This window comes from Vicia villosa, unplaced genomic scaffold (assembly GCF_029867415.1).
Source record: "Vicia villosa cultivar HV-30 ecotype Madison, WI unplaced genomic scaffold, Vvil1.0 ctg.000339F_1_1, whole genome shotgun sequence".
Lineage (NCBI taxonomy): Eukaryota > Viridiplantae > Streptophyta > Magnoliopsida > Fabales > Fabaceae > Vicia > Vicia villosa.
The window spans coordinates 928-73,016 of record NW_026705151.1 but is presented as its reverse complement, the minus strand read 5'-3'; the positions used below and the strand labels follow the sequence as shown (position 1 = coordinate 73,016).

Here is a 72,089-nt window from a genome sequence, read left to right as displayed (position 1 = left end):
TTTAAAATGATTGAATTTTTGATTAAGTTGAAGATGAAGATGAAAATATTTGTTTTTTTAAACTTGGAAAACTTATAAAACTATTGTTTTTTTGGATAATCTCTTAGATGTTACTTTTATATGACTGGGTGGTTAATTTTCGGGGGTCAGTTCTGGACTCAAGTGGTTCCATCCCCCTCCCGATCGCAGTTGTGGGGATCGAACCGTGGTTCTCCCTACCAAGTTCAGCGCCAATCACCACTGAACCAACTAACGATTGGTGAAATATTACACTTTATTATAATGATAAAGTATATATTTTGCTATATAATTAAGTTAAGATATTAAATTATTGATTCCTTTACAATTTGGGAATATTAAATTAATTTTTATATAGAAAAATATTTCCAAAAATAATTAGATTAAATGATCAATTAAAACCGTTAGATTAATGAAAATTGATGGTTAAGATTTGTAGTAACTCTTTTAAATTTAATCCATATTTTGACCATTAATTGTTCTCAATCTAATGGTTGAGAATAATAAGTATTAGTTTTTTCTTTTCACATTTAATTGTGAAGTCAAGCTTCCTAAAATATTTTTGATGAAGACAAACTATCATGCGAAGAATGGTTGTAAAATGGAATGACTCAAGTCATCTAAGCAAGTCAAGTTTAAAGAAATTTCAAGTCTTGAAGAAATCTTTGTGTGATTAAATCAAATGTCAAGGTATATAACATTCAACCTCTCTATGTGCATACAAGTGTTCCTAATAATGTTTCATTCATGCCATAATCTTTTGAAATGTTTTTATCACAAAATTTAAGCTTTTACATCATTTTCAAAAGTATTTTTTTGCATTCTGGGCCCGTGGGAATCGGTTACCCAGTAATGGTCCCTGCATATTTTTTTGAAATTTTTTTAACGTTGTAGCAGTGGAACCCAGGTACCCAGTTACGGTAACCGGTTAACCTGAAGCAGTTTCTGAAAGTGTTTTATTTTCTCAACAAAAAATTTTGTGGTCTTGTTCTTGAATCATGGCATCTCTTCATGCATTATACTCTTTTGTAGGGTTGTATTCATACTATATAAACTCAATTATTTCAGATTTCAACTCACCTCTTTCATCTACAATTTAAACAATTTCAATTCTTTTCATCTTTCAAAATTCAAAGTGCTTCATATCAGAAATCTTGTTGTATTCATATCTTATTTTCCAGGATTGTTGGAATTAAGATTACTTAGTTTTGTATTCCTTGTTATCCAGGACTGTTGGAAGCAAGAAGTTGAAATTGAGAGGATTGTTCTCATTTCAACTTGATTATTCCAAGAGTATTGTTCTTGAGAAGATTGTAGGAGAAGCCCTGGGTTTAGACTTGTACAAATATCTAACAATAGTGATTTCTCTTTCATCTTGAAAGGGGACTAGAGTACTCTCGGATTGTGAGGGGAATTAGGATACACCGCCGTGTTCTTTACTTTTACGCATTTACCGCTTTCATTTAAATCTTAAACTAGAAAAGAAAAGTAACACATTTCTTAACTCTTGCACCAAACCAGAAAAATAAGAACAACTTGTTTCTAAAACCGGATAAATTTTCAAAGTCCTAGTTCACCCCCCTCTTAGGCGCACTCAATACCTTACAATTGGCTTCAGATCAAGTTATAGGTAACCTGTTCCTAAAAGACCCAGATGACTTCCGCAAATCAAAATCTAGTTTTTTAAGATGGTAGTAGTAACAACAAGCCTCCACTATTTTGTGGTAAATATTTCGATTTTTGGAAAATACGCATGAAGGCCCATTTAGAATCTTAAGGAAAATATGTTTAGAAATAAGTTGTAGATGGTCCTTATGTTCTAAGAGTTGTTGTTGACGGTGTTAGTACTATCAAGACCGAAAATTCATGGCATGAAGATGATGAGAGAAAAGTTATAAATGACAAAAAGGCTATAAATCTTCTTCAAGGTGCTCTTAGCATGGATGAATTCTTTCGTGTTTTGGCATGCACAACGGAAAAAGAAATATGGGGTACACTAGTAGAAAATCATGAAAGAACTGTTGAAGTTAAGAGATCTCGATTAAATACGTTGAGTCAAGAATACAAGTTATTCAAAATGCAGCCGAGAGAATCCATCCTCGACTTACAAAAAAGATTTGTGCACTTAGTAAATTACTTGAAAGCACTTGGTAAGACTCTTACCATCGAGGAACTCAATCTTAAAGTGCTTAGATCCTTAACCAGGGAATGGAAACCAAAAGTGACGGCAATATCCAAGAAGAAAAATCTATCCAGAATGACTTCCGCAACATTGTTAGGAAAACTTCAAGAATATGAAACGAAACTCGGAAGACTTGAAACCCATGAAATTCAAGTAAAAGATTCAAAAAAAATTTCCTTAAAGACAAGAGTCAGACATCATGATAGCAATCAAGAGGATGAATCCACTAGTGATGAAGATAATGAGTTTATCAAGAAGTTTAAAAAAATTTTAAGAAAAGAAAGGAAAAAGGAGGTCATTAAAAGGGAAGCACCAACAAGGAAGGTTAAATTCTTTGAATATGGAGAAAAAGGACATGTTAAAAAGTGAATACCCTACACTTGAAAAGAAGAATAAATATTTCAAGAGAAATAAGGACAAAAGGCCAAAGAAAGCATATGTAGCATGGGATGATAATGAAATAAGCTCATCATCAGATAAAGAACAAGTGAATCTTGCATTGGCAGCAGCACACCATTCCGATGATGAAGACGATGAGGTTAGTAATGAATTTTACCTTTATGATAATAATGCACAAGGTGCCATAAATGAACTCTTAAATGAATGCAAAATTTTATACAAAACAATATCATATCAAAAGAAACAGATTTCATATCTAGAAGAAGTTGAGATAATGGAAAAAGATTTGAAAAATGAAAAACAAAAGATGATTTGTGATCAAAAACAGAATTTTGTATGTAATAATTGTGAATCACTTTCCTTCCAAATTTTCCAATTAAAGAGAGTTCTTGAAAGATATGGAAAAGGACAAATTGGGTTGGAGGGTGTCCTTAGACAACAAATATTTTCTAATGATAAAAATGGTCTTGGTCATTCAAAGTTTAACAAACCAAGTACTAGTAAAACTATATTTGTTAAGGCAAGTGACCATCCAACAAGGAAAAAGTGAATAAAGTTCAAAAGATTCATTATTATCATAAAAGAAAAAGTTTTGTTAAGAAGAAATCTTATACTCCTAGATATAGAAGCAATTTTGTACCTACTTGCTTTTATTGTGGTATTTTTGGCCACACGCCTTATGCTTGCTATTTTAGAAACTTTAGTGTAGCAAGTGGACATTATGTGTGGGTTAAGAAGGGAACTAACAATGATGGACCCAAAGCATATTAGGTACCAAGTCAAATTTAATTTGTTTTATATGTTTGCTTGTGGACCACTTTAAATCTATGATGTTTTGATAAGTGGTGGTTCTAAGCATTTGATGAGAGACATAAACTAACATTCAAATCTAGTTCTAAAAGACCAAGGGTTATTTCACATTTAGGGAATACCTTAAAGGAAGAATTAGTGGCATTGAAATAGTTGAAGTACTTACTTTCACATCCAATTGAAGATGTACTTCATGTTGAAAGACTAAAGCAAAATCTTCTAAATTAAAGTCAACTTTCTGACAAAGGCTTCAAAAACATATTCACCAAAGATGAATGTTTGATGAAGCCACTCGTGAGGTAAAACTCATAGGTATAAATTGCTTTTATTTTTATAAATTTCTCTATATTTTTAAAAGTTTTTTTCCATCCTTTTTGCTAATGAAAAAGGGGGAGAATATATATATATATATATATATATATATATATATATATATATATATATATATATATATATATATATATATATATATATATATATATATATATATATGTGTGTGTGTGTGTGTGTGTGTGTGTGTGTGTGTGTGTGTGTGTGCGCGCGCGCGCGCTTGTCTCTAACCATAGAAGCCCAAAAGAAAGATGCAAATTCTATATAAATCAAAGGAGAACTTTGATCAAGGGGGAGTTATCATAGACAGGGGGAGCATTCGCATAAGAGATTCAAGATTATATATTGTGCTTATGTTTTTTTTTATCTAACTCCTAACATACATCATGTTTTACTTATTTTCATCTTCTTTCCCCATTCCTTTTTTCTAATGACAAAGGGGGAGAAGGCTTAGTGTGTATGTGTATATGTATATTTCTCTAACAATTGTAGCAAGAAAAATTTCAAGCGGACTCTCATTCATGAATCAAGGGGGAGCTTTGATTTAGGGGGAGATTCAAGATTAGAGAAATACAAGATTGGATCAAATTTCAAGAAGGGGATGTCATCATCAAAAAGGGGAGAATGTGAAGTCAAGCTTCCTAAAGTGTTTTTGATGAAGACAAACTATCATGCGAAGAATGGTTGTAAAATGGAATGACTCAACTCATCTAAGCAAGTCAAGTTTAAAGATATATCAAGTCTTGAAGAAATCTTTGTGTGATTAAATCAAATGTCAAGGTATATAGCATTCAACCTCTATATGTTCATACAAGTGTTCATAATAATGTTTCATTCATGCCATAATCTTTTGAAATGTTTTTTATCACAAAACTTAAGCTTTTACATCATTTTCAAAAGTATTTTTGCATTTTGGGCCACTAGGAATCATTTACTCAGTTATGGTAACCGGTTATCCTACTCGTTTTTGCATTCAGGATTTTATTTGTAGCAGGGGAACCTGGGTACCCAGTTATGGTAACCGGTTACCCTACTCGTTTTTGCATTCAAGATTTCATTTGTAGCAGGGGAACTCGGGTACCCAGTTATGGTAACCGGTTACCCTGCATATTTTTTTGAAAAAAATTTAAACATTGCATTTGTGGAACCCGGGCACCCAATTATGGTAACCGGTTACGCTGCATATTTTTTTGAAAAAATTTGAACGTTGCATTAGTGGAACCCGGGCACCCAGTTATGGTAAACGCTTACCCTGAAGTAGTTTCCGAAAATGTTTTATTTTCTATACAGAAATTTTTATGGTCTTGTTCTTGAATCATGACATCTCTTCATGCATTATACTATTTTGTAGAGTTGTATAGAGACTATATTAACTCAGTTCTTTCAGATTTCAAGTCACCTATTTCTTCTACAATTTAAACAATTTTAATTCTTTTAATCTTTCAAAATTCAAAGCGTTTCATATCAGAATTTTCTGTTGAAACTTTCTGCACTTAATTTTTATTGAAAATTTTCAAAGTTTCATACCATTCATTCATTGAACACTTGGATAACATTGAGGGAATTGTTTGTTGGGAATAGAAGATCAATTATATTGATACATCACTCAAAGTGATAATTATTCTACAAATTTCATATTCTCAAAAATCTTGTTGTATTCATATCTTATTTTCCAGGATTGTTTGAATTAAGATTACTTGGTTTTTTATTCCTTGTTGTCCAGGATTGTTGGAAGCAAAAAGTTGAAAGTGAGAGGATTGTTCTCACTTCAACTTAATTATTCCAAGCGTATTGTTCTTGGTGGTTTTGTTGTTAGAAGATTGTAGGGAAAGTCTTGGGTTTAAGCTTGCAAAAATATCTAACAATAGTGATATCTCTTTCGTGTTGAAAGGGGACTAAAGTACTCTCGGATTGTGAGGGAAATCAGGATACACCGCCGTGTTCTTTACTTTTTCGCATTTTTGCTTTCACCACAAATCATAAATCAGAAAAGAAAAGTAACACATTTCTAAACTCTTGCACCAATCCAGAAAAATAAGAACAACTTGTTTCTAAAACCGGATAAAATTTCAAAGTCCTAATTCATCCCCCCTCTTAGGCGCACTCTCAAACTAACATTAATTACTTATTATTTTTAACCATTAGATTGAAAAGAGTTAATGGTCATGATGTGGAGTAAGTTATAATAACTTACTCTTGGAGTAAGAATATACCTCATCTCTCTCTCTCTCTCTCTCTCTCTCTCTCTCTATATATATATATATATATATATATATATATATATATATATATATATATATATATATATATATAATATTATTTTAATATGATGTAAACTCTATGATTTCACGTTTCGATTTTACCTAGACAAAACGATTCAAGGTAAAAACTCTATTGTGACAACTTTGCCAAAACAAATCCAACAGACAAAACAATCCAACAAACTAAGCTAGAGAACCACTAATCTATTATCATCCTAAAAATATGTTTCCTAAGCTTAATGTTGTTCCACCCTTATAAACAATGATATCAATGATTTTTTTCCTCTATTTTTTCGTTAATTACAACGTTTCCATAACTTCAATCATTCATATATTTTCATTTCTCTTGAATTTTTTTAGTTGTTGCAAACTTGAGTATCATGGCTATCTTACCTTTTCCATTTCTATAATTTATTATCCATTTCAATTCATCCTTCCTTTCTTTTGGCTCGTGGTTCATTTGTATCCACTTGAGCACTTTCTTCCAAATGTTTTTCAATTCAGCGCATCCAAATAGAATTTGATAGATTGATTCAACTTGACGGTAGAAATAAAATTTATCATTTTCCAACATGTCAAACCTGTGGAGTCTCTCCTTAGTAGCTAACTTCTCATGGCATACTAACCATGTCACAAATTGAGCTCTTGGTCGGGCCACATTGTTAAAAAAAGCTTCTTCCATTTCACCTCTTGGTAATTTTTATTTAAAGTCATATACAATTTCTTCGTGTCAAACTTTTTACTCTGCTACACATTTTTTCAAGCCCGCATCTATTTTACCCTATCTCTTATCTTGGGTGTTGCTTTTAATATCCAAGAGCGGCGAGTTATTATCTTCACTGACATTAATTGACCATGCTTGATATATTAAGTATGATTCCACTTTATCCACAAATTATCAGTCTTACCACTGAGATTCCACAATAGTCTCGTAACATTCGCTTGATTCCATTCTTCAATAGAAATGATGTTCAAACTGCCTTGAGAGGGCTACAAACATGTTTCCACGCATTTGGTGATTTCCTGCTCACATCCTTTCCACCAGTCTAATCCTATGCACTATCTTCTTTGGGATAGCCAGACTTTGCATCCAGAAATTATTGATGGAAAAAGTCACACTATGGATGAGATGAATTCTCTCCGCATAACTCAACAACTTAGCACTCCAATGATTTATCCTCTCTACAATATTGTCTATCAAACTTATATAGTGCTGAATGGAAATTTTTCTGCTTGTCTGGGGCACTCCAAGATACCAAAATGGTAAGGATCCTTCCATAAAAGAAGTGAGCTTCTTGATTTCTTCTTTTGTATAATCAGCTACTGCTCCAAACTATATTTTTCATTTATTTGGATTGACTTTCAGGCTTGTAGATGTTGAGAATCCGTTGAAATTATCTATCATAAGCTCAAAGGACTTTTTGTTTCCTCTACCAAACATCAGAAGATCGTCTGCAAAGCTAAGACTTGTGAAGTTTAACTTTTCACACTTTGAATGATAATTAAAGTTATGGTTCTTTTTCCACTGCTGTAGTGACCCGCCAAAATACTCCATTACAATCACAAAAATGAGGGGAGAGATAGGCTCCCCCTGCGTCAACCCTCTTCTAGCCGGCGTAATCTTTGTGTATTCTTCATTAACATTGAATTTGTATGAGACAGTTGTCACAACTAACACAAATCATCGAATGAATTGTCTAGGAATACCTATTTCTTGCAAAATATTTTCTAAAGCTTTCCAATCAAATGTATCATATTACTTTTAGAGATCAAGTTGCATCATACATCTAGGTGTATTCCTCTTCCTAGTATAGCCCCTGATCGATTCATAAACCAACAAGATATGGTCATGGATATGCTGCCATGGTACAAAAGCAGTTTGATTTTGGTTCACAATGCTCCCTGAAAATTTTCCTAACCTTGTTGTGAGAATATTGGAGATAATTTTGTACATGGTGGTACAACAAGAGATATGCATGCAATCCTTCATACTTTTGCCTCTGAAATTTTTGGTATTAGAATCGCCACAATGTTATTGATAGTCTTATACATTCTCTCATTCATAAGAAAATCCCTTACAATAGCTATAGTATCATGCTTCACAATGCCTCAGGTGGTTTTAAATAATTTTTCCCCATAACCATCCACCCTTAGTGCCTTTAAGTCTCCAATGCCATTAAAAGTTGTTTTCATTTCTTAGTAGACACATGTATTGCCATGCTCTCTCTGATTGCAACTGATTTGAGCTCCCTCCATAATGGAAACAATGTTAATCTCTAGATGTTATCATCCTTTCCCATAAGTTAACCATAGAAATCCAGAACTTCTTGCTCAATTCCTACTTGAGTTTTCACTTGGGTGCCATTTTCTTTGCAAATCATCCTCATACTCTTTTGTGTTTTCTTTCCTTTTAGAGATGTATGGAAATATGCATTATTCCCATCCCCTAATCTAATCCAATTAATCTTTGCTTTTTATCTCAACTCGTGCTCTTCAAGATCATTCGATTTAAGCACTTCACTAGTACACTTTTTAACTTCTATAACCATTCAGTTATTTGTTCTATCATTGATAAGGTTTTGTTGTGCTATAAGTAAATTTTCTCTAGCCTTCTCCACTGAACACTTTGGATCCTTGGAAGTATGACTCATAATAAAGATATTAAAGAAGAGGTTTAAGTACAAATTTTTATTCTGATATTCACACTAATACTAAAATATTTTAGCAAAATCCTACGCTACCGAGTGTAGCTCGGAAAGGAAAATCATTAAATGTTCTAACACCTCATCTTTAAACCTATTGAAGAGAAATTTGATTTTAGTGAGAGAATAAGCATTCATAAAAGGGAGTAACATTCATCAAAGGAACTAAAAATCCTTTTACCGGAGTCAATATGGAAACCAACTAGTAAGAGGGTGGACCCACTTCTACACAAGCATCCTTCATACTAGTTGCACTCCTAAAGAAGGAAGTTGTCCCTAATATTTTGGATTCCTCTCGACAGTACTGACTAGTATTCACCAGTCCCACCTAACCTCCACACAATGTCCTCTCGGCTGTCTTGAAAAAGATAAAGACATTCAGAAACTGCAGATTGGCTTCAAAAATTTATGTGATTCCTAATTTCTATATCGCTAAGGTCTTAGCCATACGCTGGCCTAAAAGTTCTGCAAAATAGCGAGTCCACTACTTAGTATGACCTAGTATAACAACATTTGGACTAACGTGAACCCTAATAGAGGAAGAAAGAAAAACAACCACACCTCTCGTATCAAAGTTACTAGAGTTCATCTCTCTCTTTTCTTCAAAATATTTGTCAGTACTTTCCTTAGTAAATGCGCTATCAGATTCATCGCCATTTTCTACACAACCCTCACCTAGTTCAAAAATATTGCTAAGACCAATAAGATTAGGGTTGGTTCGATTAACCTTTAAAGGATCCACATTTAGAATACTTAGATTTTCAAATATTACAAATGAAAAAAAGTCCCCACCATCAGGGTTGTCTATCATTTTGCAAACATATTTTCTATATTTCCCATGGCAAAGACAAGTAAAAAAGTAGCAAAATGTAAGGAAAATGAGCTAGAAATGGTACTTGAATAAGGGACGAAGCGAAGAAATGGTTAATAGCAAGTGAATTTTGAAGATGATGGGGAATTAGGAAACAAAAAAAATGGTTTGTTGGAAGAAAAAAAGTCTTAATTGTATGAAGGAGCGAAAATCATTTGAAAAGGAAAAATAATCTTTATATAACAGAAAAAGATGGATGAATCAAAGATCTAAAATGAAAGTAAAGAGAAAGATGAAAAACAACAGTAAGATCCTGCCTAAAAAATACAACGACACTTGAGTGCACTCGAGCATCCTAGAGGAATGTGTCACACCCTGACCTACAAACCAGGACCACGTGTAAAGAAATCCTACGAAACATCCGAATAGTGAGACTAGTATTTAACGAACATGTTCTCTAGATCTCTTCATTTCTGTGTAAAGATCCTGACATAGAGAGCCCGAAGATTTCATGTATGACATGCCACGACAAGTCTTAGAGGAAGCTATTTTTGATCGACCATAAATCAAATACGAAATAAGCCTAATTATCACCCATCATATATAAATCACCACATGTGTTGTCCAAGGTACGATTCACAACACAATTTACTCTACCCTTTTTGCTCACTCACTAACTTTAGCATGAAGTGCTAACATTGCAGCCTGCATGTCCATCCCACGCAAGTGTGTCGCAAATCTACATAGTGCATCAAAGATCTACCACATTAACTCACTAACAATTCCGTTTCCATAAGGAACCAAATTTAAATAAACCTTTGTATAAAAATATATCAACCTATCTATTAAAAAAGAATAATTAACAATAAAACCATATATATAATAAAAAATATAGAAATCTGGTCACATTTTATTTCACGTAAACATTTTCATTAACTATAATTAATAAAACATTTAAATAAATTATAATAACTTAATTATTAAAATCCATTAAATTAATATTTTCTTTTAAAAGTAAATATATCACAAATATGACATTTAATTTGAAAGAGTGAAAGCTACCTGAAATTCATTTAACAATCATTTTTGGGTAAAATCGTGTAATGAGCTGGATTTCGGGTCACTCACGGCATAACTTTTTTGGTTAAAGAATTAATTAATACTACTCACCCATATTAATGAAAGTTAGTGTGTTAGAAATTTGAAAAGCATTGATACTTTATTGTTTTTTTAACTCAATAATCTTTAGCTTAAATATGTTAGGTATGTATTCTAATGAAAAAAGCTAACCCCTAAAACACATGGTGTTAGTTCCAAACCGGAGAAATAACATATATGATAAATATTGTTCATCTAAAGAATATGTCTCTTAAGTTATGTTTGCACCAAAAGCATGACTCTTCAATAAGATTAACTACCGTATTTCAACCCCAAAAAAATGATTAACTATCCTAAAACGAGGTTTACCTGAAATGAAAACATGATTAGTGTATTTCACTTCCGGTTACTTCAAAATTAAAATTTTGTATTTGATGATACTCTTGTTTCAATTTAATTTTTTCTATCTCATTGATGCGCCACCATTTTAGCAATTTTGATTTTAATACAGAGCCCTTAAAGAGAAATATGTACAATTTCATCCATATTGTACATCATGTTGCCCCATATATATTTGATTAAATGAAATGAATAAAATAGTAAATAATTAAAGTTTCTGTACAATTCCATCCATATTGTACATCATGTTGCCTCATATTTGATTAATTGAAATTATATATATATATATATATATATATATATATATATATATATATATATATATATATATATATATATATATATATATATATATATATATATATATATATATATATATATATATATATATATATATATATATATATATATATATATATATATATATATATATATATATATATATACTCAAAGAGTAAGTGTTGAACACTTACTCCAAATCTTAACCATTGATTTTCATTAATCTAACGGTTTTAATTGGTCATTTAATTTAATTATTTTTAGAAATATTTTTTCATATTAAAAATTAATTAAAGGCGTTAGATAAACGATAGTTAAGATTTGGAGTAAGTGTTCAATACTCACTCTATATATATATATATATATATATATATATATATATATATATATATATATATATATATATATATATATATATATATATATATATATATATATATATATGACGTATACTATGAGAATGGCACTTTTATGTGAGAACATGAAAATGAATCTGAACCATTAAATTTTAAAATAAATGTTGGATATTATGTGTCATTCTTTTTCTATATCTTCTAATGACAACAAATGATCTCAAATTCCCTAATGATTCTCCATACGTTGAGTGTGATTTATGAGGGGCACATTAACAATCTCCAAAAAGTTTGCCTTAAATGGTGTAAAGGGTATCATAACCCCACTTCATGAATGATAAGAAGATTCAAGTAAAAATAAGGAGCAAAAGAACCACCCATGATGGCCATATTGTCTCTCTGTTTCTGAATAGTGCTCCTTGATTACATCTTTATTGTGTCATATACTTGAGAACTCCATATCCTGACGGAACCTTGCGATCATGTTAGAGTAAGAATATAGAGGCACAATCTCTCGAACATGGAGATACTTAGCTTTCTTCATGGCCGTCTGTTTTTGACGAGAGGGGAGAGGTTAAAAACTATAGTGTTTAGATCCTTGAGAGACTAATGAACCCCATAATATCCCTATCTCCTATTAAAACTTAAAGAAGCACAACTGCACCTATGAATTTTCTTCGATTAAACAAAACGAAAGTTCTAAAATGAAAGCGAGAGGAAAAGTTTTTTTGAAAAGAAAGCCGGGGCTCTTTAAAGAGAAAAACCAATAGCATAAGGAACATATTTGGCTAATAGTGAAATTGTTGCAAGAAGTGGAAAAAGTTCCATATGTCAACGATACGCATAAGGAAAGAAACTAGACTAGGTTTGCCTAGGAAAACCATCATGAAAAGCATTAAATATCACACACGCTTCTTTCCCACTAAATGATCAAGCTTTCACAAATGACTAACATTTTGACGTCTCTAAAAATCAATTGAGTGATGTTTGACATCCCTTGGATAGCACATTAGCTATGCAGGAAACACTTGTCAAGGGCTTCATGACTCACCCTTAACTGGGTGACTCACCCATAATTGAGGGACTCGCCTCTAACCGAGGGAGTCTCCCCTAACTTAAGGAGTCACCTCTAACCGAGGGATTCACACCTAATTTAGCGACTCGTCCCTAACTAAGGGACTCAAGCTAAAAAAATGTTGAGCTTAAAACACTTCGCCCTTTACAAGCCGTTGTGCTTAAGGGACTGTGTAGTGATATATATTTTTAAAGGTTCATAAATGGGGTGACACAGGATCTGACCTCATTGGGTGTCTATCCCATAATACGTCGCATAATCCTAACCTCCGTGTAGTATGGGGCTCTCCCTGAGGGGAAACGTAGACGATGACATGTACATAACCTATAACCCCATGTGCAAGAAGTCTTGATCATGACTCCCAAAGAAGTAGGCAGTCAACAACTTTCTTGGTCAATATGGATCGATTAGACTTTTTAGGAGTCCTTAAAAACCTGACTCATATGCCTCTATCAATACCTCAACCTAAGGATCAAAGAGATATTTTTATACACATGAAACACACCAAAAACATAGAGATTCTCACCTCATGTGAGCTTGCTCTCTCCACACGAGAAACACCTTCGAAACATGGCTTCTTACCATCGCAAACTTGCTCTAAACCACCAAAAATATTTAAAGCTTCCGACCGTCCCTACCAGCATAGGGGTGCCACATATCTATACATTTTGACAATTATAAGTTTTTAGTTGTATCTTAAGATCTCAGTTTTCTCAATCGTTTTTATTTTATATACCATTATTTTCCTTTTAAAAAAGTCACTTTGTAATTTTAAAAAATCTCAAATTGTAAGTCAAATTACCATTTTAATAAAATATGAATGATTTTTGTATTGATATATTATTTATTATTTATTATTTTCTGATATATGGACTTGATTAGGTTTCCCTATTAATGGTACTAAGTATCAATGATTTTACCTTCATAGGCTGGAAATGAGTCAAGTCAAATCGAACTCGCCTCAGCTTGGTTCGATTCGTTAAAAAATGGTTTATCTCAAATATTGATTTGAGTTTGTCCCGAACTTTTTTCAACTCAAATTCGACTCATTAGAAGTTCACGAACAACCCGGACTTAAAAGTTATCTTTTAAAGTCTACTTTTTTTTTATATATATTTGATATTTTAAATTAATATTTTTTTAAAATAAAAATTATAGAAATTAAATAGAATTGATAAGATTGAAATTTATGCGACGTTGATTTTATTTGTATAATTATTTTTAGAAATATTTTGTTCACTTGAAAATATAAATGATCAATAAAACCTTTAGCTTAAAAGAAAATATAGGGCTAAGATTTGGAGAAAGTCTTTAAACCTACTCTTAAAGACAATATAATTCATCTCATATATAATCGAGATGTCTCATGAACCTAACGAGTCGAATTATATATAGTTCAAACTCAACTCATTTAGCTAACGAACTTAGTTTTTAACTCATATTCAACTCATTTGATTCATGAACTTAGTTCAACGATTCAATTGCAAACCCCAATTTGAGACATATAATTTTCAAAGCCGATTCTAATGAAGTGGTCAAATATAAAAAACTGTATTTCAACAATCAATATGATTCCTAAATTTTTTTTTACACTTTTAATTTCTTATCACTAAAAAAACATCTTCTTCGTTTGCATTCTATTTATATATAAACTTTATCATATCTTTTTTCTAATTGGAAAAGGAATTCATTCAAATAGAGCACATGGGATGCTCAAATCCAACTTACAAAATCCCCAAGAAAACACCATTAAGAAGTCGATAATAATGGCACAGTATACCAGTCAAAAAAACTACGACAGTGAGGTGAGGAAAATCTACCCGAATTAATCCATTTCCAAGAGGAGAATTTGATGGAGTAAATGCATTCTTCAAAATTCACCCCCTTTTCTTTAAAAATGACAGCATTTCTGAGAAGCCATAAAGACCAAGAAATAGACAGCCAAATAGTATACATCACATCTCTAACTGCCTTCTTTTTTATCTTAGCGAAGCTGTTTGGAAAGTCCACGAGATCGAACACCGACATATGCTGGGAGCAGCCCAGCCAAGTGTATACAACATTTCGAATCCTTAGACTAAAAACACATTCAAGAAAGAGATGGTTTCTAGACTCAGGAAAACTACCACAAAGCACACAAACCTTCTCCGCTTCCGCGAGCTCGATTCCTCTCTCTAAAAGATTATCTCTAGATGGAAGCCTATTAAGAATATACCGCCACCCAAACATAAGGATGTTGGACGGAACTCTCACTTTCCATAATTGAGATAACACCTCCTTCATGCTCAAAGAAATCCATTGTATAGGGTCCCTGTTGGCGAGAGCTTTGTAACACGAACTAACAGAAAAAGCCTCACTATTCTCGTGATCCCAGGAAAATTCATCATCTCCTACTGCCGCTGGCTCTGCACCATGTAAATGGTCTACAAGCTGCTACAAAATCTGGCTGTCGGCATCACCTACATCACCTATAAACGACTCAAAATTCCAACGCCAAACACCCTCCTCCCTATAACCCGCTTCAGCCACACTCATATGTTTATCAGCAGCCTCTTCGTATAACTCCGGGAAAGCTTCCTTTAACTGTTGATTGCCCAACCATTTACAGCTCCAAAAAGGTAATTTGTCTCCGTCTTTCAACCTGCAAGCAATACTGTTAGTAAAAGAATTAATCGGATCCGCAATTTTTTTGTCCAAGTAAACGAGATCTCTCCACCAGATGGAATCCCCTTTATTGTAATCTTCCTCGTTACAAGACATCATCTTTAATTCTGGATTTGGATATCTATAATGCACTATTCCTCTCCAAATAGTATTCTTATCAGTTAAGATTCTCTACCTCCATTTTGAAGGCAGAGCTCTGTTGAAAACCTCTAAGTCTTTAATCCCTAACCCTCCTTCTTCCTTCAACTTACAAACTGCCTTCCAACTGACCCAGTGAATAGTTTGAGAACTTTCGTTACCATTCCACAGAAAACGACTCTGAATACTACGTTACTCTTTCACTACTTTAAGCGGCATTTTATAAAAGGAAAGAGCATAGATCGGAACAGTGTTCAAAATTGTATTTATCAAAACGACCCTTCCTCCCAAAGACATAGATCTTCCTCTCCAAGTTGCCAACTTCCTCCTACAATTGCTTATAACTTCTTTCCACATACCGCTTCTACGGGGGCTATCACCCACCATTACTCCTAGAAATTTGAAAGGAAACCTTCCTATATTACAAGACAGAAATGTTGAGGCCCCTTCGAGTTTCCACTCTCCCTCCTATATTGATGTCGTACAAATAGCTCTTGCAAAGATTAACCTTTAATATCGACATTAATTCAAAACCTCTTAAGATAGACTTCAAACACCATAGCTTCTCATAGATGCCATTGCCTAGCACTATGGTGTCATCCGTAAATTGTAGGATGTCAATGGTCTCCTCCTCGTTGACTTGAAAACCTTGAAAATCTCCTTGAGAAACCACTTTGTCCATAAGAACTGTTAAGCCTTCCATCACCATGACGAACAAAAAAGGCGAGAGAGGATTGCCTTGCCTTAATCCTCTTCCCACCGAAAAATCTTTCTTCACACTACCATTGACCAAAATAGACATTGAACTATTGAAAACGTAGGCTTCCATCCATTTGCACCAAAGATTGTCGAAGCCCATTGTTTTCAACAAAGTTCTAAGATAATCCCAGCTAACACTATCATACGCTTTCTCGTAGTCCACCTTAATGACCAAGCAGGACCTTTTTTCCCTTTTTGCTAAGTCCATTGCTTCGTTAACCAAAATGACACTGTCTAAGATATTACGGTCTGGAACGAAAGTCGTCTGTTTCGGGGATATCACAGTACCTATGACACTCTTAATTCTAAAAGCGAGCAACTTTGCCAGGATCTTGTAAAGCGAACTAACCAAACAAATTGGTTTGTATTCTGCAAGAGACTGAGGATTTGGAACCTTGGGTACAAGAGCTAAAAATGATGTTGTTACAGCTTTGACTAATTTAGCTGAAACGTAAAAGTCCTTTACGTAACGAAAAACGTCCTCCTTCACCACATCCCAATTCTTCTTGAAGAAATCCAACGAAAAGCCATCTGGCCCAGCACTCTTCTCTCCGTCGCAACTCCACACAGTCGCCTTAATTTCCTCAACTGTGAAAGGCTCTTCTATGGCTCTGCTATCAGCACATAATAACCTCTTGAAGTGTAAACCATCTGGAGAAAGCCTCATTTTATTACTCTCTTTGAAGAAATTCTCAAAATGAGCCTTGATTTCATGTCTCACGTCAGCAACACCCTCTACGACACCTCTATCGGTTTCCACGAAACTGATATAATTTCTACTATTCCTTTCTTTGAGAGCCTTGTGAAAAACTGAGCGTTCTGATCTCCATCTTTCAGCCATGATTGCCTAGACTTGATTCTAAGCATTTTCTCCTTGGTCTCGAGATTCCTCCAGAACTCCGAAGTAGCTTTCCTCCGATCTTCCACCAGCTCACTAACTCCACTCAAACAACTGATTTGATAATCCAACGAGTTAATATCGTTCACCGCTTTATCATATCTTTAATCAAAATTAACTAGTTGTGATTATGCTCTAGATATTTCACTTACTCAAAAAAGTTAAATTAATACGTTCTTTAATACACTATCAATCCATGCCTATGTGGATACGTCAATCCATCCCAACAATTTATTTTTATATTTTAAAGGTAGTTAAAATAAATATCAATATATCTTCAAATGTGGAACGTCTCTGAATGTCTAAAATATTTAACAAGTGCATATTAGTTAACTTCTTTCTTAATTTGTCATGTTATGGGAGAGAGAGTAATTGAGTGATAAGTCTCCATATTGTACAAAAACAAAACCTTGGTTAAAGAAACTAGAAATGCCACGAAATAGAAATGGAGTAAATGCATAATAACTCCATCTCAACGCCCATTATTATTTTTGTCGGTACAATGTCAATGATACATACCTCTCCACTAAAATTAAGGTGCAATAAATATTCATTGAAACCCAACACCTACCCAAACGCACTAACATAGTACCCATTCTAATTTTCTACCCATATAAATACACATACATACCCATCTCATCCAACACAACTCACTCTCACAAATCTCTCCAACCCCACCACCCAAGTAGAGATCCATCTAGTGAGAATGATGATGAAGATGAAAGCCATGTCTGCAATAATGCTTGCTCTAGTCCTTATGGTTGAGGCTCTTTCCATTGCTGAGGCTGCAAACTGTGATCCAACGCAATTGAGCCCATGTCTAGGGGCAATCATGTCCAACACAGCACCTTCTCCTGAATGTTGCACCAGATTGAATGGCCAAAAGCCATGCCTATGTGGATACGTCAGAAACCCTAACTTGAGGCAATATGTTAACTCTCCTGGTTCTAGAAATGTTGCTAAATCTTGTGGTGTTACCATCCCAAACTGTTGAGAAGTAAGAACCATCGTTAACTATATATATATATCTATGATCCATCCATGAGGTATTCTATTCTAAAATACAAGTTACTATGTCCTTTAAGTTTGTAATAACAAAGGTATTATCAAATGTGTTGTAGCTTCAAACTTTGTGATATGTACTTGAGAATAATAAATAAGAAAGTGATGGTGTTATTATTATTATGTATATTTAGAGTTATATTAATTTGCTTGAACAAATTAATTATAACTCTGTTATTTATATATATGTGGTTTGAATACAAGTTTGTGTTTAAGAAATTTTTTTAATTGATGCTCTCTCTCTCTAAGTATTATTTTAGGTATTTTTTTTAAAATAAATTGAGTTTTAGTTATTAATTATAGCTATTATAAAATAACAGATCTAACCGTACTATTGAAAAATAAAATTTGAGTTATTTTAAAAAAAAAATTTACTGGAGCGATAAATAAAGGGGAAAAAAATATTGAAATGTGATTTTTAATATATAGGAAAAAGTAATATACAAAGCAAAAGGTCGAAAAGATATTTCCACGAAATTCTAATATTTTATGACATAAATAGTAATAGATGTTTACATATTTTAATTGTTGGTGATATCTGGGGGATCTACTTTAAGTGTTGGTGATATCTGGCGGATCTACTTTAAGTTGTTTTTTTAAAGTAAGAATTAATATAAGAGAGAATTAAGGATTCCCCAACTTTAATACACAATTACGAAATAAATTCGACAAAACGATATTACAAATCAATTACAATTACGACATAAAAGACAAAAGGTCTTTGCTAAAATCGTAAAAGTTACAATTGGAATAAACAATGTCGCCGAAAAATGACCACCTCCAAACCAAAATCTTGATATTCTACACAATATTGTTTATATTTCAAATCTCATTCCTAAAGGAAAAGTCATTCCTTGCAACCAAATGATCCAACAAGTAGCTAGCCAAAACACCCCCAATTTGCCACCTTTGATTTTTTTTACGCGGCTCATGGAAAACCATTCCATAAAAAACATAATACAATCTTCCCCATTCCAACCCGGTAAATCCACCCACAAAGCAATTTCTTTCCAAACAACCTTAATGACATCGCAATTGAAGAATAAATGGTCTCTATTTTCCAATTGCCTATCACAAAAAATACAATTCAAATTAGAAGAAGTGAAGTTAATACCTCTATACACTAAAAAGTCTTTAGTGGGAAGTCTATTCACAAAAAGTCTTCAAACAAAAGCTTTGATCTTGAAAGGGACCTCCATCTTCCACACATTTTCCAAAACCTCATCATTCCTATTGTGTGGACCAAAAGGAGTGCGCAAAAGAGTATACTGGTGATAACACGAAGAAACCGAATAACCATTATCCAAATCAAGATGCCAAGACACGACATCCTTCTCATCATGTAAACCTCTGAAAGACTCTAAAAGAGCACGGAAATCTAAAAGCTTAGCTAATAACCCCGGCTCCAAAACTGCTCCCTCCGAGATACCGAGATCACCCCACTTCCATACCCCCTCACACCAACCACCCATAGCCGCTACTGACACTTTTTTCAACGAAGACACCACATAAAGATCCGGAAAAACCTCCATCAAACTAGCATTATTTAACCCACAAGCTTCCCAAAACGGTGTAGAAAACCCATTTCCAACTTTAAAATAACAATTAGTAACAAAATGATCCTTATCAAAAGGTGTGAGAAAACCAACCTTTAACAAGTCTCGCCATCAAAAAGAGGAAGAAGAAAGTTTTGAACCCTCACCACCACAAACCACATGCATACTTAAATCACCATAACGGGCCTTCAAAACCTCATACCACAAACACCTACCACCTTGAACAATCCTCCATCTCCACTTATTTAAGAGAGCCATATTAAAGTGTTTAATATCCTTGATTGCTAAACCGCCATTTAAATATGGTAACGTCACAATTTTCCAACTCACCCAATGGATATTCCTCTTCTCCTCCACACCCCCCATAAAAAATTACTTTGCAACTTAATGAATTCTCGAACCACTTTAGCCGGCATCTTATAGAAAGACATGGTAAAAATAGTGAGAGAACTCAAAATAGACTTCATAAGTGTGATCCTACTTCCAAGGTTAAGAAATCGATTCTTCCACCCCGACAACCATTTTTTCAACTTATCCAAAAGAGGGAACCAAGTAGCATCCTTCCTAGGATTGAAACCGATAGGAATACCGAGAAAAAAGAAATTACTAGCTTCAATCTTGCAAGAAAGATAATAAGAGGCGGCTTCCAAAAAGATAGGTGACACATTAATCCTAATTAATTTACATTTATGAAAATTAATATCAAGACCCGAAACTAACTCAAAAGCTCTCAAAACAATCTTCAATACCTTTACATGTTTCCAAGAACCTTCACCAATCAATAAAGTGTCATCCGCAAATTGAAGGATGTCCACCTTACAACTCCGCCTTACCACTAAATTCTAATATTCTCCAATATCAATGGATCTCCGAACCAACCTAGAAAGCGCTTCCGCCACAATAACAAAAAGAAAAGGCGGTAAGGGATCACCTTGTCTCAAACCTCTTTCAACTACAAATTCCCTCGTAGGACTTCCATTTACCACTACCGACATGTCACTTTTAAAAACCAATAATTCCATCCATTTCCGCCATTTAATTCCAAAGTGAAGGATAGAAAAACACTTAGAAAGGGGGGGTTTGAATAAGTGTAGCTTTAAAAACTTGACAGATAAAAATAAATTGCACAGTTATTTTTATCCTGGTTCGTTGTTAACTAAACTACTCCAGTCCACCCCCGCAGAGATGATTTACCTCAACTGAGGATTTAATCCACTAATCGCACGGATTACAATGGTTCTCCACTTAGTCAGCAACTAAGTCTTCCAGAGTCTTCTGATCACACACTGATCACTCCAGGAACAACTGCTTAGATACCCTCTAAGACTTTCTAGAGTATTCTGATCCACACGATCACTCTAGTTACAACCTGCTTAGGTAACCTCTAAGACTTCTTAGAGTATTCTGATCCACACGATCACTCTAGTTCCTTACAACTTAATGTAATCAATTCTAAGAGTATTACAATTGCTTCTTAAAAGCTATAATCACAAACTGTGATATTTCTCTTAACGTTTAAGCTTAATCTCACTAATATATTACAACAGCAATGTAGTGAGCTTTGATGAAGATGAAGATTCTGAGCTTTGAATAGAACAGAGTTTCAGCAAGTTAATATGAGTTGTTTTGTGCAGAATCGTTAACCTTGCTTCTCATCAGAACTTCATATTTATAGGCGTTGGAGAAGATGACCGTTGAGTGCATTTAATGCTTTGCGTGTTCCGTACAGCATCGCATTTAATGTTATACGCTTTTGTCAACTACCTCGAGCCTTGTTCACGCTGTGTCTACTGACGTTGCCTATAATAGCTTTTAACGTTCCTTTTGTCAGTCAGCGTAGCTTGCCACTTGTACTTCCTTCTGATCTGATGTTTGTGAATACAACGTTTGAATATCATCAGAGTCAAACAACTTGGTGCAAAGCATCTTCTGATCTTCTGACCTTGAAGTGCTTCTGAGCGTGATACCATCAGAACTTCAGTGCTTCTGATCTCATGTTCTTCTGATGCTTCCATAGACCCATGTTCTGATTCTGCTTCGACCATCTTCTGATGTCTTGCCAGACCATGTTCTGATGTTGCATGCTGAACCCTTTGAGACAAAGCTTCTGAGCGCTGAATTATGCATACTCTTTATATATTTCCTGAAAAGGAAATTGCATTGGATTAGAGTACCATATTATCTTAAGCAAAATTCATATTATTGTTATCATCAAAACTAAGATAATTGATCAGAACAAATCTTGTTCTAACAATCTCCCCCTTTTTGATGATGACAAAAACATATATAAATGATATGAATTTGCGATCAGAAAGAGCAGACGGCAAAAGACAAATTACACAGCTATAGCATAAGCATATGAATATGTCTCCCCCTGAGATTAACAATCTCCCCCTGAAATAAATACTCGAAGAACTTTAATAAAAGACTTCCCTGATTATTTCGGTAGAGACGATCACATAAGCTTCTGTCTTCAGAGAATTCATAGCTTCTGACTTCTGCTTCCATTGGACAGCTTCAGAACTAGAATTTCCTTAGATCCCTAGAACACTCACAGCTTCTGATTCCTGCTTCCATCTAGGACAGCTTCAGAACTTGAATTTCTTTGATCTTCAGAACATTCACAGCTTCTGATTTCTGCTTCCATCTAGGACAGCTTCAGAACTTGAATTTCTTTGATCTTCAGAACATTCACAGCTTCTGATTTCTGCTTCCATTTAGGACAGCTTCAGAACTTGAGTTTTCTGGATCTTTAGAACATTCACAGCTTCTGATTTCTGCTTCCCTCGGATAGCTTCAGAGCTTGAATTTCTACCAACATCACTTCATGCTAGATTTGTATCAGAACATTGTTGAATGTACCAGAGCATCATCAGAGCATCTCTACATCCTGAAATGTTACAGAACAAAAACTAAACGACAAAAGTCAGCATGAACGAGTCAGAACATAAAATGTATATTAGAACACATGATATGTATCAGAGCCATATAGGCTAAAATAATGTATCAGAGCAAATAGAATTTTGTTAGAGCAAATAGACAAATATGGATCAAATTCTATTATCAGTGCTTCTGATTCATTCTTCTTTCTTGCTTCTGATTTCTGAAGCTTGACAGCACTCAGCTTGCTTCAGTTTCCATGAGCTTATTCTTTTTACAGAATAACACTTCTTATGGTTTTGCTTCTTGTGTTTGCTTTGAAGATTCTCTTCACTTCTTTATACCTGCAAAACACTTAAACCATATAGAACTTGCAGTTCTTGTTAGTAAATGTGTGGGAGCTTTACCCAGCAACTGATAGATTAATCAAATCATTTATCATTTATCTTCTCCCCCTTTTTGTCATAACATCAAAAAGCATAAGAGATTCAGATGCAAAGCAAGAGACAAAAGGAAAGAAACACAAGTAACTTTTCATTGATTTCAACAAGAAAGATTACAAAAGAGGAATGCAGGAAAACAGATGCAACAAGGAAAGAAAACTACACAGACCAAAGGACTAAGATCCTAGCCTACGCAAAATCCGCGCCAGAACATCATGAATCCCGTCAGTGCTTGTAGCTTGCCTTGCCATGAAAGAGCAAAACTCAGCATTGGCTGCTTCTTGCGTGTCCAAACGAGAAGCCAGCATAGCTTGATTCTGATGAAGAGCTTCCAAGGTCTCCATCAGAGCTAAGGTTTCACCAGAAGAAGAGGCACCTGAATTTCTGCCAAAAGGGACAGCAATCTCAGCAGGGTGATCTTCTGGAAGATCTTCAGCTTGTGCATCTTCCATTTCCTCATCTGAGTCTGACTCAGAAGTAGCCTTAGCATATTCTGGTTCAGGCAGCTCAGAAGTTCCATCTTCCAACGCTTGAAGAATAGCTGCTAGGTTTGTTGGAGGAGTAGGACCAGCAACTTCAGCAGGATAAACCACTACTGGAAAGACCATGTGAGGTGCTTTTTCAGAAGGGTTCATTCTGAACCAGTTAAACAGCCACTGAAAATCTCCAGTCAGCACAGGAAACCATGGTCTCCACACCATGATGTCTCTGCAGAGATTTTCTTCTTCCAACTCATCTGCAGGTATCTTCTTCTCAAGAACACTTCTGTTCCTGATGAGATGGTGATAGCTGCTTTCACCAACTTCCAACCGAAGACCACGAATACCAGGAGCTTCAGACATGATCCTTCTCTGAGTGTCTGTAGCCCTAACCAGAAAATCCTGACGAAAGGTATCCCAAAGGTTGCTTGTAGCATACTCATCCAGATGGTTAAGGTGAGCAGCACCCAGAATCTCCAACCAGCCATTTACATCAGAATGTAAAAGCTCCAGATATGATTGAGTGGTAGGGGTTGGAGGGTTGACAGTGAACCTGGAGTCGGGAAGAACAACACTATAGGGATTAGGTGTTCTGGTGGGAAAAGGGTGTGAGAGAGATGAAGAAATATCCGATGGATGGGTTGAAGGAGAGGAGATATCAGATGGTGAAGAAGGTGGTTCCGAGAGGATGAATGAGGAGGAAGAGGTGGTGGAGGTCTTTGAAGAGGGAGGTGATTGAGGGGTACCGTCAAGGGGTTGATACATACGTCTAGAGTAATTTCCAGACATCATAGCTTCAAACGGGTTCACTTTGAGAGGGTCATAGGTGATCCTTACTCTTTTTGGTTTGGTTTCTGGTTCAGCAGTTGCCTTTCTCTTTTGTTTCCGATCATTATCTTGATTCCCAGAGCTTGACGATGGATTCATGATGAAGTTGCAGATATTGGAAACTGCTAGGGTTTATGATATGAATGTAAAGAGAGAGAACGAAAAAGAAACTGAATGCACAGTGAGAGAAATATAAGAGGGAAAAGAAACGTTTGAAGAATATAAAAAGAAAACTGAAAGAGAGTAAATGATGAAAAGCATTTAATGTTACGTGACGTGAGGAGAGATAATAATGACAAAAGACGTGATTTGCACAGTTACCTAAGTAGACGTCCCCTCAACTGCACGCACGCTTGTCCAGGAACAGTGAACACGTGTTTACCATCTGGATAGCCAGTTACAGCTGTTTTGCTTTTAAAGAGATTCTGAATCAACTTAGACAATGAAACGTTAGTAATAACTGAATCACAATTTCTAATTGATTTCAATCAGAACTTCTTAAAAAAAAAATTTCATTTCAGAAGGTACCCATACATAAGAACTTCTCATCTGCTCATTTTGGGCTTGTTTCTGAAGACCCATTTTGTGCCGATTATATTGAATCCATCTGGTCTAGGAACAAGATCCCAAACATCATTCCTTGTAAACTGATTCAGTTCTTCTTGCATAGCAATTATCCAGTCTGGATCTTCTAGAGCATGATCAACAGAAGTTGGCTATATCAAAGATACAAGACCTAATTGACAGTCTGTATTGTTCTTAAGGAATGCTCTTGTTCTGATTGGATCATCCTTCTTTCCAAGAATGACATCTTCTGAATGACCAGAGATGAGTCTGGATGATCTTCTGACAGATGGTTCTTCAGAAATGCTTAGATTCTCCAGGGAAGCTGATACTTGATCTTCCGATTCTTTGCTTCTGAGAAGCTCTGCTTCTGATGCGTTGCTTCTTGGCTCAACAACTTCTGATATATCAATATCACAATCTGCAAAATTATCAAACTGCTTTGGTTTTTCAGAACCAAGCTTATCATCAAACCTGATATTGATTGATTCTTCCACAATCAATGTTTCAGTATTGTATACTCTGTAGCCTTTTGAGCGTTCAGAATATCCAAGAAGGAAACATTTTTGTGCTTTGGAATCAAACTTACCAAGATGATCTTTAGTGTTCAGAATAAAGCATACACATCCAAAAGGATGGAAATATGAAATGTTGGGCTTTTTATTCTTCCACAATTCATAAGGAGTCTTATTTAGAATAGGTCTGATAGAGATTCTATTCTGAATATAGCATGTAGTGTTTATTGCTTCTGCCCAGAAATGCTTAGCCATATTGGTTTCATTGATCATGGTTCTGGCCATTTCTTGCAGAGTCCTATTCTTTCGTTCTACAACTCCATTTTGCTGTGGAGTTCTAGGACAAGAGAAATCATGGGCAATACCATTTTCTTTGAAGAATTCTTCAAAGGATCTGTTCTCAAATTCACCACCATGATCACTTCTGACCTTTATGATTTTACACTCTTTTTCAGATTGAATCTGAATGCAGAAATCAAAGAACACTGAATGAGACTCATCCTTGTGTTTCAAGAATTTTACCCACGTCCAGCGGCTATAATCATCTACGATGACTAATCCATATTTCTTCCCTCTGACAGATGCTGTTTTGACTGGGCCAAACAGATCAATGTGCAAGAGTTCTAATGGCCTTGAGGTAGAAACAACTTTCTTGGACTTGAATGCAGGTTTGGAGAACTTGCCCTTCTGACATGCTTCACAAAGAGCATCTGATTTGAATTTCAGATTAGGGAGTCCTCTGACAAGATCCAGTTTGTTAATCTGAGAAATATTTCTCAAACTAGCATGACCTAATCTTCTGTGCCAGACCCACTGCTCTTCAGAAACAGACATAAGACAAGTCACCTTCTGACTCATAAGATCTTGCAGATCTGTCTTATAAATGTTGTTCTTCCTCTTGCCTGTAAATAGGATTGAGCCATCCTTCTGATTTACAGCCTTGCAAGACTTTTGATTAAAGATTATATCATAACCATTGTCACTCAATTGACTGATAGATAAGAGGTTATGTGTTAATCCTTCTACAAGAAGTACATTAGAAATGGAAGGAGAGTTACCAGACTTTATAGTTCCATAGCCAATTATCTTGCCCTTCTGATCTCCTCCAAACTTGACTTCTCCTCCAGACTTAAGCACCAGGTCTTGGAACATAGACCTTCTTCCTGTCATGTGTCGTGAGCATCCAGAGTCCAGGTACCACGACATGTTGTGCTTTGTCCTTTTTGCAGCCAAGGATATCTGCAATAGGAATAATCTTATCCTTAGGTACCCACATCTTCTTGGGTCCTTTCTTGTTAGATTTTCTCAAGTTCTGATTGAACTTGGGTTAAACATTGTAAGCAATAGGAGGAACAGCATGATAATTTTTAATGTGAGTTTCATGATATTTCCTAGGTTGTGTCACATGCTTTTTGGTGTGTGTTATGTGAAAACTTTGAGCATGTGAAGTGTGCCTAATATCATGGGAGTGACCATACTTGAACTGATCATACAATGGCTTGTATGTGAATTTCATTTCATCAACAGGTTCAAGTTTGTATGGGGTTTCACCCTCAAAACCAATGCCGACTCTTTTGTTTCCAGACACAACATATATCATAGAAGCTAGCTGACTTCTGCCAATACTTCTAGATAAGAACTTCCTGAAACTTAAATCATATTCTTTCAGAATATGGTTTAGACTAGAAGTGGATTTTTCTGAATCAGAAGGAGATCCAACATTATTGGACAATTTTAAAAGTTTTTCTTTTAATTCAGAATTCTCCAACTCAAGCTTCTTTGTTTCAAATTCAAATAGCTTTTTCAGCTTTTTGTATTTGAGACTGATCTGAGACTTGAGTTCCAGAAGTTCAGTTAGACCGGAAACTAACTCATCTCTAGTAAGTTCAGAAAATACCTCTTCAGAATCTGATTCTGATGTAGATTCTGATCCGTCATCTTCTGTCGCCATCAGCGCACAGTTAGCCTGCTCATCTTCAGAGTCTGAATCATCTTCTGACTCATCCCAGGTTGCCATAAGACCTTTCTTCTTATGAAACTTCTTCTTGGGATTTTCCTTCTGAAGTTTTGGACATTCATTCTTGAAGTGTCTAGGCTCATTGCATTCATAGCACATGACCTTCTTCTTGTCAAATCTTCTGTCATCAGAAGATTCTCCACGTTTAAATTTCTTTGAACTTCTGACGCCTCTGAACTTCCTTTGCTTGTTCTTCCAGAGTTGATTTAGCCTTCTGGAAATCAAGGACAGTTCGTCTTCTTCTTCAGATTCTGATTCTTCAGGATCTTCTTCTCTAGCCTGAAAAGCATTAGTGCATTTCTTGATATTGGATTTTAATGCAATAGACTTACCTTTCTTTTGAGGCTCATTTGCGTCCAGCTCTATTTCATGGCTTCTCAAGGCACTGATAAGCTCTTCCAGAGAAACTTCATTCAGATTCTTTGCAATCTTGAATGCAGTCACCATAGGACCCCATCTTCTGGGTAAGCTTCTGATGATCTTCTTTACGTGATCAGCCTTGGTGTATCCCTTGTCAAGAACTCTCAATCCAGCAGTAAGAGTTTGAAATCTTGAAAACATTTTTTCAATGTCTTCATCATCCTCCATCTTGAAGGCTTCATACTTCTGGATTAAAGCGAGAGCTTTAGTCTCCTTGACTTGAGCATTTCCTTCATGAGTCATTTTCAAGGACTCATATATGTCATAGGCCGTTTCCCTGTTAGATATCTTCTCATACTCAGCATGAGAGATAGCATTCAGCAAAGCAGTTCTGCATTTATGATGATTCCTGAAAAGCTTCTTCTGATCATCATTCATTTCTTGCCTTGTCAGCTTTACGCCACTGGAATTTACTGGATGTTTGTAACCATCCATCAGAAGATCCCATAGATCACCATCTAGACCAAGAAAGTAACTTTCCAGTTTATCTTTCCAGTATTCAAAGTTTTCACCATCAAATACCGGCGGTCTAGTATAACCATTGTTACCGTTGTGTTGCTCAGCAGAGCCAGATGTAGATGCAGGTGTAGACTTTGCAGTTTCATCAGCCATCTTTTACTGAAGCGTTTTTCTCTTCCTGAATCTTTTCTAAACACGGTTAAGTGCTTGCACCTTAGAACCGGCGCTCTGATACCAATTGAAGGATAGAAAAACACTTAGAAGGGGGGGGGGTTTGAATAAGTGTAGCTTTAAAAACTTGACAGATAAAAATAAATTGCACAGTTATTTTTATCCTGGTTCGTTGTTAACTAAACTACTCCAGTCCACCCCCGCAGAGATGATTTACCTAAACTGAGGATTTAATCCACTAATCGCACGGATTACAATGGTTCTCCACTTAGTCAGCAACTAAGTCTTCCAGAGTCTTCTGATCACACACTGATCACTCCAGGAACAACTGCTTAGATACCCTCTAAGACTTTCTAGAGTATTCTGATCCACACGATCACTCTAGTTACAACCTGCTTAGATAACCTCTAAGACTTCCTAGAGTATTCTGATCCACACGATCACTCTAGTTCCTTACAACTTAATGTAATCAATTCTAAGAGTATTACAATTGCTTCTTAAAAGCTATAATCACAAACTGTGATATTTCTCTTAACGTTTAAGCTTAATCTCACTAATATATTACAACAGCAATGTAGTGAGCTTTGATGAAGATGAAGATTCTGAGCTTTGAATAGAACAGAGTTTCAGCAAGTTAATATGAGTTGTTTTGTGCAGAATCGTTAACCTTGCTTCTCATCAGAACTTCATATTTATAGGCGTTGGAGAAGATGACCGTTGAGTGCATTTAATGCTTTGCGTGTTCCGTACAGCATCGCATTTAATGTTATACGCTTTTGTCAACTACCTCGAGCCTTGTTCACGCTGTGTCTACTGACGTTGCCTATAATAGCTTTTAACGTTCCTTTTGTCAGTCAGCGTAGCTTGCCACTTGTACTTCCTTCTGATCTGATGTTTGTGAATACAACGTTTGAATATCATCAGAGTCAAACAACTTGGTGCAAAGCATCTTCTGATCTTCTGACCTTGAAGTGCTTCTGAGCGTGATACCATCAGAACTTCAGTGCTTCTGATCTCATGTTCTTCTGATGCTTCCATAGACCCATGTTCTGATTCTGCTTCGACCATCTTCTGATGTCTTGCCAGACCATGTTCTGATGTTGCATGCTGAACCCTTTGAGACAAAGCTTCTGAGCGCTGAATTATGCATACTCTTTATATATTTCCTGAAAAGGAAATTGCATTGGATTAGAGTACCATATTATCTTAAGCAAAATTCATATTATTGTTATCATCAAAACTAAGATAATTGATCAGAACAAATCTTGTTCTAACACAAAGCCCATTTTAATCAACAAAAAACTCAAAAAATCCCAAGAAACCTTGTCATAAGCTTTTTCAAAATCCACTTTAAAAAGAAGACAAGAAGTACCTTCCTTCCTAACATAATCAACCACTTCATTTGCCACCAACGCTCCATCAAGCAATTGCCTTCCCGGAACGAAAGCACTTTGACAATGAGAAATAATGGAATTTAACACTAGTTTCAATCTCCCCGCCAACATCTTAGCCACCAATTTGTACATGCAACCCACCAAACAAATAGGTCTATAATCATCCAATATTAAAGGATTGGAAGATTTCGGAACCAATGCCAAGAAGGAGGACGTTGCTGCTTTGGACAATTCACCGCCATCATAAAAATGATCCAAGAATCTCAAAAAATCTACTCTTAAAAAAGACAAACACCTCTTAATACAAAGAAAAGAGAAATCGTCCGGACCCAGACTTTTGGAACCTCCACAACACGATACCGCCTCCAAAACCTCCTCTTCTAGAAACAATCTCTCAAGCCACCCATTTTCTTCACTACTAAGCCTATCAAAATGAATCCCATCTAAAATAGGAGATACCCCTTCCCCACCTTCAAATTTGCTCGCAAAATGCCGAGCCAACTCCTCCTCCTTAGGTGGGAGGTAGTCATGCATATTTTTGTATTTTATTCAAAAAAAAAAAAGTATTCTAATCATATTTAGTGGGAAAATTATAACACAGCTATGTCCATTAACCAACTAACCATACTTTTCATTCTTTTAAAACTATTTTATATATACTTTTAAAAATTTTGGCACCTTGGACAAAATTTCTCTAAATCCGGCCTCAATGCATATGATAATTTTTTTAAAGAGATTTATATTTCAACAAAACTTTTAGGTTTAAATGCACTTTTAGTCTTCCTATTTTCAAGTATTTAATGTTTTAAACCCCCATTTTAAAACTCAGCTTTCTGGTCCGTCAACTTTATTCTATTTGGGATTTTTTTTGTCCCCCTCCACTTGTCTGGTTAACTAATGACATGGCATTGGAATAGTGCGGCCACATCATTATTCGTGTATTTTTATTTTCAAAAAATGAATGACAAAATTAAAAATCATCTTCTATTTAATAAATATATTTTTTAATTATGTATAATTGGAATATAAAATACTCTCAAATCTTCTTCTTCATCCCCTAAACCTTTTTCCCATAAACTCATCGTCACCTTTTTTTCTCCATAAAATCAATTCCAAAAATTTAATCAAATTGCATCACGTTCATAAACCAGTTCCAATTCACAAATTTAGTCACAAAGTGATAACCTAAATCTCCATCAACAAAATCTTTCCAAAAAGAATCACTCATAATTCAAAATTTCACCCTAATTAAATTAAATCAGTCAATCATAAATGAAATTAATTAGAATTGATTTGCTCAGCCAAAATTCTTTCAATATAAAAAAGAAAAGGAGTTCGTTAGTAAGGGGATTCACGGACAGAAACTAAAGGAAAAAAGAGAATATTCTAGAAACAAAACTCCACCGTACTGGAAAAATTTCCACCGTTGTTCTTCATTTTTTCGATATCAGAAGGTTGAGAATCTTGTCCTAACACCACATTCACCTTTGTTTTGTGATTCCTGTGATAATATTGTTGTTTTTAAACTTAGAACTTTCAAACTTTGCTCGTAGATCTACTATTCTCCCTTTGTCTTTTTTAAAAACTATTTCAGGATTTGTAACGAGGGTGAGGAGATGAACACATTGATGTAAAAAAATTTGAATTCTGAAAAAAAAATTGGCACCACCGCGCACCACCATCAGCGTTCTTCGTCTCTGTCGTTATCTTCATAGTAACCGCCCCTGTTATTTCTTTTCCACCTTTTTAATTCATATTAGTCTTGAATATTATTATGGCCTCTTGTTTATGATGACTGAGAATACAAAGTGTGGATAAAAAAATGATGAATAATGTTGTTGTTTTTCTTCACGTGATAACATCATAAAGACTAAGAAGGATCTCCCTCTTTTGTTTATGTTGTTGTTTGTTAGAGTAAAAAACAGGTGACGATGAGTTTATAGGAAAAGGTTTAGGGGATGAAGAAGAAGATTTAAGAGTATTTTATATTCCAATTATACTTAATTAAAAAATATTTTTAATAAATAGAAAATGGTTTTGGTAGGCACTGCACTCTTTGTGGACAAAAGTGCAATGACTTATCTCCGGTATTTTATTGATCTGGCTACAGTTCATGAGTGAAACTGGGGGGCGTCATTCTGGTTTACCTATACTAGAAGTTGAATGAAGCCTCCAACTGGAGGACCAGACAGTTGACTGGCTCTTGCACACTCCTTACGGTACGTTTCTTTTTAATTATTTCACATTTAATTATGGTTCATATTTTTTTAACATATTTTCGTATTTGTGTTTCAGGGCTGGATCATCTCATACTTCCACCGTATCCACGGGTTCGACATTGATCCTGCGTACGTTGACGCCATGCCCAGGGCCGCACGATACATCCTCTAGAGGGGGAATAACAAGGTCGACCCATATCGCGGGTAACTCGACCGCACTGTTCACGATGACATCCATTGGATACCCTTCATTGATTACATTAATGTTGTCCCATTCAATCGTGTTGCATTATATTCGGGATGATTGACATGTGAGACCAACACCATGGTCAGGTATCTTCCAGAGCGGTGCATGAGGCAGTTTGAACGTGTGCAGATGATACCGAGGTCTCCGTTTGAGGCTGCTCCCGACACTGTTACCTGAGTGTGCCTTACTGCTATATTTGAGGATTGGGCACATCATTTGGTGCTTGAGGAGTATCGTCGTATGGTGGCCACCCATAGCTGGCACTGTGTAGATGGGTACGTGACATGGTTTTATCGGATGTCACATCCTTTGATGACACCCGATGCTCTTGGAAATCCACCTAGGCCAGCACATGAAGAGATCTTGGAGAACCAGCAGGCCGAGGATTACCATGCCACTGATCTCCTGCCGATATGTCAGCGGATACAGATGCTTGGGCAGGATGAATTGGACAAAGGTATCATTGAGCAGGGTGGTCCAGAGGCAGGTGACATTGTAGAGAGGATGGTCAGTGACGCGGTCGGTGCAGCGGCGTATAGGAGGCAGAGGAGGTCGCAAGGTGTTCGCATTAGGCATACTCAATAGCAGTTGCCAATTTATGTTTTATTCATGACATTTTTGTATTCGTGTTGTAATATTTTGACACTGAGCATTTACCCGTACAACTATTTTCGTATTTATAATATTGATATTTTATTCTAATTTATGTGTTATATTTTGTCGATTCTGTTATATTTTGTCGATCAATGTAAAATATTGGATTAATCATTGTTTTGAAAAGAAAAAGAAAAATTCAGAGCATATTTCGGAGATGCATCTCCGAAACTGGTCAAAGGGTGTTTTCGGAGATGCATCTCCGAAATAATTGAAAATGTGAAAATGAGTGATTTTGGAGATGGATCTCCGAAATAAAATGGTATTTTTGGGTTTTCAGTAGGGGTTCTCATCCCATGGGGGTTTATAAAAAATGTCAAAATAAACGTGAGGCCCAATTGCCCTTGCTTATAGCTTGGGTCGAGATTGTTACAACAAATCTAATTGGACTCTATTAAACTATCTCTTGATCACACAACAAAAATGACTATGTGTAGTTGTTTTATGAGAAATCTACTTGTCATCCCCTTTTTTATACCTGACACCCCCCATATTTTTTAAATCCAATTTTACCCTTGTTGAAAAATGTTGAAATACAAAGAATTTTCGCTATACCAAAAATTTGAAATTTCCGGTCCATACCAGAAATTTCAAATTTATGGTATCACAGTTTTTCTTTTTTGCAAAAAATACCAGAAATTTCAGTTATAAAGAAATTTCTGGTACATCATATCGGAAATTTTAGTTAATTTTTAAAATTCCGGTATACCGGAAATTTCAAATTTATGGCATCATAGTTCTTTTTGTTTTTTGTAAAAAATATCGGAAATTTCGAAAAATCCGGTAATTTTTCCAAAAATTTCAGTAAAAAACTCATGAAAATTTTTAAAAATCGAGTTCATCCTCCTAATTTCCGGTAGAAACGTATATTTTTTGAAAATTAGTGACCTTAAACAAGAGTATAATAGTAAAAGCATATCTTTGTGGGGTGGCAGGTTTAAATTTAGGGGTGGTAGGTAGATTTCTCTTGTTTTATGTATGCAATGAGAGATGATGAAGATGATAATTTTTTTTTTTTTTTGTATATTTTCTGTTTCAATCACTTAGAAACTTAGAAATAATATATATATATATATATATATATATATATATATATATATATATATATATATATATATATATATATATATATATATCTTTCAAATTATATTACCAAATAAATTTTCTCAAATTTAATCTTTAAATAAATTTAAAAAATTAAATATAAGCAAAACTCTTGTCACATCTGAGTAATTTTATGTTTAATTTTAATTGAATTCTGATCTTTGTCTCAACTATACAATTTTTGAATCTATCATTTAACTGAGTGACTGTGCATTTTGCATTCCAAAGCACTTAGTTCCAACAATAGGCATTCACCCTACCATGTGAATCACATGTGATCTCACAGCACAACATTTACTTATCACATCTGAGTAACATTTATTGAAAATTTATTATGTGATGTTACCAAATCATTTTTTTTTGTAAAACGTATTTGAATAGAGAAGAGTGCCCTTTTCATTGCATTGCAGAAGAAAAACCCTAGTTTTGTGAATTTACTACTAGCCCACAGAATATATATGGTAGAACTAGCATGTGTCAAGATTATTAACATTGATGATCTTGTCTTTGTCATGCAATTGCAGATGCAACAATAGTAGAAGTAAACTTGTACCCTCTCTACTATACTTCTGTTTCTTCAACTTCTATAGTCGACGATTCTTAATTATTATAGATGTTGATGCAAGCACTATCACTACGATTCAATGCAATTTGCCCATTGTTTTAAATTTCATATAATGGTGGTATGTTTATGTTGCTTTCCTTAGTGAAGGGAAACATTTAAATAAATAGGGCAGAACCAAAAACTTAGAAATGTTCACCAACAATCAATACCTCTATTACTTTCAATTATTGCTCTTCCTTTCCCTTTTTCAAAATAAAATCTTCATTTGTAGCAATGATTTGTACTTGATTATTTGGTTTTCAACCATCGGCCTATATATTATAAATAATAAATAGGCCGACATCTCAAATTTATCATCTAACCTCATGAACCTAATGTTTATTAATAAAATATATAAAAATAAAGGATCATGCTAACGAGTGTCTCGGAAACACTCTTTAAGATTTTCATACAAAGAAAATATTTTCTAAATAAATTAATTAATTCAACTTTCAATGCATTGTGTACAAGTATTTTCAATGAAACATGCATTTTTGCTCCTTAAAAGAAGTAAATCATTTTTATTTTAATATATTGAATACAAGTATATTTAACAAAACATACCATTTTCTTAAACTCTTAACTAGTACATCTGGGGCACTCGTTAACATTTCCCAAAAAGAAAATATATAATTTTGATGGATTAAGTCAAACACAAATACAAAGAACAATCCCCTCTTTAAATTTTTTTTACCTATAAAATAATTCATTTGAATAAAATCATGTGAGGAAAAAAATAGTGAAATATGTGAAGATAAGGTCGGTCTTGATTTTTTAGAAGCTCATGGTAAATAATAAAAATTGACCCCTAATAAAAAATTAACCAATTAACTTTAAATTTTTATTTTTTGAGGGTTTTTCCCTTTTGTTTCAGAGAGAGGGAGGAGAAGGTCACTATATCAGACTCAAAGAGAATGACGATGGTTGTGGTTGTCGATAGAGGTCGCAGTGAGGTGGTTGGTGTTGAAAAGCTGTTTTTGACATTTCAATTGGTGTAACCGGTTATCGGATATGGGGTAGCTAGTTTCCCTATTCGACAGTGGAGACATAGGCGTTTTTGGTTATGGTGTAACTGATTACCCTATTTGCGGTAACTGATTACCACTGTAACATTTAGTTTTTCTGTTTTCTTTTAATTGTATTTTAGCTTCCTCAATCATTTGTAACTTGTTGTATATAAGGGGTTCAATGCTCCTTATTATTGTTGATGTTAATTTCTATTCTCACCCTCAATTACTCTCTCTCTCTCTCTCTCTCTCTCTCTCTCTCTCTCTCTCTCTCTCTCTCTCTCTCTCTCTTATTTTCCCTAAATTCTCTAAACTTCGTCTTCTTAAAAATTAACCAAATTATCCATTAATTCACCTTAACATTTTTGTATATTCTAACATTTGGCATCAAGAGTCTTGGTTGTGATCCAATTCTGCTGCAACAATGAGTACTGTTTTCAACGATCAAATTCCCACCAACCTATCAATTCTTGATTCGAAGAATTATGACAAGTGTTCCAAACAAACAAAAGTTTTGTATGGGTATCAAAAAGCTCTCGAGTTTGTCAACAATGGAGTTACACCACTTGGGGTTGAAGCTACAACTGCACATCAGGCTACATTCAAGGAAGAGAAGAAGAAAGACTACAAGACACTCTTATTGATTCATTCTTTTTTTGATAGCGATAACTTCGAAAAGGTCGGTGATTGCGAGTTGACAAAGCAAGCTTAGGAGATTTTGGAGAAAGCTTATGTTGGGGCTGCTAAGGCTAAGGTGGTGAGGTCACATACTCACAAAAGGCAGTTTGAGCTAACGCACATGGAAGAGAAGGAAACGATCAACAATTATGTGACGCGTATTATGCATTTGGTGAATCAAATAAAGGCGTTCTTTAACGTTAAGATTCGCAACATTGTAGTGGCTATCAAAGAATCGAAGAATCTTGCAAGTTTGAGCAAGGATGATCTTTTAAGTTCACTCGAGGCGCATGAACAAATAATGGACGGGAGAGGAAACAATAAGGCAATGGTGGAAATAGCTTTGCAAGCTCGTTTGAATGAGAAGAGTAAAAAATCGAAAGGAAAATGGGCTTCGAAAGGGAAGCAAAATTTTCAAAATTTAGGGGGAGGTGATCCATTGAATTCGAAGGTTTCGATAGGGCAAAAAGGTGAGATAAGCAACTCCAATAGATATGGTGACCGAGGAAACATGAGAGGAGAAACCAAGAGATAAAAGTAAAGTTCAATGCTGAAAATGTCAAAAATTAGGAAATTTCTCAAATGAATGTGGTGCAAAACAGAGGGATTCCCAAGGGGACAAAGTTAAGGTTGCTAGGAAAGAGGTTGATGATAAAGATACGCTCTTAGTGATGATTACTGAGGAGTTTCATGGAAGTACAGAGGTGCTGAACAGCAGCTGCAGCAGTTTGAAAAACGAGGAAGAATCGCACTCGGAACAAAACATAATGACCTCGGTGCGAGATGGAGTTCATGGAAGCGATGAATGGTACTTGGACTCCGGTTGTTCAACGCATGTGATGGGTAGAAAGGATTTTTTTGTGCAAATCAATCAAGTCGCAAAAAGTAGAGTTAAATTCGCGGATGATTCCACTCTTGCAGCTGAAAGTGTCGATGTCTTGATCGAGAAGAAGAATGGTAGACATTCTATGATCAAAGATATGTTGTATACTCCGGCTATTAAGTGTAACCTCTTAAGTATTGGCCAATTGCTTGAGAAGGGTTACAAAATACGCTTGGAAGATAAGATTTTGCGCGTTGTGGATGCTAGCAGAGTGTTGATCCTTAAGGCTCCTATGGCTTCCAATATGACATTCAAAGTGGAGTTAAAAGTGTTGGAGCATAGGTGGTTAGCTACAGCGGCAAGTCGAGAAGATTTGATTTACTTTGTATTTTATTTTTTGAAAACCTTATATCTTTAATAGCAAATAACTATATTAATAAAGAGACAGTAACTAATACAAACTACAAAGAATATTTAAAATGACGGCAATACAAACTTACTAAAGAGAAAAGGCAAAAACTAATTGTGAGATATTAGATCGAACTCTATTGGATCAAAGGGTAGCTTCTGATTCGACAGAGAATATGCATGAGATCGAAGCTTGTCCACATGTTGTTATCGAAGACTTACATACTATAGTCGAAGTGTGTTCTAATATGTGGGTGTCGAAATGCTAAGGTTGTTAGTATTTCAAATTTTCCCTATTTGTTATGTCCAATTGTTTAAGTTAGCTAGTACCCTAAGTTATCTTGTATGGAATTTGTGAAAAGTCCATTAGTTCGGTATGTTATGTTTATTTTAAATTGTATACTAGTCTCTCATCATGACATACTGCAAATCTTAATTTAAGGTGAGAGGGTTATTTATTATTCTTGTAACACTTGTAATCTTATTTCAAAGAGAAAGTAAAGAATAGCAGTTATAACCAATCCTTGATGTTCTTCTTGTTTTATCATCTTTTCTACCCTTGTGTGTTTCTTGATCACAAAGAAACACTTTATACTTTGTTTATCAAGACATCGTTTTCACAACACAAATAAAACACAAATCAAATTTGAAAAGAAAAGAAAAAAAATAGAGTCTCAACTAAGCTAAATTTCAAGAGAACAAATCACCATCAATTAAGCGGAAGTCACTTTAAGATCACACCCAAACCCTATATTTGGTTGTCAAGACCGTCTCTGAGGACGTGTAAGGCGGACTATTGTACAGGACTTTAAAATTTTCAGAATTAAATTATAGGTAAATAGAGTCTTTAAAATTATTTGTCAAATCAAATCATGATTAAATAGAGTTTTTACTTGTTTTTCCATAGATAAATTATACTTAACCTACATAAGACTTCCAAAAACTTGAGAGAGTTCTGTTCTGCTGGTTGCATCAACATTATAAAACACTACGTCCAAGTGCACACCTAATGATTATTTCGTTTGTCCCTATTTCCGCGATCAAACTAGGATGCTTCGTTAATTATGTATAAGTGCCTAATTAATTTATATACAATGTATTTGCATTAAAATTGAGAGGACATTGTAATCAAAATGTCAATGGTCAACTATTTGACAGCAAGTTGCATTATCTCTCAAGTTTAATTTGACACAAATACAAAATCTTAAGAGGATTTTCTCATCTGGCAGATAAACAAATCATTCAACAAACACTTGAAACTTGAAAATTATCATCTTTATCTAGCTATAATTTAATTCTATATTAAATTTGAGATTGATTTAGTTGCCTGAATATTTTTAAACATTAAGATCTAGCATTAACACTGACCCATATCCAATTAGTTGGCTGAGTTGTATATATCATATACAATACAAAGATCAATAACGTTTTAAGCTTTGGTATCATGCATATATCCCACATTTATTTTTAAAGTGCATGCATCCTCCAATCTTTCGTAATTTTATATTTTAGTTTTAGGTTACTCCTTAATATTAATTTGCTATTATATTGTTTGTCTTTTTAAAATATAAATGAAGGGCTAATTAATGGTACGGTGATGTCAATATGGTTAATAATGGTGGAAGATTTCAACATCTTATATGCAAATGTTATTCATGACATGCAAACTTTAAAACTTATGGGTGATATAATGAAGAAGATACAAATACTATTGCAAATTCAGTTATTTCTTTGTAATTGTTCATAAATTTAAGAGAAAGAATGTGAAAATTCAAGACCACAAGAATCCTATAATATGTATAGAGTTTAATGGTTATGCACTGACAGTGTAAAAATGTTTTACACTGTCATCCAATTAGAATATAACGTTCTGCCATGTCATACAAGTTTTTTTTAATTTTCAGTCTAACTTGTTCTGATTCATGATCGTCATTGGTTGACAGTGTAAAACTATTTTACACTGTCAGTGCATAACTCTATTTTGCATATGTATATAAATAATTTCGTTAAAATTTATTTACTAAATACTTATAGACTTCGTTCTCCTAACATCTTTTTTACTTCTGTTTCCATCCAATCTCTTTAAAATAGGTTAGGGTTTTTCTTCCCTCCAAATTTTAGATTTTTTATTGTGAATGTAATTAATCATTTAGTAGGAGTTTGCTTGTGTTGAAAGTAATTGACTTTTAATACAAGTTAACCAAAACATTTGATAGTTATGTCTTTAGTTAATCATGTTAGTTTTCTACTCAAATATGTAATTCACTTAGTATTCCACTCAACAGAAATCTCTCTCCACTCATAATCAGTTTATATCTTTTAAATTTAGTTCATATTCTTTGCCTTTCATTATCTTAAAAAATAGGCAAAATATTCTTTTTTTCTCCCGTATGTTAACCTCAAGTTCATTTTGATCCCTTAACTTCAAAAAGTTTCATATTGGTCCCTTAACTCGTCAAAAAGGTGTCAATTTAGTCTTTTTTGTCATATTAGCGACTGATTTTTGAGTTTTTTCGTCGCTACTATGATAGATGGTGTGTGCAAATGAAGGTTATGTTCAAATTTTAAGATGTTTTTCAAATTGTGAACAATAGCTTCCTTGCATTGGAAGCCAATGCAATGGATGCATACAAGGTTGTTCATCAAGAATTGAACAAGAAAGATGGAAAAGGTTTGTTCTTTATCCATCAATGTGTGGATTCAAACATCTTTGAAAAAAATATCGAGGAAAAACAGCTAATAGTGCATGGGATACACTCAAGAAGATGTATGGTGGTATTGAGAAATTGAAGAATGTGAAGTTGCATTCTTTGAGGAAGCAATATGAGAGTATTCAAATGAATGATTTCTACTCAAGATTGTGAGACCTAGTGCTTTGAAACATATAGATTTTTATATTTAGTACTATAGATTTAATACTTATAGATTTATATGTATAATGATTTCTACACAGTATTCTTAATGATTTCTACTCAAAATTGTGAAGTTGCTAGCTTTCAAATTTTTATATATGAATATAATAAATAAATATATAGTAGTTTTTGTATATATTTTGCATACTTTGTTGATAATATAGTGGGGGGCGTGCCCACAGAACAACACATGTAGGTTTGTCCCTGATCATTGGAGGCTCGTGATATGAGATTGAAGCTGAGAAATCCTGAGAAGGTAACAGAACAAACCCTACAAGCTAAGTTCTTCAAGAAAATGAAAGAAGATGCATTAAAGATCAATAAAGGGAAATAAAAATGAAAAAAGAATAAGTGGAATGATGAATGTGTTTGCAAGAACACAAAGAACCAATGAGATACAAGCAAATATGTTATCTCTCACAACAAGAAATTCAACAAGGTTGTTATGAAGGAAGTACAAGGTCGTTGTTGTCATAAGTTTGTCCCCTATGCAAGACATTTTTATTTCAATATAGAATCCAATGCAAGTGGTAAAAAAAGAAGCAAATTTTTCACATGCAGACAATTTATATCTATGTCCTTGTAGGTAAGAGGTTAATGATTCGGATGTTAACAACATTCATATGGTGTTTTGATGACAACAATGTTGATGACTGTTGACACCAATGGTGATATATCTGCAACTCTTTCATGATGGTGACTAACTCGAAGATATCTCAGGCCTCATCAAGTAGAAGATTAAAGGTTCCAGTGAAGGGCTTATATGATCGGTATATCTGGCAAATAAACTTGAAAGCTTTAGAGATGTGAGAGAGACGAAGTAAGAAATATCGCATGGTCGTGTCATTATGAGTGACCAAAGTCTTGTGAAATTAGGAGATTAAATCCTAATATACGAAGACAATTCACACACAAACCTAAAAATATTTTAAGGTCTCTTTTTACATAATGGAATCACCACACAAAAATTTGGAGCCTAACAAATTGATTAGGAGAGTGTCTGATTAGCTGGAAGCAATTTTCCAATAAATAATTGATTAAACAGATGACCTAATCGATTAGGAAATTATCTTAATGCTTGGTAATATATATATATATATATATATATATATATATATATATATATATGGTTAATACCACTTTACTCCATGTAATGTGGGCGATTTTCGCTTTATCCCCCTGTAATATATTTTTTTTGATTACCCCCTGCATAGTGGAAGTCTGCATCAACAACGAGAATTATTGTGTGATGGTTCGTTGTAATCAAAATGCTTGTATCAAGTATCAACCATGAATCACTACAATATTGATAAACTCACTCTCTCTAATTTTCCTCAAAATAACAAAAAATTACACAAGAACAAAGTGCAACAAAAAGAAGTGGATCTAACATGGACTAACACTCAAGAAGTTTTTATACATAATAAGAGAAAGAAAGAAGGTGTTGGGAGTAGAGACACTAGACAAGAGAGGACAAATTAACATTTTGTCTCAATAGGTTTCACCCACATAGTTTCACACACTTGCCTTTGAATCAAAGAAACAACTATTTAAATCTAAGGTGGAAAATTGGATTTGTGAAACTACGATTTGAGTCAAGAAGAAATCGCGATTCAAGTCACAAGAGGTTGTGATTACAGTTAAGTTAAATTCATGATTTGAGTCAAAGTATGCATATCCCAATCCTTGCTTCATGGAGAGTTATGATTCGAGTCAAATTTACAACATGATTTGAGTCAGACTAGGTTGTGATTCGAACATAGTTAATTTCATGATTCGAGTCAATTCATCCAGAGGCAAATTCAATTTTCACAATGTCCATGATTTGAGTTACGCATAACACTTGACTCGAATTAAATGACTTTTCACCTTGATTTAAGAGTTCTAATTTGTGATTCAAGTCACACATGATGAAATCACAAGAAGAAATTTGCTAGGTTAAAAAAGAAACACTATCATCACAATAAAAAGTATATACAACAATGCCCATGTTACCATGGTCCTTTGAAGGACCGTGGTGATGTCTATAAATTCAGGCACCAATTATTTTATTTATTTTAATTAAAAATTGTTAACATATTACGAAACACAATTAACATGTCTCTTTAGTGGCAATTTTTTCATTTCCATTTTTGAAATCATTTTCAACCGTAACATTCAGCGCTGAAAACCCATTTTTACTCAAGAGCATCTTCATTGTTCATCAATGAACCCTATCCCTTTTCCACCCACGTCGTCTTCATCTTCATAGTTCAACCAACTACATTCATCGTCTATTAATAAAACCCGACCATTTTCAATCAACATCATCTTCATCTTCATTGTTAAACAAACTACATCTTCATAGTTCTTGGCTTATGTATCGTCGAGGATGAAGACGAAGAATCTGACAACATCTATATAGATTTTGTAATTATTCAACGTGTTTCCACTACGTAAACATTTTTTTCCCATGCATCTAAAGTAAACTTTAGTTGCCATTGTATTTATGTTTTTGTTGTTGATGTTGAAATAGTATACATGTTGTTGTTGGTGGTGTTGTTGTTGTTGTTTATTAGTTGTTGATGTTGAAATAGTATACATGCTTGTGTGTTTTACCTTATGATAGTATACATAGATTTTATGAGTAGGCTTTCTATGTTGTTTTATGATGATATATGATTATAAATACAGGCACAATGGTTGGTGTTGTTGGTTATGTTGTTTATGCCATTGTGGTTGATGTTTATGTTTCTGCCTTGATATTGAATGTTGTATGTCGTGATAAATGGCCTCTTCTTCATATAGTAGCAACGAAACTACTTATACAAATAAAAATCATACAAATGGTTCTCAATCTATATATGGAAAATAGAAGAAAAAAATAAAGAGGTTCCACAATGATGACTAAATTGTCAAAAGCCCACAAGTCGGCTAACAAATATTCGATCGAGTTTAGTGTTGTATATACGATACTTTATGGTCCTCATTCTTCACTTTTTAAGAGTTGTTGCGTTCCTTGGAGGTAGAAAAGTTAGTATATTGATAAATGATTAAAAAGTGAAGCAAGAAAGTTGAACAAGGTAAGAACAAATATCCACATAGATTATCTCGTGGGGGATACAAGAAACTTGAGAAAAAATAATTGTTGAAAAAAAGACAACAACTATGAGATAAGAACTCTATGAGTCATGATCGCAACTCATCTCCACCATCACAACATTAGTATAAAATCAAGACTTAACTTAATATATTTTGATGAAGTCAAATATGGTAAAAAAAAAAAGAATTACTTCATGAAGCTTGGAATTAAGTAAAGTTTTATTCATCCAAAGGTATAAAACAATTCAATACTCATTCATATCTTAAAAGTGCTCAAAGTCTTTATAAAATATTCAACCATCTAAACTTTGATTTTATTCTTACATCTCAAAGTATTTTTTTACCATTACATATATCTTATGCATACTTTCAATGTATGATGAATTTGTTCTACTTGTTAAAGGCTTGTATCAAATTTACTCAAGGGTCGTGGGTTTAAGTCTTGAGTTTGTCACTTTTTACTTAATATTGTTTCTACATTTTTCTAAGTAAATCAATCAATGGGCCTTTACTACAATCGATTTTTTCAAACTTACTATTTCAGGAAAACCAAAATTTAAATTAACCAATCGATTGATGGCCTAGAGCAATCAATTGTCTTGACCAAAAATGGAATATTTTCAAGTTAAAACCTTTGAACCAATCGATTGACAAGAACGTGTAATCGATTGTTCCTCGTGCATTTTTCTTTTCTTTTTTGAAACTAAGACACATCTCTTCATGGCATATGTCTGTGGCATCTCTTTCTAAGCCATTGCTATTTCTTTTCTAATCATTCTTTCAAACCTTGCTATGATTAACCAATGCTTGCACGTGTCTTATGTTAGAAATTCGGTATGATAATCCTGGATATCTTCGAAGAATCGTGTTCGTTCACTTTATGAACAAAGTATTTCGACCCTATTCTTGTCTGGGTTCACGAAATCCTTGCAGGGATAATTCTCGAAGAGCAATCTGTTTCTGACAATAGAGAACAGATCAGAATGCAGAGAGGAAGTATAATTTCGTGTACCAAAATCGAGGCCAAATGACTCCTTATATAGGAGACCAATAACAGAAAACAAACAGACACACCTTTCCCTTGGACCCCAGCAGGGCGCTGCCCCGCACCCCGCCAGGGCTCTGCCCCTTGGACCCCGACGGGGCGCTTCCCCGCACACCGCCAGGGGCTACGCCCCTTGGAACCCCGTTTCTATTATTCGTATTCAGTTACACGTTTGGCTCGATGAGCGTGCACTCCACACTACCCTAACTCGTTTCAAACTTAACACATAATTGCATTGGCCTATAGTAAATCACATTACTACCAAAATACATTGATGATACTAAAATCACCAACATCTTATAAATATGAATCAAACCTTGCCATGATTAACTAAGGGTTGCACGTGTCTTCTAAGATTCTTACATATAATAAATAATTCAAGGAAGGTGAACTCATATTTAACTTTACTTACCTCATCTTTTTCATAGTATGTTATAATGAATTAGTTAGATTCATCATCTTGCTTTGATTCATTAGATGAGTTTATACTATCATCATCTTGTTCAATTACATTAAATGAATATAATTATTTATTTTATTTTGTGGAGGCTTTTAATTTTTTCTTTGTCATTCTTACTTTTCCATTCTTGCACAAATTCTTTATTTTCTTCTTTTTTGAGTTTCATGAGATTTTTTAACTCGTGCAAGATTTCCTGTAGTTTATCAAATATAAAAGTCATATCTCCATAATGCGGATCCTCAAATTTTAAAATTGTGGTTATTTTAGATTTTTAAAAACAAATTATAAATCCAAAAACTTTCTTTGATGGACAATTTTTGAAATGATTAATAAGAGTTTTTAGAGAATTTATCTTATGAGAGAACCATTTCGAAGGTTTCCTTCATAGAAAAAAGAAAGAAGGGAAAAAATGAAAATTAAATAGATAAGGGAAAAGAAATAAGACACGAGATATTTCATTTGTTCAATCTTAAACCACACCGTCTACTCCACTCCTTAGGGATCCCCATGATGGTTCTACTAACAACATAATTTTTATCATAATCCACAACCTTCTTACACAATTTTTTTCTCAGATTCAGCTTACAACCTTTTTAATTATATCAGAGTTACAAGAGAATATTGGTCTCTTGATTTATAATTATAGCTCAAACGGATTTAAATAGCAATTACACAAGTACAATTTTCACTAAGTGTTTTTCTATCTCAAAATTAAAATAAATATATACAAAGTTTCTAAGAAGAGAGTGAGAGTGACATAAAATGTTATATTTATATTTCTTGTGTGTTGTGTGTTTTGAAGTGAGTACAAGTTCTCTTTATATAGTAAAAAATTTGGCCAAAAAATATTTTTGGTTCGGATTCACATCATAATTGATTAGACCGCGTCTCTAATCTATTATGACATGCAAAATTAGGAAATAAATTGTCAAATCCGAAACCTAATCTATTAGAAAGTTTCTTAATCAATTATTGAGCAAGTTCACTCCATAATCGATTAGATAATTGTCTTAATCAATTAGATCAAAAAGTTTGCTTCCTAATTAATTAACTAAGTTTAACAATCAATTATTCTTTAGCCATAGTCATTTTTTTAATATTTTAAAATAGTTGAAGCTTAGAAAAAAATGAGTGTATCGGTGTATTATTTATAACTTTGAGAACTACTCACACTTAATAATACAGAAGATATAATATAGCAAAAAAATAGATAAAGTAGAGATCATTGACTAGCGTTTTGCATATTGACTTCATTATTTAGTGAAGATCTTTGGCTATAATTTTCTTTGCGTTGATCACCAAAAACCTTCTTACTTTTTTATTTGATTCGCATTTCTTTATTTGTTTGGTAATGCTTATAATTTTCTTTACTTTCTTTTGTTATCATCAAAATCAAGGTTACATATGTAACACATAAAACTACAATATATCAAGATTAGCATTATTCCACTAAATCACCCAAATTTATTGTTGAACTTAAAAGTTAGTCGAGGTAACGACTAATAGCTCTCAAATGTGATTCTCTTTTGTTTTTGTTGATTGTACTAAGTAAGAAAGTATGTCCTTCAACTATGAGTTTTTTAAATCTTACAGAGAGGGTTAACGAGAGAAATGATGTTTTTAGATATTGAATTAAAAAATGCATAAAAATAAAGCCGAAGTGTAAATAGATAAAAAATGTAAATCAATTTTTTGATTGATCGTCTATGTTGAAAATTGTACAAGTATATAGTCCTCATAGACAAACACTCCGGCCTACAGAATTTAGCTTTTGAAATTATGTAGTTCCCCACATTTGGCATGTTCTTTCCTCCTTCACAATATTTTCTGCTTCATCTATATCAACACATGAACTTCATCCTCATATCGTGTCTAACTAATAGTTGCTTTAATTAGTAGCACAATAAACATGGAATAACGACTAAATTTATTTTGATTGAATCTAATACTCGCCTGTCTTTCAATTACATAGTTCAAATTTATTGGTTGGTCGTTCACCTGTATATAATCTTTCACGAACAAACATACCAATTGGTAATGAACTCTTATATATCACACTCTACTTTCTATTTTAAACTCTTTCTATATTTGAATAACATTCCAAACTATAAAACAAATATGCCTACTTTTCTCTCTTTACCACCTTGTCCTTCCTAATATAAATTCATTGGATTGCTACCACATGTGTTTACTTAATAATGATGTGACAAAGTGTTGGAACTCTATCGTCTTTATTGCACAAACCATTCTAAGGAAAGTCCTTTAGATGATGGTAGATGTTGCTAAATTATAAAGGATAACTAATAAGTTATCTTATATAGTGAATGAATTTATGGTGAATATTTAATAAAATAGATGATGGTTGATATTCCCTCAACGGTGTTTTTTTTTTTTAATTATTTGTTTATTTAGAATATCAATGTGATATTTATTTATTTCTTCACTAACTTACCCTTATTTATTGTATTTCATTTAAATACTCCACTATTTATTATTAATAATGTTATTTTAGTAAATAAGACTCATCTTATCATAGAAGTTAACATAATTAATCATTTTTTTAAAAAGTGTGAAAATCTCAAAGACGGCACCTATTATGAGACAGAGAGAGTAATAATAATAATAATAATAATAATAATAATAATAATAATAATAATAATAATAATAATAATAATAAGAATAATAATAAAAATAAAAATAATTATAATATTAATATTAATAATAATAATAGATAAATCAATTGATTGAATTTATATTACTTAAAAAACAATTGTTGAGGAGTTTATAAAAATGAAATAATTTAAAAACATATATAAGTTTAATCAATTTTTTAATTAAGTAAATAAGTAAGATTAAGAAAAAAAATGGCACCATGTAAGCTATTTAAAATAATTTATAAAAACACTTTTTGTTGGGGCTGATTATATGTCTAATGTTGCTTAAATTCTTTAATAAAGAAGGAAGTTAAAAAGTAGTTATTTGAGAAGTTCCACATTGCTTAGTGTGGTGAAGCAAAGGGGGACCAAGGCTATATATTGGACCTAAGTTCTTTGTTTTTAGATACACTAGTCAAAAAGCACTTTAAACTTATATTTGATTTTCTTTGTTCTCTTATGCTCTTGTATTAGGGTGTTGTGAGATTTAGTTTAAATATTTGCTTTGTAAGAGTGTGGGTGTACTAGGGGATTGGGGTGAGAGTAGAGAAGTCTATGTGTTGTAAAATTTTCACATAGTAATAATTCTCTGGTTGTCTATTTAGACAACGGTCGTGGTTTTTCTCCGGTTTTGGAGTTTCCACGTTATATTCTTGTGTTATTTGTTGTGTTCTGTTTATTTATTTATTTTCTTCAGCTGTGTTATTTTCCAACACTTTTATAGTAAAATAAGTTATAAATTAATGATAAAATAACCGTTATATTAAACAAGTCCTTTTAAATCATACTAGGCGTACACCCATGCGATGCACGGATATATTTTATTCAAATGTTGTTAATGGTTATTATTATAGAAAAAAATTAAAATTTATTTTATAATATTTTTATATTGATTCTATTTCTAATTTAAAATATAAGTTAATTACTTTGATGTTTTATAGCAATATTTGATACCTCAAATTTATATGGAAAAATTAAACAAAATAGTTGTTATATTTATTGATGAAAGTTTTATAAATAGGTTAGAGTTAAAAAAATTAGTAGAATTCTTAAAAAGGATGGCTCAGTAATAAGAAGAACAAAATTATGTATAATATGTTAACCTAATTTTAATATTAATAAATTATCAATTTTAATTTTAATATTGAAATAATAGTAAAGAAAATCAATTATAACAATTTTTAAAAAAAATAGTTTTTCTGTCAACTATATTGCATCTTGTCGATAGAGAATGTGGAGATCATTTTCCATGTCTAGTAGTTTATTTAAATATAGTATGATATATGATAAAGTGCTTAGTGAATTACTTGAAAATTTTGTATTTTTCTCTTTCACTTTTTTATTTGATTTATTATTATTATTATTATTAGTAGTAGAAATAGAATTTTGGATATCATTATTATTAAGTTATATTATGCTTATATTAGTTAATTAGTTATTAATAGTAGAAATAAAATTTTGACAAAAAATTATGAGGGTGGATGGATTAGAATAACATAGAGGTCAAATTGAATATAAGATTTAGTGAGAGAAATTAATTAGTTATTGTTAAATAAATATTGAATATAAGAGTTAGTGAAATAAAATAGTTTTTATTAAATAATTAAAAATAAAAATATCAAACTAATATAAGAGTTAGTGGGTTAGCGGAAGAAAATTAGTATTTATTAATAATTAACTAAATTAAATTAAATGAATATATTAATAATAAATAATTACTAAAATAATTTTAATTTTGGCTCCAAAAGTTGTTTAACAGACTTAACAACTTTAATATACTAGACGTCTACCCATGCGATGCACGGTATATTATATTAAATTGTCGAATATATTGCTATAAATATTTTCAACTTTTGATTAGAATATAAGATAATTGTGTTGAAATTTATAAATTTTATATCATATTTGCCTCACATTTAATTAAAAGGTAAATGAAGTAAAATAGAGGTAAATGTATGTAAAATTTAGAATATAAATAATGTCATACACCTTGTGATGTTAGAATTGAATAAATAATTATAATATACCACTAATACTTATTTAATATTTTTAAATACTTCTTTATAAATGATATTTTAAGAAGAGTTTGTATCTTGACATCTATTCGTTGTTATCAATAATTTAAAATTAATTTTTATGTAAATTTTAAAATTACATCATATAATTGTGCATGTGAGAAAATAAATTGTGCAAGATAAACTCCAACTTACTTCAAAAAGTTTATTTGAAATTTATCATAGTCATTACAAATAAAATGAGTAAAATAAATTGCCTCAGTTGAAATTTAAAAGAATTTGTTGGATCATAAGATAAAATTAAAAAATTATCCTTGAACAAACCAAAGAATGCTTTTAAGTATAATCTAATTGGGTCAATTGGTAACCGAAATTTTAATATAGAAAATATTAATATTTTAAGAAAATAAATCAAGAATATATTAGAGAAAGAGAACTATTTTAATAAAAAAAAAATTAATAAGCAATGATATAAGAAACCGCATTAGGGGTGCAACTCTTACAACGGGAACTATAAATAGAGTTGAAACAGTTTAGGGGTAACTTATACCAATCGTAAAAAATATTCTTAGTTGTAGAATCACTATTACACAACCATCTCCAAGAAGAATAAAATGTTGGAAATGACCGTTTCAAAGCTAAAAGAAGCATTATAAAAAATAATAGCATTTCTCATAGTCCAAATGCACCAAATTAGAGCTAACCAAATTGAATTTAGTTTAACTCTAGTGTTGGTTTTCCTCGCCTTTTCTTGAATGCAACCGAAGCTTTTGAACTCTTCCAAAGTGAACTCCAAGTCATTTCCCAACCAAGAGTAGATTCTATCCCAAACCGCTTTTGATATTTGACATTGGAAGAAGAGATGTTCCGAAGATTCTGGGTGATTGGAGCAAAAAGGACAATCAAGAGAAGTAAGGTTAGTTACACCTCTATAAGCCAAAAGATATTTTAGAGAGAGTCTTTCAATAAAGAATCTCCAAGAAAATATTTTAACCTTTTTTGGAATCTTTGCTTTCCACATGACATCCAACAATTTGATTGTGTTAGTTGGCCATGTTATATCTTTTGCATTGGACACCAAGTTAGACACACTTGCTACCGAGAACACGCCGTTAGAAGTTAGCTTCCAATGAAAATTGTCATGGTTCGCGTTGTTCGGAGTAATACCATCCAACAACACGTTTAGATCCCTCAAAAGAAGAGAAATAGCCGTGGAGGTACCATTTGAGACGTGATGAAGCAAGTTCGGGCCCAAAAAGTCCAAGTCGTCAATACCCATGGGAACATTTAAATTCTAAGAAAAAATACTATTATTCCAAGAAATGGCCTCACTAACCTTGTAAAGTTTATTGGTTGAAAGATCGAACAAAAACATAAAGGATTTGCGAAGAGTTTGATCACCCAACCAACAACTATGCCAAAAAAGAATGGTGTTATCTTTCTTGAAGTCACATTTTACCCAATCGTTGAAACCTTCAACGGAATCCTCTTCTCTGAAATCGTTAAGAATAATGTCTTTCCACCAACTAGAATCGTTCAGGTTTAGAACTTCCCCACTAGATGCTAGCACTTTAAATTTCGGATTTTGATATCTCAAAAGTAGAAATCTACTCCAAATAGCATTATCCTCCTTCAAGATTCTCCACTTCCATTTGAGGAGAAGAGATCTATTCATATCACCAACATCTCTAATACCTAACCCACCTTTCTCCCTTGGTTTACAAACATTCTCCCACTTCACCCAATGAATGCTTCTTTTGTTCACATTCCCATTCCACAAGAAGTTGCTAAGGAGACCTCTAATCTCTTGGATAGTTTTGCTTGGGGCTTTAAAGAAAGAAAGAGTAAAAATAGGAATAACATTAAGCACCGGTCCAATAAGAGTCGCCCTTCCGCCTATGGAGATTTTTCTCCCCTTCCATAACGACAGACTTGACATGATATTAGCAACCACATCCTTCCACACTCTCCTCTTACTAGCACCTTCTCCAACCCAAATACCAAGAAATTTGAAAGGAAATGAGCCTTTTTTTCAAGAAAGAAAAGAAGTAGCCAATGTAGAAAGCCACTCACCTATATGAATGCCGAAAGTGTTACTTTGGTGAAAGTTGATTTTCAAACCGGAGACAAGTTCAAAGCCTCGTAACAACACTTTCATACTCCTAATACTATTGCACGTGGGTTCTCCTATGATTATGGTGTCATCCGCAAATTGGAGGATATCCACATAATCATCTTCTCCATATTTGTACGGTTTAAATCCCCCACCTCCACCGATTTATTCATGAGAGCGCTAAGACCTTCCATAGCAATGACAAAAAGAAAAGGAGAAATCAGATCACCTTGACGTAAACCTCTTTGAACTTTGAATTCTTTGGTGGCGCTTCCGTTTACCAACATGGACATGTGACTAGTGAAAATACAAGATTCCATCCATTTCAACCATCTCTTCCCTAACCCCATTCTTCCAATAATCCACCTAAGGTAGATCCAGGAAATAGATTTGTAAGCCTTTTTGAAATCCACTTTAAGAATTAGACACCCTTTCTTTTTTCTTTTAGCCCAATCAAGGATCTCATTAACCATTAAAACACCATCCATCATACTCCTATCCGGAACAAAAGCGGTTTGATTAGGCAAAACCAATTTATCCAACACACCTCTCATTCTAGCCGCCAATATCTTTGCAAGGATTTTGTATATGCTCCCCACTAAACAAATAGGACGATACTCGAACAAGTCTTGCGGATTCTTCTTTTTTGGAATAAGCGCAAGGAAAGAAGAAGTGATAGCTTTGACAAGCGTACCTTTAGAATGGAAATCGTTGAAAAGCTTCATGAGATCATCTTTTAGAAGAAACCAAAACCTTTTAAAGAATTAAAAAGAGTAACCATCCGGGCCCGGACTTTTGTTCCCATACGACCAAATAGCATCCTTAACTTATTCTTCGGAAAAAGGTTTTTCTAATTCCGAGGAATCTCCAAACTATAAAGACTTCAAATTAATCCTGTGTGGCTCCGGTCTAAAGCTTACCCCTTCTTTAAAAAACCCTTCAAAGTGTTTGAAAATGAAGTATTTAATCTCTGTGACCTCTTCCATTCTTCCCCTCCTAGTCTCAATAGCACATAAGGAATTCCTTCTTCTATCTTTTAGGGAATTATGAAAGAAATGTGTGTTATCGTCCCCTTCGAAAAGCCAAAGTTGTCTCGATTTAATTCTAAGAAGCCCTTCTTTTTATTTATGTTTTCCCAAAACTCCTCCGCCACTTTCAATCTTTTCTTAACCACATCTTCCAAAACGTTACCTGCAAAATGAACAAACAAGTTATCTAAAGAAATCATTTCTTTCACATCTTTGTCAATTTTGAGGTCTATCCACCCATAGACCGTTTCGTTCCATCAAGAGATCCGACTTTTAAGAGTTTTCAACTTTTCAACCAAGAAATAGTCTCCTCTTCCTTTAACTACCATTTTTCTCCACTCCTCTTCCACAAAACTACCAAACTCGTCATGCTTAAACCACAAGTTGTTGAACTTGAATGGCTTAGGACCCCAATCCTTTTTATTCTCTTTCAACCAAATGGGAGCATGGTCGGACACGTCCCTCTCACCTATATGTTGGCCATCCACCTTCCAATCTTCTACAAAACTCTTCGAAAGTAGGAACCTATCAAGCCTACTCAAGCCTTCCCGTTACTTTTGAACCAAGTAAACTTGCCACCATTATGGAAAGATCCACCAAATCCATTACCTCTATGAACTCGTTAAAGAATCTTAACTCCCTACTATGACCACCATTAGTAACTCCAGTTCTTTATTCTAAAGAAGAAATAGAATTGAAGTCTCCGCCAATGCACCAAGATCCTTCAATGTTATTGTTCTTGAACTCGCAAATATTTTTCCAAGTCCTCCTTTTAGTATCTTTGTCACAAAAGGCGTAAACATTTACAAAGTAAATGAGTTTACCCTCCTTCTCCATACATAGACCAAGAAATCCTTCATCTCTAAAACTATAGTTTAGAGAAAATAATTCTTTTTTCCACATGGTAAGAATGCCTCCTAAAGCTCCATTAGCATCCAAAAAAGTCCATTCAACATCAATATTTCCCCACATCTCTTTGACTAAATTCAATCTTATTCCACTAAGTTTTGTATCTTGAATGAAACAAAGATTGTTAGACGATAGGAATGATCTAGAGGGGGGTGAATAGACCACCTTTTTCGACTTAAGAAAATTCTAGCTTTTGAAACGTGACTTCCCGGGATCAAACTTATCGTCTTTGAACGATCGAGTTATCGGGGACCGGATATGTGCACTAACCAAATTGGATGAAAAACGACGAAATTTGAATTACGTTTTAACGAATTGTTCGAATACACACTTAATAGAGTATTACTCACAATGAACCGTTTTACCAAAATTTGACCAAAAATTGAATGAGTAATTTTATCGAACACTTGGTGATCGATCTTCACCAAACTTCAATTTTTGCTCAATAATGGATTTTTAACAAAAACGAATATTGAAAAGATAAAAGTAAGAACGATAAAGAACATGAGATTTGTTAAGGCAGTTCCTTTATCGTCCTCGCAGGAGTACGTCTGCCCCTAATTTCAAATGAAATTAGGAAAGTTTTATTTGATTGCAAAATGTTTAACAAGGTTAGAATTTACCAATCACCAACTACACACATGCAGCAAAATTGAATATAATTCTTTCCCCCCCTTGATTCAAGTAGAAACAAGTCAATATCAATGATCTTCACCGATCAAGACCCTGATCCTTCCTTTTCAATCCTCCGGTTGTAGCAAATTTGATGAGCAAATCTACAATCCCTCAATTCCTTATGCTCGGCTGAATTGATTCCTAAAGCAAAGCGATAGTCAAAAACCTTCAAATCAAACCTTTGATGTAGAAAGAAAAACCCTAAGGTTTTATACAAGAAACACCCTCAACAATCTTCACTCGAACAAGATCAATGTCTACCGTCGAACCTTATCAACGCACGTTCCTTACTTCGATCGAAAAAGATGATTATGTGTGATTTTCGATCAATAAGCGAAAGGTTGAGGATGATAAGAAACTTGAGTATATCTTTCACGTTTCTTGTTAATTTGTTTGAGAATGATAAATTTGATATATATATATATATATATATATATATATATATATATATATATACCACACCCCTTGCATTAGAGAATTAAACACAACAAAAAATTAGTAAAAGTAGCGATAGGTCGACCTGTCCCTCTGTGTAGGTCGACCTATTGAAGTTCTGCATCTATTTTTGAAGCAAGTATGACACATGCGTCGACCTGAAGGGTCGGCGTGCGCATACCCGTGATTCTCCCAAAAGTCCATGCGTCGACCTGTAGGGTCGGCGTGCGCATACCCGAGGTTCCCTCAAAATGCCATACGTCGACCTGAGGAGGCAATGCTTCGAGGCATTCTGCCTTGACATGGAAACTTTCACAAGTGATAGCAATAGGTCGACCTATTGTGCTTGTGTGTCGACCTGTTGAGATCTTTTAGCCAAAATTGCTTTTCTTTGTTACATCCACTTGATTTCGTTGCTTCCACATACATTGGTTGAGTTCACAATGTTTTGACATCATGAAAGACGCATTTTCCCTCACATACTCCCTCTTTTTGATGATGGCAAAACTTGGGAATTTTGTTGAGTATACAAGTTGTCACAATGCCTTTTTATTACTTGCTTCCCCTATCTTGGTGCATATATTGGTTGCATTGTTTAGGCTAATGATCCAATACCTTCTCCCCCTTTGACAACATCAAAAAGAGACAAGGAATATTACACATATATGGTAGTGATGATATCATTCAACATCGATCATAAACAAACCCTTTTTGCAATCATAGTAACAAAGCAATCATTCACATAAAACGATACTTAATGACAATATAAAGAAGGTAACAATAACATAAATAACCAAACACGCAATGAGCACATAGCTCAAAGTAATATTCTTACACAAACACATAGCATGGGTGAGAATTGTTCGGAAGATATATTAAAATAAAGAACACAAAACACTGAAATTGTTCATAGAGTATGCAAATGATTCATGCATGAAACGAGACACTAGGCATCATTATCATCATTCTCTCTTGAGCCGGAGGTGGAGGTTGAGTAGCATGAACTTGAGCGAATGGATAGTGTTGCATGAAGGCATTTGTGAATGGGGAGAGCTGGTTGCTTTGCGCGTCAATCATACCATAAAGCGTGTTGTACCTTTGCTCTTGAATGGCGGAGTAAGCTGTAAATTGTTCACCTTGCTCAGTGACACGGGAGGTCAAAGTAGTAAGGCGCTCATTCATCAAATTTTGATTTTCAATTTGTTGAAGGCGCATAGCCTTAAGTAAATTTGCAACATTTGAGCCTTCATTTCCAATACCTACATCTTCATCTTCATCTTCATCTTCACCTTCATTCTCTTTACCTTCTTCAACATCCATATCATCCTCATCATCTCTGTTGAGGTTCGCATTGTTTCCCCTTAGGAAAGCTTGGTAGGTTCATGTGGCTTGACTGTAGAAGAATCCCATCATATTCAAAGTTTATTTGGTGAACTCTTGGTCGATTGGAATGGACATCATTGGAAGACGTTGAGTCGCAATATTTACCCTGTTAAGCACCCATTGGATGAACGAGGCATAGCAAAGTGCGGTGCCTCTACCGGATTCCTTCAACTCAAACATCCGCTTTGCGATGAAGTGAGGCCAATTCACCGGAATTCTTCTCTTGATCAGCCAAACTAGATATACCTCTTGTTGATCAACACGGGAATATCCACCTTGCTTAGGTCGGATGATTCGTGCCACAATCCACTACAGAATTCTATCAACTATGTTCAACAAACCAGTAGTAGCAGTCCTTGGAAACAAATTGCTCTGAAAAACATGATCAGGATGGGGGCGCCTCAACATATTGTTCAAGGCAACATCGTACTCAAATTGAGCCATCACATTTGTATCAGTTACCGTTACCGCATCATCACTTAGCGGAAACAGACCGACATGCTTCCAGGTATTTTCGGTGATGGCGTATGTAGTAGTGCCCATCTCAAAATTGAAAGAACTGCCATGGAAGGGCCCTTCCATCCCATTATAGAAAATCTGAACCAAATCCACATTATAATCATGACTTAATTCCATAAAAGTACCTAATCTTTGAACTTCTAGCAAATCAATAACCTGTCGCAGATGAAGTCTACGTAGGGTTCAAGTGAATAGCTTGAATTGCTTAATGACTTTCCTCTTGCTAAAGTTTGAAGAGTAGGATTCAACAAGTTCATCAGGAATTAGAGAGAGAGCATTTACCAGTTCTGATTGTAGTTGAGAAGAGGAGTCTCCCTTTGGGGCTCTCTTCCTTGAGGACTTGTGTGAAGCCATTGATGAGTGATTGAGAGAATTTTGAGTGAGTGGGAGTTGGAGATTTTAGGGTTTGCAGGTGAGGAGGTCGACGGCGCAGAGAGAAATAGGAGAGAATGATTTTGCCTTTAGCCCACTTTTTAAATTTAACCTAATTTTGAAATTCTGCGAACGATGCGTCGACCTATGCAGGTCATGCGTCGACGCATTAGCCTCAAAATTTTAAAAAATTTCTTGTATTAGGTCGACTCATAGAGAGGGTAGGTCGACCTATTGTTGGCATTTTTCAAAAATTGGTTAAATTCAATTAATGTATGCATGAGACTACCAAAATAATCATAAAACTTGCACACATATGAACAAGTAGCAAGTTTACCATGTTGATGCATTGTCATAAGAAGAGTCTAAGGTTGAAACGATATTACCTTTACACATGGGAGATGGAGAGATATGCCCTCACATTTTTCTTGAATAATCACTTCAAACACACTTATGAGAGCATGGATAATAATAATGATACTAAATAGAGCACATGCAACTACTCATAGTTGCAACTTAACCGATATATCAAGGACACCAAGTTCCCTACGAATGTGAAAGAAAGGCTTGGTAGCTAGTGGTTTTGTAAAGATATCGTCAAGTTGATTTTTGCTATCAACATGCTCAAACACTACATCACCTTTCTCCACATGATCTCTAAGAAAATGGTGCCGAATTTCTATGTGTTTAGTGCGAGAGTGCAAGACCGGATTTTTGGTTAAATTTATAGCACTTGTGTTATCACAAAAGATGGGAATTCGATCAAGCTTTACATTAAAGTCAAGTAATTGTTGCTTGAGCCATAAGATTTGAGCACAACAATTACCGGCCGCCACATATTCCGCCTCGGCGGTTGACAAAGCAACGAAAACCTGTTTCTTGCTATGCCAACTCACTAAGGAGTTTGAGAAGAAGTGACATGTACCTCTAGTGCTATTCCTATCCAACTTGCACCCGGAAAAGTCGGAATCGGAATACCCAACCAAAGAACAATCACTACCTTTGGAGAAACATAAGACATGCTTAGTCGTACCAACAAGATACCTAATTATGCGCTTAACAACTTTTAAGTGAGACTCTTAGGACATGATTGGTATCTTGCACACATGCAAACACTAAACATAATATCGGGACGAGAAGCGGTAAGGTAAAGTAGGGAACCGATCATACCTCTATACTTTTTTACATCAACCGGCTTACCATGTTCATCCCGATCAAGATTTACCGCGTTAGGCATAGGTGTGTGAATGGCCTTTGACTTTGCCATGTCAAAGCGTTTGATAAGCTCTTGACAATACTTAGTTTGACTCACAAATGTGCCTTCCTTTATGTAGCAACCTGCCCTAAAAATTAAAACTTAGAGTCACCACCTATTCTGAAGGGCGAATAGGAAACCCTACGCAGTATAGAGATCAGGGTAAGATACTATATTCAGGTCGAGGGAAGGTGTTAGGCACCCTCAACCCTTTCCTAAAGGCTAACATCTCAAAGATAAAGGTTTATGGCAAAAGATAAAGAAAGATGACAGACAGTTAATAGAGTTGAAAGGCTAATTATATGAACATGATTAGAGTTTGGAAGAGGGGGACTCGCCTTGTTGCCAAGTGCCTACGTACCTCCTTAGGGAGGATCAGAGTCTACGTAGTTCGAGGAAGGTTGTACGCCATTTAGAGTTTGAATTTGATTTGATATGGTTTTTTAGAGGCTTTTTAGTTAGCCTATCGCAGTTTGTTTTGTCTTGTAATTTGAGTGGATTTTAGAATTATTAGGGTTTGGGCGTACAACCCTGATTTGGCACAATTAACCGCAATGATCAATAGGTTTGATCACCATAGTTAAAAGATTAAGGATTTGCATTGTTACCAATTCAAATCGATTAATTCGATTATCACTAATAACAACTTATTGTATTTTATTATTTTATGAATTTCGCGTTTTATATTGTTACCTCTCATAATCGATTAGCACGACTACAAATAATAACAAATTAAATTAAATAATGAGGCAAGATTAATCACCACAATCAATAAGATGATTGCAGCCATTTAATCGAATTTGGTTTGATTTTTATTTTGACTTAAACAGTATTTTAATTAAAATTATTGTTAACCATAGCGATCAATCGATTTAATCGGCACGAATAACAAATTAAAAATATTTAATATAAATATCATGTATTTATTTATTATAATACAATTATTATTATATATTAAACATATGCATTTTAATTAAAGAAATAAACAAAACAAATAGAATTTATTAAGTTTATTAAGGTTTTGATTCCATGTGGTAACCATGAGGATTCATATTATAGGGACTCAACCAGGGGCGTTAGATCTGAAGTTAATGGAGGATTGAAGGTGGGATCGTGAGGGTGCATGATGGGAGTTATGCCCTGAGGCGCACCGGATCCACTAGAAATTCTCAGAAAAATAATGTGTGGGAGGGGAGGCTCGAACCTGTGACCTCACCCTCCATGACACGCTTCTTAACCATTCCAACCATATGACGCGCTTGTTTATAATACACTTTCAGTACAACAAATACAAAACAAGACTCTAAATGGAAATCATGCGCGCGAATATTCAAACGATCCAACCAACGGATGCCAACGCATCATCTTCTTCGCAAGTTTCCCTAAAGGCCTGTAAGTTTAGCTACGAAATTGCTACGGTTTTACTCGTAGCAAATCAGAACACGAAAATAGCGATTAGGCTATACTTTCACATAAATCTTTCGCGACCCCTGCAATCGTCTCACCCAAACCACGCGAGTTCATTCATATATTCAATTAACCCTAATTTTAACCCTAATAAGAAACCCCAAATTGGAAAACCTAGAACTCAAACCGGCCTCTAATGGCAAATCATGTTTAAGGCACATTGTAACTCGGTGAACTGACTTTTATTTTTTTATATGCAACAATGTTGCGGTGAGCAAGAGTCGCCACCGACTTTTATTTTGTCCAATGTCAGGAAGGGCAAAAAGTACAGAAAAAGACCCTTTTGAAAGAAAACGGGCTCGGGGGGTAAGTTATGAAAAGGGAAGGTGCAAGCACCCTTTTCATCCGTAGTTATCTACGGGCTCTTAATTTACTTAGCTCATGTTTGTTTTGTTTGTTTTGAATTGAAAAGGGACATAAGGACTTTAGCGTAAATGCGTAGCCTTAGTCTTTGAAAAAGTGTTGAAAAGATGTTTTTTAATAGAGCTAGGCATATTAAGAGCACTACCCTAGATTGGTCTTTTTCTATGCTTTTTACGATTCCCAGGATTATCCATACTATATAGAAGTAGGAAATCATTGTTATATTGGACGTGCGGGACAATCGAAGGGTCATCGAGGTCGTTTGAAGGCAACAGGTAGAGGTACCTTTAGCAATATTCGAAGGGACAATCATTGTTTCGTAGGCAACCACTCGAGGGACTAGATCATATTATCGAGGCGACATCGCGGGTCATCGAGGGACTTATGATCTTTGCAATGATTTTTTAATCGAGGGACTTTGCTAATTGATACCTCTACATTCGAGGGACACGACCTTTAATCGAAGGCAACCGAGAGGGGCGTACCCTAAGGGTGAGTGCGTGCAAAAAGTGTATTCAATTCAGATATTTTATCTATCTTGATTATGGTTAGCTAACGTTAAGTTGATTAGTCTTGCCATACACACCCTAATTTAAACATACATCTAACACAATATAGATAATAATAATAAAAATACGGAAATTTAAAAATGCGGGAAAGTAAAGAGATTCACTATAGTTGTTTACATTCTTTGACCTATATACATTCTAATGTCTAAAAACCATAAAATAAATCAAGCATGCGCCATACAAAGGTTTTTTAGAGGTGAGAAGAAATCGGGAGAAATTTGAGATTAGTTTTAAATGAAATTAGTTCGAAATTAACTTAGACTAATTATAACATCAAATGAACTAAGTCCTAAAAATTTAAAATTATTTACTAAATCAATTTATACTAATTAACTTATTTAATTTTATTATTTTTTTAAAAATTAAAGGAGTTAATTAAATTTATTTTCTAGTTGCATACAATAAAAGTTAAATTAACTAAAAAAAACTAATTTTACTTTATTTGATTTTATTGTATTTTATTTTGGTGATTTTAAAAGAGAAAACACATAAAAAATTGGGTATAGGTGCTGGGTTTCGAACCCACACCCTTAGGATCCCAGGCATCACTTGCTTACCAACTGAACCAGTTTCATCTCCTGTAAATAATACCAACGAAATAAAATAAAAAGAAAACTCAAAGGTTTCAAGGAGAGTCAAACAATAATTCAGACGGGCCCCACTATCCCTTGCTGGCCAATCGCGTGAAGAGGGAGGGGGTGTATTGTTGACCGGCGAATGGGATAGCGCCACGCAGCGGTCAAGGAGTCAAAAGAACTATTCATCATCTCCTTCATTTTTCCTGCGGATTTCTTTACGGAATCAGCTGCGGATTTTCTTGCGGAAAATCCTTCGAAGCTTAAAACCTACAAAAATCGATGCAAACAAAAACAAAAAGGACCCAGATCTATGTAAAACGGTGCCCTGAATCCAATAGTGATGTTTGTTTTGGCTAATTTGGCTTGTAACCTATAATACGAATGCTTGCAAGTTTAAAAACATAACCATGGCACATCTCGGTTTAGGGCTTAAAGCTCGAATCTTTTACGTTAATCCTGCACTAAATCATCTTATGAACACATTAGAATCATTAGGTTCGATTAAAATAAAGCGATAGTAAAAATACGAAAAGATAAAAATGATGAACATGGAATGCTTCGATTTAGATGTTTCAACACATGTCTCTTGATCTATTCTTACCCTTAGATGTCTTAGGAAAATATTAGGACGTATGATTGGTACTGAAACTCGCGGTCCTTGGTTGTGCAACCTTCACTTTTTTTATTTCTTTGCAAGTGTGTGAATGGTATTTGGAGGCTAGGTTTTTTTCTGTCCCAAGAGGCTGCACGAGTTATGAATATATAGTAGGCCAAATTAGGGTTGAAAATATGGAAAGAATCAATTATCTTTGATTAAAAATAAATTGATTTGATTTTTTATGAAAAACTTTCTTTTTTAAGTCAAATTCTATTTCATGCATCTTTTTTCACGATTCAATGGCCTTTGGATTTGATTTGGATGAGTGAGAAAATCACATGATATTTCTCATGATTTTATTTGATATTTTTTTGAATTTTAAATGAATAAATTCAATAAATAAAAGAATAAAATCATGAATAAATATACATTGAATTTCTTTATGGGTCCCAACATTATTTTTAGCTTGATTAAAAAAACATAAAATAAACACATGAGTTTTTATCATTTATATATGATTTTATTTGTTTTTTATTTGAATTTAAATAAATTCAAACTAAAAGAAATAGGAAATCATAAAATAAAGATAAATATATTCATGGGCATTTTATAGACTTTGAATCATGTGTGACATAAGATCATGGGCCCATGGCTTAAAAATATGAAGTTTGCCAATTAAGGTTTTCACGCCTTTCTTAAAAATCGACCACCTTGTACCAATCATATCTCCCTCATTTTTTATCATATGAAGGTGTTCTTGTACTTTTTAGAAAGTCATGTGAGTCAAAATATGACGGGCAAATTTTGGGGTATGACAGCTGCCCCTGTTCAATTTCCTTAAACCTGAGGATGTAGATTGGCTCGGGTGCCAGTCGGAATCTGAAGGTTGAAGGAGATTGAACACTAGAATACTGAGAAATTTGCCCTTGATGATGTAGGGACCTTTCACAGATGGGATTAAAGATGCCATCCAGCCATTAATAATATGAAAGTCAGAATGAGTCGTACATTAGACTATATCCGAGCTTGAAGCATTGATAAGTGTTTGTTGGAATCTGAAGGAGATGTCGGAAAGAGCCGTACATTAGACTACATTTGAAGAGTGAACCATAAAAATATACTTCATTTGAGAGAATGAGTCATTCATTAGACTATATCTGAAGGAGCATGTCAGAACGAGCCATACGTTAGACTATATCCGGTAGAGAGTGTCAGAACGAGTCATTCATTAGACCACATCTGGAAGCAGGACATCAGAACGAGTCATACATTAGACTATATCCGGTAGAGAGTGTCAGAACGAGTCATTCATTAGACCACATCTGGAAGCAGGACATCAAAACGAGTCATACATTAGACTATATCCGGTAGAGAGTGTCAGAACGAGTCATTCATTAGACCACATCTGGAAGCAGGACATCAGAACGAGTCATACATTAGACTATATCCGGTAGAGAGTGTCAGAACGAGTCATTCATTAGACCACATCTGGAAGCAGGACATCAGAACGAGTCATACATTAGACTATATCCGGTAGAGAGTGTCAGAACGAGTCATTCATTAGACCATATCTGGAAGCAGGACATCAGAACGAGTCATACATTAGACTATATCCGGTAGAGAGTGTCAGAACGAGTCATTCATTAGACCATATCTGAAGAGGAATATCAGAACGAGCCATACATTAGGCCATATCTGATTGAGAATACCAGAACGGGTCCTACATTAGACCATATCTGATTGAGAATATCAGAACGGGTCATACATTAGACCATATCTGATTGAAAATACCGGAACGAGTCATACATTAGACCATATCTGATAGAGATTGCTTGTCGAGGCGGAACCTGAAAACAATGTTAGAAATACGCAATGTCATAATGCATGTATTATATAGTAACGTATACAATGTATGAATATGATGCATGACTGATGCTGTTTGGAGTGTTTTGAGAAAATAAATCTCTGTATCATTGTGACTTGGATATTTGATCTTGTTTTGAAGATGTGTAGCTGGGGATGGAAACGATTTGAATGATTCGTCTTGATGTACCCTGACTGGGGATAAGAGAGATGAATAACCCTGTTTGAGAAGAGCAAAGCGTCGGGGAATTGGTAGTGTCAAAGATGTAAACTCTGTTGGGGAGCCATGTCTTTGTCGGGACAAGAGCATTTGAAGATCTCTTCTTAATGAGTACTCTGTGGGGATATGATCTTGTAAACCCGGCTCTATGGGGAGACATGGGTGTCTTGAAAGTTGCCCCTAGTATTATAGTAACTTCCATTCCTGGATGTCAGACTGGACTTGCATAGATTTGCGTCTGCTAGTAGGGACTTCGGAAAGATTTGCCTCGCGAGGACTTTATGAGATGTGCACTATGGGTGACATGCCCCTAGTACTTAGTATGATGCCCTTGACTAGCTTCAGCTCCACTTGAGCGCATGCCTCTGATTATTTGGTATTTTTGAGAGATTCTTGGAATCTTGACTTGATTGCCCCAGATCGACTGGATAAACTATAAGAGGCATTGTTCTGAAATGGTTTTGTCTGTCGGGATAACTTTTAGTCATTAGTTGTACCCTGTGCAAATTCTTTTTGTTGCTAACATTTGAAATTATGTAGCAGAATATGTTTAATAATGAATTCATGAGATGCAATGCACATGTTTGTCTTGAGTTTTTTTTTTTTTTTGAAAAACATTAAGCAGGAGATGTAAAAGCGTGATACAAACATGATTTTTGTAAAAACGTGATGTTTTGTAAAAGACAAGATACCAACTCTGCATTTGTGGTGAACCTTAAGGAGTCGGGATACCTTTTTGATGACAGTATGCTTTTGAGCTAACCATGCTTCAGTTAGGACTTTCAAGGGTTGTAACGTGGCTTGGTTCACGGTTTAAGAAACAAAGGATAATGGCTCAAAATTTATTTATACCCATCCCTCTTCATGATGATCTTCAGTCCTAAGCTCAGTCAATTCAACTTATGCATTCAGGTTCCAAGAGACTTTTGGATTTGCACCTTTGATAATGATGATGGTTCACAAGCAAAGAGAACTTTTTGAGATGGCAGTCACTTCTTCCTTTTGGTAGTCACAACATTGTGTTGTTCAGGAATTTATTGACTTCTCTTCTTTCAATTTTTTGATATCCCTAACTTTTGCCTGAACTGTCTATTTTGAGCTTACAGTCAGCGGGATGCCTTGATTTTTGCCTAAGTCATCTTTTTGATTTTGACTTAGCAGGCTTTTCTTCGTATATATGTTTTTTTCATTTTTTCCTTTTTGAAAGATATTGACTGCCTTGCTTAATGATTGATGGACCATCATTGGCTTTTGATTGACATCTCCAACACTTCCTTGGTGTGTGCGGATGAACGCTTGTGATTGAAACCTTTGTTGAAAGGTGTACCGAATGATTCTCTTAAAATAGAACGCACAGCCAAATTAACTGAGAACTACCCTGCCCCAGGTTATGGTCAAGGGTTTTAATTAGTACAAGAAAGAAACTTCTACTTCTTAGGCTCAAAAGGGATTGACGAGGGATTAACATCCTTATATCTCCACTGTTTAGGAATTGAAACAATGCCTGTACATCATCAGCATAGTCTGTTCAAAAGCATATTGTATGAGGTTGCGGTATCGTTTTCGTCATCCTCCCTCAAAAGGTATACAACTTTAGCAGGAGTTGAGTATCACAAAAACATATACAGAATAAAGACATAATTTAAAATGAGTGATAACGAAATAATTTATTCAAGACAAACATATGCAATGCACTGATAATGATTATTAAAACAGATAATGTCTATCATAATTTGAATGTTTAAATAAACAGAATAGAAATTGCAAATGAAAGTAAATCTAATGATCTAAAGTTCATCCACTCTGACATTAATCAGTCTTGTCGTGATTGTGCACGGGAGCAGTGATCACTACAGGAGTCTTGGGATGAGGGAATTCAATTTCACCAGCATCGATCATATCTTGAATCTTGTTCCTCAATATCCAGCAATTGTCGGTGTCATGTCCAGGACTATTAGAGTGATATGCACACCTTGCATTAGGATTATAACGAGAAGAAAAAGTACTAGGGTTCCTCGGAGGGTCCTTCAAAGTAATCAATTTTAACTTCAACAAGTGTCGTAATGCCTGAGCCAACGTCATATTGATCTTTGTGAACTGACGCCTAGGTGCATCTGACTTGCGTCTTTGTTGTGGAACTGGTGTAGAGATCAGAGTTGTCCCCACAGATTGGTTGGGTTCATTGCGACCTTTCCGATTGTACCCAACATTAGACATGTGAGGTTCCTCAGGTGAGTTGAAGTCAATGATCTTGTCATCAATGAGGTCTTGGATCTTGTGTTTCAACGGTCTACAATCCTCTGTATAATGACCAGGACTATTCGAATGATAAGCACATCTTGCATGATACTTATACCCAGGAGCGGGATTAGTAGGAAATGAATATGGAGGCAATAGAGTTATCAAGTTCTGATTGAGCAGTTGTTGCAGAACTTGAGACAGCGGCATGGGTAACAGAGAAAATGATCGTTTAGGCTTGGATCTCTGATTATCTTGACCACCTTGGTGCTTATGTTGATTCTTCTCCTTCTCGATCAGAAGTGCCTTTAATTCTTCTTGCCCCTTGGCCAAGTTAAAGATCATCTCTTGGAATTGGTTGTTCTGAGCTTGGAGATTTTTGACAGATTGTTCAAGGTCCATGATGCTGAAATAAAGAGCGAGGGAGGATGAGAGACCTATTGTAAGAAACCTGTTATGCGATGTTATGAATGCAAATGCAATATTTTCAAGGATCTTTAGGAATTTAGTTAGCAACTTTAGAAAATGATTTGGTTGCGTCTTTGTTCAAAGAACTCTGATTTTGGTGTTCTTCTATGGGAATCAAGCTCACCATATCCAGTGGGTCATAGCCTCTGATTCAAGATACTTCTGAATTTTGAAGATACGTGGCTAGAGGAAAATAAATCCTCTTGCCCCTTGATAGGTATTCAGTCCTTGATAAGAGCCCCTGAAATTGCGCGCCCTAAATTCCTAAGATCCTTGAAAGGGTTAGTTAATTATGTTATGCTTATGATGTCATGATGCCATGATGTTATGCGAATGAAGTTTATTAGACTTAGTGTGAGATAGTAAGGACAAACAGGTCACACAAACAAACAAGTCACACAAGTCACACAACTTTGCCTTATGGTTAGGCTTGCACGTGGCCCAAAGGTATGTACCCTCCCCCTGAAGTTTAGTTGGTTCAAACCTGTCCTATAAAAGATAATTGGGTTCTATGGTGCTCATATCCCTGATCTTTCTCGCGGGCATTATCTCAACATGGCGCTCAATCGGCCAGCCAAAAACATCCCTAGAGTCCAATCCCAATGAGTGTAGTATCGAGTATCAACCGACTTCAGTCAGGAATCCGAAGCCAGCCATCTCACTACTTCTTATAAGCCAAAGTTAAGTTCGACTAAGGTTCTAAAGGCGAATTAGTGCTCATGACACCACGCGGTAGCCAAATGTCTCCTCGATCAGATTCAAGGGCCATCAGGACAAACCAAAGCGTCGCACTAACGGTGGCCACCAGTTCAACCATAACGATACATGTCGTACAGCCTCCCTGGTCTCATGCCACATACCTAAGGTACACTAGATCCGGGTGTAGGATCTTTCACACAGCAGAATATCCAAACAACTTTAAAATAAAGCACACAAACAAACAAAAAACATTTTATGATGAACTAAGCCTTAAGGTAAACCCCTCTTTTTTATTTAATCCCCAGCAGAGTCGCCAGTTCTGTAACTCGGTGAACTGACTTTTATTTTTTTATATGCAACAATGTTGCGGTGAGCAAGAGTCGCCACCGACTTTTATTTTGTCCAATGTCAGGAAGGGCAAAAAGTACAGAAAAAGACCCTTTTGAAAGAAAACGGGCTCGGGGGGTAAGTTATGAAAAGGGAAGGTGCAAGCACCCTTTTCATCCGTAGTTATCTACGGGCTCTTAATTTACTTAGCTCATGTTTGTTTTGTTTGTTTTGAATTGAAAAGGGACATAAGGACTTTAGCGTAAATGCGTAGCCTTAGTCTTTGAAAAAGTGTTGAAAAGATGTTTTTTAATAGAGCTAGGCATATTAAGAGCACTACCCTAGATTGGTCTTTTTCTATGCTTTTTACGATTCCCAGGATTATCCATACTATATAGAAGTAGGAAATCATTGTTATATTGGACGTGCGGGACAATCGAAGGGTCATCGAGGTCGTTTGAAGGCAACAGGTAGAGGTACCTTTAGCAATATTCGAAGGGACAATCATTGTTTCGTAGGCAACCACTCGAGGGACTAGATCATATTATCGAGGAGACATCGCGGGTCATCGAGGGACTTATGATCTTTGCAATGATTTTTTAATCGAGGGACTTTGCTAATTGATACCTCTACATTCGAGGGACACGACCTTTAATCGAAGGCAACCGAGAGGGGCGTACCCTAAGGGTGAGTGCGTGCAAAAAGTGTATTCAATTCAGATATTTTATCTATCTTGATTATGGTTAGCTAACGTTAAGTTGATTAGTCTTGCCATACATACCCTAATTTAAACATACATCTAACACAATATAGATAATAATAATAAAAATACGGAAATTTAAAAATGCGGGAAAGTAAAGAGATTCACTATAGTTGTTTACATTCTTTGACCTATATACATTCTAATGTCTAAAAACCATAAAATAAATCAAGCATGCGCCATACAAAGGTTTTTTAGAGGTGAGAAGAAATCGGGAGAAATTTGAGATTAGTTTTAAATGAAATTAGTTCGAAATTAACTTAGACTAATTATAACATCAAATGAACTAAGTCCTAAAAATTTAAAATTATTTACTAAATCAATTTATACTAATTAACTTAATTAATTTTATTATTTTTTTAAAAATTAAAGGAGTTAATTAAATTTATTTTCTAGTTGCATACAATAAAAGTTAAATTAACTAAAAAAAACTAATTTTACTTTATTTGATTTTATTGTATTTTATTTTGGTGATTTTAAAAGAGAAAACACATAAAAAATTGGGTGTAGGTGCTGGGTTTCGAACCCACACCCTTAGGATCCTAGGCATCACTTGCTTACCAACTGAACCAGTTTCATCTCCTGTAAATAATACCAACGAAATAAAATAAAAAGAAAACTCAAAGGTTTCAAGGAGAGTCAAACAATAATTCAGACGGGCCCCACTATCCCTTGCTGGCCAATCGCGTGAAGAGGGAGGGGGTGTATTGTTGACCGGCGAATGGGATAGCGCCACGCAGCGGTCAAGGAGTCAAAAGAACTATTCATCATCTCCTTCATTTTTCCTGCGGATTTCTTTACGGAATCAGCTGCGGATTTTCTTGCGGAAAATCCTTCGAAGCTTAAAACCTACAAAAATCGATGCAAACAAAAACAAAAAGGACCCAGATCTATGTAAAACGGTGCCCTGAATCCAATGGTGATGTTTGTTTTGGCTAATTTGGCTTGTAACCTATAATACGAATGCTTGCAAGTTTAAAAACATAACCATGGCACATCTCGGTTTAGGGCTTAAAGCTCGAATCTTTTACGTTAATCCTGCACTAAATCATCTTATGAACACATTAGAATCATTAGGTTCGATTAAAATAAAGCGATAGTAAAAATACGAAAAGATAAAAATGATGAACATGGAATGCTTCGGTTTAGATGTTTCAACACATGTCTCTTGATCTATTCTTACCCTTAGATGTCTTAGGAAAAGATTAGGACGTATGATTGGTACTGAAACTCGCGGTCCTTGGTTGTGCAACCTTCACTTTTTTTATTTCTTTGCAAGTGTGTGAATGGTATTTGGAGGCTAGGTTTTTTCTGTCCCAAGAGGCTGCACGAGTTATGAATATATAGTAGGCCAAATTAGGGTTGAAAATATGGAAAGAATCAATTATCTTTGATTAAAAATAAATTGATTTGATTTTTTATGAAAAACTTTCTTTTTTAAGTCAAATTCTATTTCATGCATCTTTTTTCACGATTCAATGGCCTTTGGATTTGATTTGGATGAGTGAGAAAATCACATGATATTTCTCATGATTTTATTTGATATTTTTTTGAATTTTAAATGAATAAATTCAATAAATAAAAGAATAAAATCATGAATAAATATACATGGAATTTCTTTATGGGTCCCAACATTATTTTTAGCTTGATTAAAAAAACATAAAATAAACACATGAGTTTTTATCATTTATATATGATTTTATTTGTTTTTTATTTGAATTTAAATAAATTCAAACTAAAAGAAATAGGAAATCATAAAATAAAGATAAATATATTCATGGGCATTTTATAGACTTTGAATCATGTGTGACATAAGATCATGGGCCCATGGCTTAAAAATATGAAGTTTGCCAATTAAGGTTTTCACGCCTTTCTTAAAAATCGACCACCTTGTACCAATCATATCTCCCTCATTTTTTATCATATGAAGGTGTTCTTGTACTTTTTAGAAAGTCATGTGAGTCAAAATATGACGGGCAAATTTTGGGGTATGACACACATAAACACCAAGCAAACAATCCAGACATGATCAGAGCATCAATACCAACCAGAATATATGATTAAAACATTATGAAGATGCTTGTATTGTTCAGATCGAAGAGAAGTTTGGAACGACTTACCTTGACGAATATGAGATATTTCTGGGGGTGCTGATGTCGCGCTTCGATCCAGACACGTTCAGAAGTCTCCAAGGAAGCGTTTGCGCCTCTTAATTCTTACTGAAACCTCCTAAAACCCAAAATCCGAATCCAAGTTCTTTGGTGATTTTCTTGCTCTTGCCCTTATGTTTCTCTCTCAATTTTTGCGTCCCCTAGTCTGGTGTTTGATGTTGTATACTTATAGGAGAGTAGAATTAGGGTAAATCTTTGTCCAAAACCTCACTTAAATCCAATCTTCCTAATTTGAGAAATTGATTTTATTTCTTGAATTCTAAGCTACTATATTTGGCCCAATTTGTATTAATTTCCTTCTCCAATCACTATGCACGAAATTACATTATATTTGATTATCAAATCTGATTGGAAATCAAACAAAATATAATTTTAACAAAATATTTGATTTTTAGTCTTTATTAAATCATAAAAATGAAATAAAAATTATATTAATTCAAATATAATGCTAATTTTTGTGGCAAGTGATTTTTTGGGCATGCTAATAGCTTGTGGACCAAGTTTGTATGAAAATACTATGGGCCCTCTTGCAAAGTTTCTCCATTTGAACCCTCCTTTTTCACATTTGGTCCCTAAAAATCACTTGACTTTGATCAAGCATATCTCCCTCAATATTTGAGCTATGAAGGAGTTCTAATACTTTTTGGAAACCTCAAGAGGTCCTCTACAAGCCACTTTGGAACATATTTTTCATTTGAAGCTTTTATCTTGATCATATCCTCTTTGGGAAAAAACTGCTTTTGAAGGATGCCTGATGATGACCTGTAATCTTTTGCCTTGTATCCCCTAAATGAAGCATTTCTAACCTTGGCTTGTGAGACACAAAGTTGTAGAGAATTCCATTTCCTTCAAAATAGGCTTTGAGTGGGGAATTTCTGATGTTCCATGTGAAAGTTATGCCCAGTCAAAGTTGGGTTGACTTTCTTCTAAGAAATCCTAATTTGAACCTTTTGTATTTGTTCATCTCTGAGTTTCTATTAATGGAATCATGATCAATCTTTGATCAAATGATGGTTATGCATCCCTACACTTGATGTTTGCCCAATGATCATGGTTTGAATCATGCCTTAACTGTGAGTGACCTTTCATTTTGAATTAGTTGACTGTGAATTATCTGGATCTTTTGAATGAGCCATGTCTTGAGATTTGAACTTTTCCTTTGTTATGAGAGAAGTGTGGGAGGTAAATTTTGGGGTATGACAGC

At 34.5% G+C, this 72,089-nt stretch overlaps 3 protein-coding genes across 3 annotated transcripts; 1 reads left to right on the top strand and 2 right to left on the bottom strand.

The window, feature by feature from the left end:
- Positions 1 to 36,598: 36,598 nt before the first annotated feature.
- On the top strand, positions 36,599 to 37,718 carry LOC131626957 (uncharacterized). Its single transcript, XM_058897789.1, has 2 exons — positions 36,599 to 36,947; positions 37,048 to 37,718. The coding sequence occupies exons 1-2, from the start codon at positions 36,599 to 36,601 to the stop codon at positions 37,716 to 37,718; spliced, it is 1,020 nt and encodes a 339-aa protein (XP_058753772.1).
- A 12,743-nt stretch (positions 37,719 to 50,461) lies between these two features.
- LOC131626956 (uncharacterized) lies at positions 50,462 to 51,154 on the bottom strand. Its single transcript, XM_058897788.1, has one exon. It carries the CDS (start codon positions 51,152 to 51,154, stop codon positions 50,462 to 50,464), a length of 693 nt encoding a protein of 230 aa, XP_058753771.1.
- Positions 51,155 to 51,169: 15 nt separating this feature from the next.
- Positions 51,170 to 52,713, bottom strand: LOC131626954 (uncharacterized). The gene is made up of 2 exons (XM_058897787.1): positions 52,176 to 52,713; positions 51,170 to 51,900 (listed from the first exon to the last, which is right to left on the bottom strand). Exons 1-2 carry the CDS (start codon positions 52,711 to 52,713, stop codon positions 51,170 to 51,172), a joined length of 1,269 nt encoding a protein of 422 aa, XP_058753770.1.
- Between the last annotated feature and the right edge of the window lie 19,376 nt (positions 52,714 to 72,089).

Coding starts and splice junctions, on each gene's coding strand:
- LOC131626957 (XM_058897789.1), top strand. CDS start 36,599: ATGGAAGAGAAGGAAACGATCAACAATTATGTGACGCGTATTATGCAT. Junction 36,948..37,047: donor GGTTTCGATAGGGCAAAAAG/GTGAGATAAGCA, acceptor GTCAAAAATTAG/GAAATTTCTCAAATGAATGT.
- LOC131626956 (XM_058897788.1), bottom strand. CDS start 51,154: ATGGGTATTGACGACTTGGACTTTTTGGGCCCGAACTTGCTTCATCAC.
- LOC131626954 (XM_058897787.1), bottom strand. CDS start 52,713: ATGAAGCTTTTCAACGATTTCCATTCTAAAGGTACGCTTGTCAAAGCT. Junction 51,901..52,175: donor TTTTGTCATTGCTATGGAAG/GTCTTAGCGCTC, acceptor CTTGAAAAAAAG/GCTCATTTCCTTTCAAATTT.